Raw genomic sequence first — 70,245 nt, 5'->3', positions numbered from 1 at the left:
TCAAGCAACAGTTCTGGGTGCAGGTGGAGTGGGGGGTGGGGGTGGGGGAGTGGGGGTTACCCCACATACCAAGTGCTGGGCACTCAATGCCCTGTTGACAACGTCTGAGGAATATGAATCGCCTTCCTCAGAACGAGCATGTTTTTCAGTCTTGTCAAATGGGATGTGACGTGAACCAGAACTCCAAACTGCAGTGGAAAAAAAAAAAAAATCAAGCTCATTTTCTAAAGCTTGAATCAAACCAATTTTTTTTCCCCCTTAAGTTCAAAGGAAAGCTCAGTTATGGCTTCTTGCTTATTCCCAAAATCCACTAACAAATCCATTCCAAGAGGAATCCACTTTTTCATTTTTTTCTGTAACTAATATACTAGGGGAAAAAAATCCAAAGGTCAATATATTATTTGAACTGAGTGGATTTAGTCTCAGGCTGAGGTTGTGTCACGTTAAGAAAAAAATAGTACTCCCAACTAGGATACCCCCAGAGGTCTGTTGTTCTGAAGCTGAGTTCAGTCAGGAAAAGTCACCCAAAAGCCTCCAGCCTACTTCTGGAACAACTCACAACAGTGACTCTTCTCGAGGGAAGAAAAAGGAAATGGCTGCTCTCAGGGTCCTCAGTTTTTGGAATGCACCCACGTACCGGCCAGATAGACTGGCGCATCCGAGCAGCGGTACACAGGTGAAGTGGAATGAGGAAACAGCCGACAGCATCCACATTGGCCCCTTCGTGGGCTTCTGGGTGGACCGGAGTAGGCTGGGGAGCCCTGTTCGTCTTGGGTCATTCGTGGCAATATCTCAACTGATTTTGTCACTGAGGTCTCACTGACGTCATCCTTCGGCCATCAGTTAGGAGACAGCAAAGGCTAGAAGCGAAGGAGATTCTGGTATTTGTTGTGTCCTCAGGTGGGGACACCTTTGATGCTCAGCATTACGGCCACTCAACCCACCTCTGATTTCAGCCTGAGGGGCAATGGAGAACATTCTCGGTGGGCTCAGAGTTGCCTCCTGCAGGCAGCACGTGACCTCAAGAGGGCGCAGGGCACGTTTCTGCTTTCTGCTCACGGCCTCCTGGGATGCCTGTTGGGGAGCCCTCCTGACCTGTGTGCAGGGGGAGTTGATGCCCTTAGCCCCCACCCAAGAGGGGTGGATGGTGGGAGCTGCTGGGCACATATTCTGCCTTCCGTCCTTCAGGGGACAATGCCGGGGGGCACTCTGTGCAAGGAGCTTCTGGGAGGAACTGGCAGAATTGAACCCCCACTGCTCACGGCACAACCCTGAGAACGCCCCCTTATGATGGCCTTTCTCCCTCCCCTGGGTCACTTGTCCTCTTTCTTCACTCCTGCTACCTGGGGTCACCTCCCGGCTAGAACCACCTGTGTCCAAATCTGCATCACAGGCTAGGAAAGCACACTATGAGAGCAGGTTAAGACTTGATCTTCTGGAACTATGAAAAACCCATGTTTCTTGTGAGGTTGGAGCCACGGTCTTTCTGAGTAACCTCAAGAGGGGTGCAAATGTCCAACCCATCTGTCCTTCCGGCCACCTGTCACCCCTCTCTCTCGGCCACCACCCAGCTTCTTCATTCCCCAGAGAGAGCCACTGCCCTGTCTCTAGGCTCTTCGCCCAAGAGTGGACGCCACCATTCCCCAGCTCCTCCAAGCACAGTTCACGTCTAGATGCAGTGCTTAACCCAAACATTGGGAGAACTCGAGGCTTTGAGGAGGGACTTCGACTGCAGAAAACAAACACTCAAAATTGACATCCGGACTTCACCGCTCAGGAGGTTCTCCTGCACTTACTGACCTCCTTTCTCAGTACAGGTGCTGGGGTGGGCTGGTTCTCTCCCTCCGGGGGGCAGGGGCCCTGCAACTCCCCGCATTCTCCTCAGGAGCCCAGAGGGAAGAGGAGCACGCCCCCTCGCAGCTGAAAGTCACCCGGGGTTGTGGATGGGAGCAGTTGGCTCCTTCAGGGGTGCATTCCCCCGTACCCCTCATAGCCTGGGCCAGGCAATCCCATGAGTCCTCACAGTTCCCCCAAACCTGGCTCTTCCCCTCTAGAGAGGGTCAGGGAACGCTGCTCCAAGCTGAGTGCAGTTCCTTCCAGAGCCCCTCCTCCAGCACGAGAGCGAGACAAGAAGTGGCCGGCAGCCCCTCCACGTGTGTGTTTGGGGAAGGGGCTGCTAGACGGGGAAGCCCTCTGATCTTGTAATCTGTGTGAGAAAATACCTAAAAGCAAAAGAGTCAGCAACTTCACTTTTTCCATACTTAGGGGAAAACAGTCAGTCTACCAGGGCGAGACCTGGTCGGGTTATACCCATTTCTGCAAACCTCTCTTAACCCTGAGCCTCTGTGTCTACATTTCCTTCACTGGTTCATCCTAAAAACAATGGGGCTCACTTTCCATCAGTAAGATTAGGAACGGCCAAAGTGGGGGCACCTGGGGGCTCAGTCGGTTAAGCGTCTGCCTTCAGCTCAGGTCATGATCTCAGGGTCCTGGGATCAAGCCCCGCGTTGGGCTCCCTGCTCAGCGGGGAGTCTGCTTTTCCCTCTCCCTCTGCCTCTTCCCCTGCTTGTACTCTGTCTCTCTCTCTCTCTCTCTCTCTCTCTCTCTCTCTCTTAAATAAATAAATAAATCTTAAAAAAAAAATAGCCAAAGTGCTCTCTCTTAGAGCAAAGAGTGGGTCAGGCCCAAGGAGAAATGTCACTCCCCACCCCAGCCTCAGCTCACAGAAACTGCTGTTTGCCCCCAAAATGGTGGAGGCCACACTTCCATGACACACATTCCTCCTCTGGCAACATAAAGAACCCACTGGCAGATTTGACTTTGTCCTCTGTCCCCAGCCCATGTCTTCCTGTTGCCGTGTACTCCCAAGGTTTGGCCTGGGCGCCCCAGGGGTCACTCTGTCCCCTCTCCCCCCCCCCCCAGTGTAGAGGCCCCAGATCCTGGGCTGGTCGTCGCCACGCATGCTAGGCCTGGCTCCGGCCAGGCTTTTTAGGAATCAGGGTGTGCTGAGCTGGGTCAGCCCGGTCTACCTTCACCACCTCGGAAATACTAGGCCCGCCCTTGAGATGGGCAAAAGTCCTCCCCATCATGCTGGGGTCTCACTCTGGTTTTGCAGCCTGACTTCCTTTTTCTCATTTGCTTCTCCAGTTTACACCCGCGTGATATTAAAGGACACCGTGGATGTGAACACACATTAAAACCTTCCAATCCTTAATGATGATTTTATCAGATTATATTTGCTCTCTTTCATGAGTTTAGATCTGAGATCACAAGTAGATGGTAAGTTCTGTTGCATGCTCAGTCTGTGCTTTTTCTTGCTTCCCATGTGGGAGAAATGCAAACATGAACCCACCTCTTGGCCAAGGGGGGCTTGGAGAAGAGAAGGTCTGCATGGTGCCTGCACTCAGAGAAAGGGACCTCACTCAAAGCCGATCGCCTAAGGTGGATGTTTAGCAGACAATGGAGAGGGGAGGAGGGAGCCTTAGGCAGAGGGCCCGACATGTGCAAAGACCTGGAGGGCCAAAGGTGCCTGACCTGGTCAGGAAGCACACGCGACACTCACATGGCAGGAGTGCAGATGGAGGGCCAGCGAAGGCTAGGGAGGTGGGCGCGCGTGGACAGCCCTGGGTGCTCTTGCAGAGGTAAGCACCACCACCATGGGGGCCATGCTGGGGCCAGAGAGGCAGAAGTGCCAGGGCAGGGCCGGCAGACTCAACAGAAAGGTAAGTGAGCAGGGCTGACAAGGAGGAAGGGGTCTGGGGTCCACTGGAAAGCTCTTGCCCTCTCCAAAACTCAGGGCGGCCAGACAGAGCTCCCTGCAACAGGTAGCTCCTTCCACCATGGACCCTGACACCCGGCCGGCCGATGCCACAGCTACTTCAGTGACCCTCGGGCACCAGCATGAGTGATCACAAATGGTTAGAGCCTGTCTCTCATTCGAGGTGACAGGCAGGTCTCCCAGGGGTGGTGAAGCGGTGCGAATGTTTGTGTTTCACTGGGATGCAATCAATACAAACCAGATCAACGTGACCTGAGAAAGTCAATGACTGGGGAGGGGAAGAAATGTGTCCCCATGGCCTCTTAGGCAACTAGCCTTGATGTCTCTGGCAGCTGCTAAATTCCAAAGGCGATTCCAGGAGTTGTGATTTGGAATCAACTCTCTTAATACTTAAAGGCAGCAGGGCTGGATGCTTGGCCCAGAGAAGAGAAAACCCAAGACTGGGGGGCAGGGGGTGTTCAGGTAGAGGAGGGAGACTTGTTATTCCCATCCCCCAATATCTGCAGGGTTGTTGTATAAAAGGAGGGAGTCCCCTTCCTTTGTGTGGCTCCGAGAGCTAAACCCAGGGCCAGCAGCTTGACCAAAGGAACTCCCAAAGACCCAGTGCGGTCTAAAGGTGGAGTTGGGGGGCGTCTGGGTGGCTCAGTCGTTACGCGTCTGCCTTCGGCTCGGGTCATGATCCCAGGGTCCTGGGATCAAGCCCCGCATCGGGCTCCCCGCTCGGCGGGAAGCCTGCTTCTCCCTCTCCCACTCCCCCTGCTTGTGTTCCCTCTCTCGCTGTGTCTCTCTCTGTCAAATAAATAAAATCTTAAAGGTGGAGTTTGTTGCCTTTGCAAGAAGTAAGCACTCCATCATGGGAGGCATGCAAGCATATGTGAAATGGCCAGTGAGTGCTTGGGGATGATACAGTGGAGAGGGAATGCTGCTTTTGGATGAACTCTGGAGTTCCGCCCCCCCCCCCCCCCCCGTCCTGGAAATCTTGTGATTTATCTTGTGATTTATCTCGTGATATTCAGCTGATCTGCTCTATTTGGAGGTCTTGGTGTTGTTTTAAAAAATATGCAGCAACTTCAGAATTCTCTTTCTACTCTAGAAATGGGACTTGGAGCTGTCGGCTTGGGAAATGTGATGAGTGGAAGGTGACCTGCTGAACCACGGCACTTGGGAGAAGGAGGGAGCAGGGGGTCATCGACAGCCTTCTCGGCCCGCAAAGAGCCCAAGTATAAGCCAGTCTCCTGAGAGGCAGGAAGGAGAATGGGCAGATAGGACACAGGAGCCTGGAATTCATAAGAAGTCAAATGGCTGAGTCACTGAGCTAATTTCAATGTCTGAACAGGAAAAAAAAAAATGTAAAAGAAAAAGAAAAGAGAAAAGCAGACAATGGAAAAATAATGAAAGCTTTGCAAAGACCCCAGGTGACCAAAAACAACAGGAGAAGTCGGGAAAATGTAATTACACACTGATAATGGGGTCCTGCGTGGCAGCCAGCCCATCCTGCCCGTGGCCCACCCTGCTTCTCTGATTCTTGCCTGGTCCCGGGCAGCCCCCCATCCGAGGACACAATTAGATGGGCAGAGGGCTCATCATTTGTCAAAACTGTCCACTTGCTCTGGGTCACAGTGCCCCTATTTAAGTTCACCACACACCCCTCCCTCTCAGTAAGGACAGAGGTATCAGACAGAAGTGAATACTGGCAATCATTTCACCCATTATACAGAAGGGAAGGCTGAGGCCTGAAGAATGAACCCTGTGCCAAGTGCAATGGGGAGGATTGAAGTGTGCAAGGTCCATTCATTTTCCCTCCTGAATGCACAGAGAAAGAAGTTCATGCCACTCAAGTTCGAGCTTGCGCTTTGGCTTATTAAAGCACATTTTCTCTGGGAATTAATATAGGAGTCTATCCAACTCAGTAACAGGCTTTTGAGGAACAGAGATCTCTCCTGTTCCACAAACTGAAAGCCACCTTTTCATCGACAGACAATGTACTTAAGAGCAGTCAAAATCTGTGTTCTGCCCTGTTCACAGACCCATCCAAAGAGTGGACCCCCCACCCCGCGCCGGTGCTCCAAAGGCTGGCAGCCTTTGAAGCTGATGCCGTTTGTCCCACTCTGAAAGACAGAAAGGAGCCCCAAAATGGTTTCCCAGCAGGACTGGGCAAGGTGGGCAGTTTTCTGCACCAGGGCAGTCATGTCTCCAAAGACCTAGAGAGAGCACATCCGTTTACTCTTTAAGGGTCTCTTGATGTTTTTTTCAGAATCAGAAAATGTCCCCAGACTGTTCTTTCCTGCCAGCCCTCCTCCTCCTGCCTGGGAGGGGTCTCAGCTGTTCTTCCCCGCAGACCCTCATCTCCCCTGGTGATTCCAGAACTTCTGACCAGGTCCCTGCTCTGCTCTGCACACACTGGCCAGAGAGATCCTCGAAATACAACCTGGATCGTGCACTCCCCCTATTCAGCCTTGCCCAATGGCTTCCTCCGTTCACACCATCCTCCCCACGGTGGCCAGTAGGTGCTTTAAAATCAAGCCGTTGCGGGTCCCTGGGTGGCTCAGATGGTTGGGCGTCTGCCTTCGGCTCAGGTCATGATCCCAGGGCCCTGGGATCGAGTCCCACATCAGGCTCCCTGCTCAGTGGGAAACCTGCTTCTCCCTCTGCCTCTCTCTCTCTTTCTCTCTCTCTGACTCTCATGAATAAATAAGTAAAACATTTAAAAAAAAATAAAACATTTAAAAAAAATAAAAAATAAAATAAAATCAAGCCATTGCCTGCGTCTTCCCCCCTCTCCCACCATCTCCTCTGGAAGACACTGCTTTTCCTGCTGTTCTGCCTGCTCTGACCCCTGCCCGTGCTTTCTCTGCCTCAGTCTCCCCTCCCCACTCTCGGGAGGGCTGAGCCTCTCTCATCCCCCTTCTCTCAACTTGGGAGGCCCTGGAAAGGCTTCCCTGAGTGCCAGTCCGGCTCAGGGCCCTCCCCCAGCTTTCTGAGTTAACCCACACTCTGGTGTGGTTTTCAAGCACTTGTCAGTATCCCTTGATATCTAATTTATTTGCTTGGTGATTTGTTTTAGACTTCACCCTCTCCTTGATTTTAAGCAGGAGCCCTAGCTGTCTTGTTTACCCCTACAGTCCAATGTCATAGCACTGTCCCTGACACATAGTAGCTGCTCAGGAAGGGAGGTGGGGAGGTGGGAAGAGGAAAAAAAGCAAAGGTTGGTGGGAAGGAGGAAGTTTCTTGTATCTACATATTCTAACCTGGAGGGTGACACAGAGGAAACCATCCATAATACAAAAAAGGCAGCCTAAGGAATGGGAGAAAGTATCTGCAAATGCCTTATCTGATAAGGGGTTAGTATCCAAAATATATAAAGAAATGATACAACTCAACACCAAAAATGGAAATAATCCAATTAAAAATGGACAGAGGACACGAACAGACATTTTTCCAAAGAAGATATCCAGATGGCCAACAGACACATGAAAAGATACTCAACATCACTCATCATCAGAGAGATGCAAATCAAAACCATGATGAAATACACCTCACACGGGTCAGAATGGCTAAAATCAACAACACAAGAAACAACAGGTGTTGGCGAGGATGCAGAGAAAGGGGAACGCTCGTGCACTGTGGGTGGGAATACAAACTGGTGCAGCCACTCAGGAGAACAGTATGGAGGTTCCTCAATAAATTAAAATTAAATTACCATATGATCTAGTAATTCCACCACTGGGTATTTACCCAACAAATATGAAAAACACTAATCTGAAAGATATATCCACCCCGATGTTTATAGCAGCAACGTCCACAATAGCCAAACTGTGGAAAGAGCCAAGATGTCCATCGACAGATGAATGGATAAAATAAGATGTGGTACATATATACCATGGAATATTACACAGCCATCAAAAAGAATGAAACTTACCATTTGCAACAACATGGATGGAGCTAAAGAGTAATTATGCTAAGTGAAATAAGTCAGTCAGAGAAAGACAAATACCATATGATTTCACTCATGTGGAATTCAAGAAACAGAACAAAGTAAAAGAGACCAAAAAAAAAAAAAAACCCTCAAAAAACCACCAAAAACCCAAAACACCAGAAGCTTAAGTACAGAGAACCTTTTGGTTACCAGAGGGGCGGGGCAGGGGGGAGGGAGGCGATAGGTGATGGGAATTAAGAGTACATTTATCAGGATGAGCACTGAGTCATGTATAGAAGTGTTGAATCATGGGCGCCTGGGTGGCTCAGTCGTTAAGCGTCTGCCTTCGGCTCGGGTCATGATTCCAGGGTCCTGGGATCGAGCCCCGCATCGGGCTCCCTGCTCGGCGGGAAGCCTGCTTCTCCCTCTCCCACTCCCCCTGCTTGTGTTCCCTCTCTCGCTGTGTCTCTCTGTCAAATAAATAAATAAAGTCTTTAAAAAAAAGAAAAGGTTAACTATGGGCTTGAAGGCATTAGATGCAAGAATATTTGGGGGGAGGCTGGTGAGCTCCCTGGAGCTAAGCCTTGGGTCTTCTGCTGTTGTACAAACTCAGCGTCCCCACTCCAGAACTGGTCACACACAACTGTGCGTGATAAATGACAGCAGGGGAGGGGGTGAGAGCTTGTTCCGGGCATTGGGATGGACCTGATCTTTGGTGGTCCAGGAGGCAGGACTCTTGTGGGCGGACACAAGCTACCCCAAAGCAGCCGACCAACCACACACAGAGACAGCTCTTCTAATCAAGAGGGATGACACTGGACAGCTTGCCTAAGGGGATGGGGGAGGCGCGTGAGTTCTTCCCCACCCCCCACCCCACCCCCCGGGGGGAGGCTGGGAAGAACTAGAAGGGCTCAGGTGTTAGGTAGGGGATGGTGAGGATGGTGCTCGGGGGTCCCTGCCAAACCTCAGACTCTAGGATGCTCAGATTGGGTCCATTTCCTGCTAATGCCCCAGTGGACTCTCAGAGCCATCAGGAGGGTTTCAGCTTGTCAGGAAAAAGTCAATTCCCTAGGGCTTTTACTTCTAACTTTGTTTGCAGATAGCGAGCCTTTTCCGTCCGGCTCCTCATCCCCGATCCTTTCTGCCTGTAACAATCACATTATTTAATTTAGACGAGTGAAGTTACCTTAGATCAATTATACTTATTTTTCCTGTGTAATTTCTAAAGCTTAATCTCTCCATTCAGGCCCAGCCTGGGGGACAGGTTGTCTAGCAGAGTCCTAAACAATTTCAGCGCTTAATTCAATTGTACTTCTACTGAGGCCCCAGCGGCGAGCATAATTCTTTTATCCTTAAAATGTCTCATTAGCAATAATCTAATAGCACATATTAAAATATAGGTCACCGAGGTGGGCTGCCCAGTAGAAGACTTGTCATAACTTCAAAGGCTGGACAGCTGCCTTGTCCCCACAACACCATACCGCCCCCATCCCAGGCTTCACGCTAAAACAATTCAATGAAAACAGTTTACTTTCTGCAGTTGAAAGTTAAAAACTAACCTTGGCTAGGAAACACAGTTGCTATCTGCTGCCACAGAGTTGGGTGGAGGGAGAGGTTTCTTGCCAACATGACGTAGTGGAAAAGACCTCTGGCCTCAGACGTTTGAGGCCCAGGCCCTTGTCCCAGCTGGAACTCAAACTTGCAGAGCAACCTGGGGGCCTAGCTCTTAGCTCCCTGGCCTCAGTTTCCACACCTGTAAAAGGGGAAGAAAATGGAGTCAGAACCGACGTTCTCTCAACCCTGGCACCGCATGCTCATCTTATCCTGGTATGCCCTGGCGTTTTCCTTGAAATCAACTCACACTTCTTAATTAAATACATTTGTTTTTAAAAGGAAGCTCAAGTATCAACATGGAAAAATCTCAAGAACATTTGCAGAAAGATTCACGCAAAATGATGGCATTTGTATAAACTTGAAACATGCACAAAATGGGGCGCCTGGGTGGCTCAGTCGTTAAGCGTCTGCCTTCGGCTCAGGTCATGATCCCAGGGTCCTGAGATCGAGCCCCGCATCGGGCTCCCTGCTCGCTTCTCCCTCTCCCACTCCTCCGCTTGTGTTCCTGCTCTCACTAACTCTCTCTCTCTCTGTCAAATAAATAAATAAAATCTTAAAAAAAAAACATACACAAAATGATACTTTCTATTGTTTAGACAGGAACAGGGACTCTATGCTGTTAGAGGTCAAGGGAGTGGTTACCTTTGGGGAAGGATGGAGGAGATAGATATTAACTAGGAAGGGGGACAGGGGACTTCTGCGGTGCTGGTCCTTTTTTGTAGTGGTCTGAGTGGTGATTTTATGGATGTATTTATGATGATTAGTGCACTTTTCTCTGTGTGTTAAGCCACACACACACACACACACACACACACACACACACACACACACACAGAAACAGTTGACCCTTGACCAACACTAACAGCCTACTGGCGATCAGAAGCCTTACTGATACCATCAACAGTCGACTAACACATATTTGCTGGGCTACATGTATTATATACCGTATTCTTACAACAAAGTAAGCTAGAGAAAAGTGTTATTAAGAAAATCCCAAGGAAGAAAAGATATATTCACAGAACTGTACTGTAAAAAATTTGCATGTAACCAGACCTGCATAATACAAACTTGTCTTGTTAGAGGGTCAGCTATCAAAATAACAATGATTCTAGGGATACGCTATATATATACTTGTGTATAGGCCCATATGTTTCTCTATCTGTCTGTCTGCCCAGTGAAAGCATAGATCCATGCTTGAGAATAATCACCGCTATGTAAGGGCAGTGGTAGGAGGGGGGAGAGGGGCAGGGAACTCAGTCATGTTGCTCATGTTTTTGTTTCTTAACAAAAGTCTTTAAAAGTCTTTAAAAAGTCTTGAGATATTTTACGATTTTAAAAATCTTCAAGTTAAAAGTCATAAATAAGAGAGAAACTTGACATCACCATCATAAATGTAAAACCAACGTCAGTGTCATAACTAGATGGTAAATGTAAAAATAAACTGAGAAGAAAATGCCGTCCTTCAACTGCACCGGACACTGTTTGGGCTGGAAGATGATCCCCCAAGCCCGGCTTCCCTCTGGTGAAAGGGGGATCCGACATATGAGACCAGACTGAAACTTGCTTCTTCAACAGTCAAGGTTAAAGGGACAGGGAAATGGGGGCAGACTCTCCCCCTTTCTGATTCTAGGTCCCTCAAAGCAGAGCTGGCGTGAGCCTCAACCACGGGCCCTCTCCTGGGCTAGCCCGGTCCCTCCGCTTCAGGAAGGGGTGGGGAGGCCCCCCCTAAGCTCTGGCCACCCAGCCTCTAAGTGTTTTGGGGAGCAAGGGGGGTAGGGGGAGGTCCTGTTAGGAGTGGGCTGGAGGACAGGGAGAAAAAACAAGACGGACTATTATTAGCAAAGTGATTAGCCATGACTGGAAGAATTTGGAAAACCTTGAGGAAGAGCGTCCTCCCCTCCCGTGGCCCCTTAGCCTTGTGACTGCCTGCGGAGTTGTTAGGCAGATAGGCCCCACATTGGGATCTGTTGCCACAAACCAGGGTAGCACTCACTCAGGCCTCGCAGGGTGGCCGAGTCCATCCCTAACACGGCCCTTTAAACCCCCCCTGTGTTCCCGTGAGCTGGGCTCTGAGGCCCCCGCAGCAGGTGTTTTGGGCTCCAGCCCTGCCCTTGAGCCACACAGAATAGAAGTACAGCCTCCCCTCTCCTATGGCATGTCCCCCCCCCCCCGCCTTGAGGCAGCCTCCGATGGCATGTCCCCCGCCTTGAGGCTCAGCCCCTCACAAGTCCCCTCCCCGTCACCTCTGCTCCCCACCCAGCACACACGCACACAGAGGGGGTTCAGTGGATGGGTGGGGCCGGGTCTGGGCTGAACAGGAGCTACAGCCCACACCCATCCGTGGGCAGTGCGAACCGGCTACCGAGTGGCCTCACCGGGAGAGTGGCGCATTGCAGAGTCAGTGGGCCTGTTTGTGTGGCCCTTGGAATAAGCCAGAATGGCCTAATGCTGACCTCTCTTGGACTCTGTTAGCACCCGGATCCGGCCGGTCTGCGCCTTCCTTGCCAGCCCCCTCATCTCAGCTTCCCTGTCCCACGTCACATGCCCTCAGAGTGTGCCCAGTCTGAGAAACGCTCCACAGAGGGGCTCTGGGCTGTGGGAAGAGCCCTGGACCCTGCATCAGGAGCCAGGGTCTGGGTTCTTGTTTTGCCACCAACCTGTGTGACTTGGGAGGTGGAAGGGGGCGCAAGGAGGCAGCGAGGGGAGGGCTCTTCTTTGAGTCATGGGAGGAGAGGAGGTGAGCGGGCTATAGCACTAAGGAGGGGAGGCTTGGACAGGTGGGAAGGATGGGGGGTAGGGGAGGAGAGAAGGAAAACAGGAGAGAGACAGGGTGGTGGGCGGGGTGGGTGTCAGGGACCAGGGTGGGAGGAAGCGAGCCTTGGGGAGGAAGGAATGGAGAAGACAGTCGCTACTGATAGACAGTGCTGGGGTTCAGACTGTGTCAGCCACAGCCTCCAGACCCCCTGCCACAAAGGGGGCAGGGCCCTGCTGAGATGGGGAGCTCACATGGGGAGGGGGCAGTCAGGAGGTGGGGAGGAAGGGGGAGAAGCTGCGCCACCAGAAGGAACAGCGATCAAGAATGTGTGCCTTGGAGCCAGCCCAGATCTGGTTTCAAATCCCATTTTCTGCCCCATCTTCCCCGTGCGACCATGAACAAGACATCTAACCATTGTTGGCATTAAGCTATAAAATGGGGATAATGATGGTGAGTATTATACAAAATGATACTGGTACTTAGAACCAATACATGCTCAGTGAAGGAAGGACTGCCAAAAATGGAGCAAGTATCCATGTGTCTCTAGTATGTGCCAGACACTGCTGAGGCACTTCATCATCCTGATGCTTTCACGCCTTTCGACTACCCTGTGGGGTAAATACTATGATGGGCCCCATCGTATGGAAGAGAAAACAGGTGCGCATCAGCCCAAGGGGGACACAGCTAGGAGGTGACGGGCCAGGATTTGAAGCCCCACTCAGTGTGAAAGTTGAGTGTCACTGCGCTGGCTTATCATATTAAGGAGACTGGAGATCGGCAGTCTCCTAAAAAACCAGAAGGTGGGGTGCCTGGGTGGCTCAGTTGTTTAAACTCAGGTCATGATCTCAGCATCCTGGGATTGAGGGTGTTGTTGGGCTCCCTGCTCAGCGGGGTTTCTGCTTGTCCCTCTGCCTCTGCCCCTCCCCAGCTTGTGGGCTCTCTCTCTCTCTCTCTCAAATAAGTAAATAAAAGCTTTGAAAAAGAAAAACTAGAAGGGGACAGTGATGGTGTTTACCACGAAGAGGGGGAGAAAATCACCGCCCTGAGCCCGGCTCCCTAGGTCCCCTGCCCTTGCCCTAAGCCCACTCAGCTTCCACCGTGGGGGGGGAGGGTACACGACCAGGAGGACATGCTTCCGGCAGCTGTGCTCTGCGTGTGGTCTACGGCCTGAGCTACCATCACTAACTGCCTTCAGGTTCCTGGGCTCAAAGGCAGAGAAGGACCAGCCCAGACCAGAGGCAGCATCTCCAGCCCTTAGCTTCATTGTGAGCCACCTCATGCTGAGGCCTCATGATGATCACCTTGATGAGGGTGCACTTCCCACCTCTGCTCATCCTCTCTACCTGCTCTTGGGAGCTTTATGGCCACTCCTGGTACTTCCAAGACTGTCACCCTGAAGTTGAGCATGAAGCAGCTTTTCTCCCTTCCATGCCCTAGAGGGCACCCGTTCACCCGTCCTCCGCCAGGAAGCGGCTGTGTGCTTTTTGCTAAGTGTGGCCAGAGCAAAAAGGAAGGCGTACCAGTGTGAGAGAAAGAAGGCACTCGGGCCAGGCAAAGCCCGTGTAAATCGCTCCAGCCACGCTCAGCCTGGGACTGTGGTCATGCAACATATCACTGACGTTGGAATTCTATTTTTTAAAAACAGGAATTAAACATGCTATAAACATGCAGATCCCGGGTCCCCACTGCAGATCCACTGAATCCAAATTTCTGGGATGGGACCAAGGAATCTGCGCTTTGAGCCATCTGCTAGACTAGTGTGATCTGCGATCTGGGAAAGTGGCAAAGAGGGCAAGCCTCTAGGAAGAAGCAGTGACCGGGGCGCCTGGGTGGCTTAGTTATTGGGCGTCTGCCTTCGGCTCAGGTCATGATCCCAGGGTCCTGGGATCGAGCCCCGCATCGGGCTCCCTGCCCCGCAGGAAGCCTGCTCCTCCCTCTCCCACTCCCCCTGCTTGTGTTCCCTCTCTCGCTGTGTCTCTCTCTGTCACATAAATAAATAAAATCTTAAAAAAAAAAAAAAACACAGCAGTGAACTTTGGGGACACAGCTGCGGCTGGCATCACGGAGTCCTGATAAACGAGTCTCTTCCAGGAGTGCTCTCAAAGTCCTTGTCATCGGTTCTCTTATTGAACAGGTGTGTTACCCCCATTTTACAGATGGAAAAACTGAGGCTTAGAAACCAAAGTCCCTCAGCATACAAGTCGTGAAGCCAGGCTTTGAACCCACCCAACTTTTTCTGAAAAAAATTTCCCATTCCATACTCATAATTGTTATACCAACCCATATCTGCCATGCCATCCCAGTCCTGGAATGTGAAGTCCGATAAACTTAAAATTCTGGAGAAGATCCCTACAGCAAGAAGTAACCCGTTATGGGATGCCAGGCACTGTTCTAAATGTCTTGCATGTATTTATTCCTTTAATCTCCCAGACAGTTCTGTGGGTGGGGACTCTTGCCATCACCATCGTACCCATTTTACAGATGAAGAAACCGAGACACACAGAAAAGCAGAGGAACATGACCAAGATTTCACAGACAGGAAGAGGTGGAACCAGGACTGGAGCTCATGCTGTGTGGCTCTTTAATCTATGCTTTTAGCAAGTTCACTGCTGGGCATCTCCAGGCTGCAGAAAAAGCTAAACTTGGTCAGTTTCCTAGGAATGGATATCAGAGGGCCAGAAGGGGGAGCGGGAAGGAGGTAGGGGTGGCTGTGAAATTGGGTCCATATGTATTACTGGAAAAGAGAGCATGGAGGCCAGCAGGCAGTAATGTTAAGGGATTCCGGGACGGGTTTCATGCGGGAATCTGCAAATCCCCCAAAACTCTATTTAAAATGCTGTGTCTATTAAAGATGGGAAATAGAGGGAGATATGTGCTGTGTTCTTGGATAGAAAGACTGAATACGGGAGAAATGTCAGTGCTCCCCAAACTGATCTATAGAGATTCAGTGTAATCACAACTGAAATTCCAAAGGGATTTTTCAAGGAACCCAGCAAGCTGATTCTGAAATTTGTAAGGAATAGTATTGCCAAGACACTTCCCCTCCCCCCCTTTTTTAAGATTTTATGTATTTATTTGAGAGAAAGAAAGTGAGAGCACAAGCAGGGGAGAGGGAGAAGCAGACTCCCACTGAGCAGGGAGCCCAACGTGGGGCTCAATCCCAGGACCGTGGGATCATGACCTGAGCCCAAGGCAGAGGCTTAACCAACTAAGCCATCCAGGTGCCCCACCAAGACACTCCTGAAGAAAAAGAGCTGGAGAATCTTGCCCTATCAGATAGAAAAACACATTTTAAAGAAATGCTGTTTGTTTTCCCAGCTTTGTTGAGGTATAATAGACAAAGTTGTATATATTTAAAGTGTATAATGTGTTCATTTGATACACATATACACCCCGATATGGTTACCATAATTAGGTTAATTAACACATCCATCGCCTCACATAGAGTTACCTTTTTCTGCGTGAGTGGTGAGAACAAGTTAGATCTACTCCCTTAGCAAATTTCAAATATGTAATACACTGTGTTAATTATAGTCACCATTCTGTACTTCGGGTCCCCAGCACTTATTCATCTAGTAACTGGAAGCTGGTACCTAGAAAGCAACGTTAGTTAAAACATTGAAGGGAAGTATGAAGGGGAAAACTGTCAAATTTTAAATTGTAACTGAGGAAAATACCAGGTAAGGAAGGATTTCTTAAACAAAGCATAAATACATAAGCCAAAAGAAAAGTTAAAGTAAGATTACATTAAATTACATGAAAATTAGTAACCTTCATTTATCACAATCACCATAAAGAGAGAAAAGACATAATAAGACCAAGTAAAGATGTTTGCAATATAACTAGCAAATATTCGTGCCCAGAATATTAACAACTTCGGTGCATCAGTAAGAAAAAACAAACAAGGGGCGCCTGGGTGGCTCAGTGGGTAAAGGGTCTGCCTTCGGCTCGGGGCACGATTCCAGGGTCCTGGGATCGAGCCCCGCATCCATCTGGCGGCCTGCTCAGTGGGGAGCCTGCTTCTCCCTCTCCTTCTTCCCCTCCTCCCTGCTCCGGCTCTCTCTCCCCCGCCAAATAAACAAATGAAATATATATATATAAAAAAAGAAAAGACAAACAAGCCAATAGAAAATTATACAAACAAAAATTACACAAACAACATGCTATCATTTTACAGGAGAAAAAGAAACACAACTGGCCAGTATGCATATGAAAAGATGCTCCACATCTTTAGAAGTCAGGAAAATGCCCGTTAAAGTCACATCCAAAAGAGTGGCAAAAATTAAAAGTTTAAATAACACCAAGGGTTAGGGAAGATGTGAAGAAATTGGAAGTGAAGAAATAACTCTGCTGAGGAGAGTTTTAATTGGTACGACCATCTTAGAACATAGTTTGACGTTCCTTGATAAAGCTAAACAAACACATACCCTACAAACCAGCAATCTGCAAAGTATAGAAACTCTAAAAACTCTTGCCTATGTGCAAAGGAGTTGTCTGTACAAATTTTTAAAGGCAGCATTGTTCAAAAATAAAATAACTGGAAGTAATCCAAATGCCATTCAACAGTTGGATGAATATGAATTAGTTATTATTCATAAAATAGAATGAATATATGCAGTCATGAAAATGAGTGAACTCCACCATCATGGGTGAGTCCCAAAAACATATTCAGCCAAAGAAGTCACAAAAATATCTGTAGTGTGATTCCTTTTATATAAAGTTCAAAGAAGGACAAAATCATGTATTGTTAGGGAAATACTGGTAGGTGGTAAAGGAAGACAAAGAAATGATTAGTTGCTGAACGCAGGGTGGTGATTACCTTGGAGTCAGGGAGAGCAGTGAAGGGGTATGTTGAGGGGTACGTTGAGGGAGGGGGATGCAAGGGCTGGTAGGGCACAGGAAATTCTCTATTTCTTACCCCACAAGGTGGGTTCTTATACGTTCATGTCATTAATATTATTTAAACTGGAAACTGGTCTTACCTGCTTTATATACTTTTTCTTAAGTATGATAAATTTCACACTAAATTAAAAATGCTGTGTGTACGTGCATATTTCTGGGAGAATCCACATTTTATCAGATTATCTAAGGAGTGCCTGGTCTTCTAACAGAGGGCACCTGGGCATAAAGGTTTCTGGGGGGTCCCCCCTGCTCTGATATTCCCCAGAGGGGCAGAGTCCTCCTCCTATGGAGGAGCGACCGATAAGCCTCCTATGGCTTATCCTGGTCAGCTGATCACAAGTCCCTCTCTCCCGGAGACAGATGCAAACTAAGTGTGAGTGCCCTGTCACCATAACTCATGTGACCACTTTAAGGCCAAAGGATGTATTAAGGTGCTCCTGCAGTGGAGGGAGGGTCCCCCTCCTCCCAAGAGGCAGAATCCCTTTGCCTTGTACCCCCCCTTCCCTTTCTACCTCCCCGCTCCTCTCCTGACCTGCCTTCTTCTTCCTGGGGTTCATCTCCATGTTGCCATTGGACTTGCCCCAGATCTCAAAGCCTGAAACCAGCAGAGCAGGAGTCAGGACCCTGGGTGCTGACTCCCAGCCCAGGGCTGTTTCTGCCACACCACCTGCCCCTACCATTCTCATCCAGCTCCTCTGTCCTTGCCTGATTCCCCTGCCCTGGGGGGGCCACAGGGCTTGGCTGGGCTTGCATTGGCAAGTCCACAAAAGGATGCATTGTTTTATGCTGAATGAGACAGGAGCATGAGAGAGAGGGACAGGATCTGAACTCGTCCCCCAAAGGTCTGGTGCTGGGTAGAGCTTAACCTTCAGAGGCAAGGAGATAGTGGGGAAGGCCCCTCGGAGGCTGTGCAGTAATCCAGGTGAGAGATGGTGGCAGGCCAGGCCCCGTGGAGGTGGGGAGAGGTGAGGCGGCTCCAATCCACAGAGTGTGCAGGAGCATTGGACATGGAAGTATGAAAAAGAGGAATCAAGGCCAACTCCAAGGTTTTTTGGCTTGAGAAGCTAGAAGGAAGAAGATGCTATCACCCGGAATGAGTGAGAACCAGGAGGAGCACGTCTGTGGGGAGGCCAGGAAGGGGAGCTTAGGAATTTGATTTTGGACACAGTATGTTCCAGGCACTTTTTATCACCCGTGTAGAGACGTGCAGTCTGTAGTTGGACCCAGGCAGAGGATGTGAATGTGCAGGTCAACGATGATTGGATGTTCTTTAATGCCAGCGCCTGATTGTGGTCCGTTGGGGTAAGAGCTTGGCAGAGAAGAATCTAAGGCCTGAGCCACCTCTGGGTAAGCTGGAAGCCTCGAGGACCAGGGGGCTTTTGCAGGGGATGTTCAGCCTATGGGGGTCTTTTATTGAGGGGTTTTATGCTATCTGTAAATGCAATACGTAAATGCAAAAGTTCTATCAGTGACTGATGACCCCAGGGCAGGTCAGCTACAAGGACATAGGTCTAATGCCCTGGGAAAGAAAGGGAGAAAGAAAGAAGGAAAGAAAGAAAGAAAATGAAAGAAAGAAAAGAAAGAAAGAAAAAGAAAGAAGGGAAAAGAAAAGAAAAAAGAAAAAGAAAGAAAGAAAGAAAGAAAGAAAAGAAAAGAAAAGAAAAGAAAAGAAAAAAGAAAGAAAAAGAAAGGAAGAAAGAAAGAAAGGGAGAGAGAAAGAAAGGAAGAAAGAGAGGAAGAAAGAGAAAGAAAGAGGGAGGAAGTGAGGGAGAGAGGGAGGGAGAGAGGGAGGGAGGGAGGAGAGAGGAAGGAGGGAGGAAATCTACAGGCAAACCTCTCCTCTTCTCTGGCCATAGTTCCCCCATCAGGGCAATGAAGGCACAGGTTCTGATAGTAACCTCAAGACACCTCCAGTACCCCAGCCCCTTGGACTCCAGGTGTCTTCCAGCGCGTATCGTTTGTGTGTCAGGGTCTTGGCTTCGGCCTGGAGATGTCCAGAGCTGGACTGACAGCACCAGCCATCACCTTGTGCCCATGGCCTGTGTCACCAAGTGCCACCGTAAGTGGAAGTGACGCCTTCCCAGAGATCAAGTTAGCTCTGATAATGCTCCCGCCGTCTGCCCACCCACTTGCCCTCAGGCCACCTGGAAGGGCAGAATGCAAGGTATGGAGAGAGGCCACATGGCCCCATGGCTCTTGGAGTGCAGGGCAGGGAGTCTGGGCCAGAAAGGGAGAGAGACGCCTTCCCCTTCAGTCCAGCCCCAGCCTGGTGTTTCCACTGCTGTCCCCCAGAAGTCTCTGAAAGCACCAGGCGGAACTCTCAGGGCTTGCTGATTGGCCCTCTCTTGGCGTGCAGGAGTGGGGGGATGCCTCCCTCCATCCCTGCAGCAAACACTTCCGGTGCCCCGCCCACACTGTTCCTGCCAATGCAGACCCCACCCCCAGCTTCCTACCGCCAATACCTGGGATGCAGCTAGAAGCCTTTTCCTGGCAACTGGAACATGCTCAGCCCACACAGCCAGGCAGGCTGAAAATGCTGGCAAGTTAGCACCCCGGGCACAGACTTAATGGATAAATACTCCAACTTCCTTCCCCAGGAGTGGGACAACAGAGGCAGGCTCTATGCAGTCTCCCAGAGGTCCCCGACAGGGCTGAACACCAGCTGCCCACAGCTGTAACTGCTCCTTCATGTCCCCTCTGTTGGTTCCTTTCCCTTTCTTGCCTCCCATCCCTACTCCTATATAAGTGCTTCCAGGAATTGCCTCCTAAATAAACGACTTGAATTCAAATCTTTGTTTCAGATTCCACTTCTGGAGGAATCCAACATAAACAACCCCAACCAAAGACACCAAACCCAACCAATGATTGAGATCTCTTCTAGTTCTGTTTTGTACACATATCTAGAGCATGAGCTATGTGACAGGATATATTGGGCACCGTCCTCGTCCCTAGTAAGGAAGTCACACAGATGACTGTACTAGACAAATAGACAATGCAGTGTAAAGAAGGAGGTGGTTGGGAGGTGGTGGTTATCAGGGAGCTTTACAGTGGAGGTGACATCTGAGGTTTTGAAGGATGAATAGGAGTTCTCCGGGTAGACAAGAAGATGGGGACAGCATAGTTAAAAATCCAGAGGTGTAAAAAGGCACAAGATATCCAGAATACCACTAGTAATTGAGTATCTCCTATGTTGCAAGAGAATAAAGTATATTTTTGGATCAAGTAAAGGGTTTGTAGGGAGAATGAGGAGAGAATTAGAATAGCAAGAGATGCGATTGAATAGACAGGCAGAATCTTGTCTGTACTGCTAAAGGTGTTTAGATAATATCTCGAAAAGATCTGAGGATTTTAAGAAATTGTGCATTATCTTTTTCTGATTGCCTAAGTATCTAATGCTCATTGTAGACAAGTTGGCAGATAAAGAGAAGTATAAAGAAGCAAATAAAATTACCTTAAATCCAGGATTAATGAAATCACATTGGTGTGTTGTCTCTGGGGGGAGAAAGAAGAGTGAGGTGATCAGACTCGAGTTTTAGAAAGAGCTCTGGCAGCTGGTGAACATCATGCGTCTGGAAAGATACTGGACATGAGGCGGTCAGCTGGGAGGCTGTTGCAGTGAGGGGATGGAGATGCTGCCGTGGGTGGGGGAAGGCTGGGGCTTCCTGGGGTGTGCAGAGGTGGGAGACTCAGGACCAGCTGGGTGGGGCAGGGGGTAAAAGTAGAGGAGGGAAATATGATCCCTAGAGAGATTCTGAATATCTCCATCCACCAACTGGGGGAGGCAACAGGGACTGCGAGCCGGGAGACCTGGATCTCATTTCGACTTTGTCATTTCCAACCTGTGAGACCTCAGGCAGGTCCCTTGAATCCTCAGAGCCACAGTTCCCTGACCTGAAAAATGGACAGATGATTTCATTCCTGTCTCCTCACAGGCTTGTCAAGATAGCCCAGGGGTCAAAGGAAATTGACAACCCTGATGGATGGGAACCTGTGACTCTAGGCTCTCCTGAAACTTTGGCTCAGTCCTGCCCCTGACCTTCCTCTGCCTCTCCTCATCAGCCCCCAGAAGGCCAGGGCAGACTCACCATCCACTCACTTTTCCCTTCCTCTCTGCATCCTTCACAGAAGATATTTGTCGTGCTGGTCCCTCTGGCAAAAATGTTCTCAACACCCTCATGCACCACCATGAATGCATTCGGTTTCCATACTAACTGATGCCTTAATATGTTCCAGGTATTAGGAACACAGAGGTATATAGGACAGTCAAGGTCCCTGCCCTCAGGGAGCTCATATGCTACCCAAGAGGAGACATATAATAAACAAATACATCTGTATACTGATGTAATGAAGGGAATAAAATAGGGTGACGTGATAGAGAGTGGGGGTGTATTTTAGATTTGAGTGGTCAGGAAGGGACCACTGAACTAAGATCTGAACAACTCAGGCAGAGGAACCGGCAAGTATCAAGGTCCTGTAGTGGGTTTGAGCTTGGACTGTTTATAAAGAACAGAAAGGTCAGCATGCCTGGGTTTGCCAAAATTCCTGCCCATCCCCCTTAGAGGTTGTCACCTCTGTGACACCTTCTTGGCTTACCTCTCTGCCCCCACCCTTTACTTGCTGATTCGCCTCCAACCAATTCCCATACCCCTGTAGTTAAAACCAATCCTGACTACATTGGGTTGTGATGGACTCTTTACACACTGGACTGTTAGCTCTTTGATGGCAGAAACTATCTCCCTGGTTCCAGGAGCCAGCACTGTTCAGGCACACAGCAGGTGATCATTTAATGACTGAAGAAATTAACCAGCAGACAAACAAGTGAAAGAATGCGTGAATACCAGGTCCAAATGGCTCACTCCTTTACTTGTTTAAACGTTGCCTTCTCAAATTCCCTGAGCAAACTGCATCCCCCCTCCGCCCCACTACCCTTCAACCCCTTACCAGGCTCACTTTTCCCTTTGCACATATCACCTTCCCACACGCTGTACAATGTGTTTATTTATTATGCTTCTTCTTTTCCCGCCCATCAGACAGAATGTAAAGTCCACCCTGTCAGGGATTTTTGAGCGAGTTGTGCAGGAATGTCTCCCAAGAGCCTAGAACAGTGGCTGTCACATAGCAGGCATATGTAGAACAGATGAGCAGGAGGTAAATGAACGCGTGGATAAATGAATAACGTTCTCAGCCTCAGGGAACAGGAGTCACACCCGCGAATCTGTGTAACAAACAGAGGAGGTCAGGGCTGGGGTGTGACCTTTCAACTCCGAGCCAGCAGGTTTGCGGGCCTAGGTAGGCACTGAGCAGAGCATTCCCGCTCTGTTGATGGAGAAGCTCCGCAGGGTAGTTTAAGTGGCCTGCGGCGGATGACAGCGCTGGTCCTGACTCTGGTCAATTGCTCTCCCTGGTCTTTTCCCGGCCCCCTCTCAGACGCGACTCTGACCCCAGTTCTGGGCGTCTCGCTCTCTTCCCGTGGTGGGAAGTCAGAGCCCGGTGCCCCCGGGAGCTGCGTCTGGCGCGCCGGTGCGTGCTGGCAAGGGAGCGGGCGCCCGGGTCCCCGAGTCGCCCCCCGAGCCCGCGCCGCGCCCCCGCCCCTGCCCAGCCCCGGCCGCGCTGTCAGTCCCCATTAGCGCTAACAGGCTCCAGACGGAGCGGGCCCGGCGCGGGCTTAATGCAATCGGCGCGTTACCTGGGGCGCAGGCTACATTACCAGCCCGGCCCCCGCCCGGCGCGGCCAGAACCAGCCAGCCCGAGCCCCGCCGGCCGCCCCGCGCCTCCCGCGCTCCTCGGGCTGTGCCCCAGCGCCACGCGGCGGAGCCCAGCCCCGGCCCGCGCCCCACAGCCCACCGCGGCCTGGCGGGGAACCCGGGATCCGGGCGCTGCCGGACACGTGAGTGCGCCCTCCGCGCCGCCTGGCCGAGGTGTGCCGGGGAGGCCCCGGCTGAGAGCGCAGAGCGAGAGTGGCAGCGAGTTTGAAGTGCAGAAGGGTGAGTGTCCGGCAGGCTCCTGGGGCAGGTGGAGGCGGCACCGATCCGAGCTGGGGGGCAGGGGGCGGCAAACGGCACTGTCAGGGTCCCCGCCCCTGGGAAACCTCAGCCTCCGCGTGTCCCAGCCCCGCCATCTGGGGGCAAGAGGGAGCGGGCGAATGAGGGAAGCGCTGCGGGGTCCCGAGCCGGACCCACGGGGCGGACGAGGGCGGTCTCCACCTCTCAGTTCCGTCTCAGTTCCGCGCGCCACTACCACTGTTTCCAATTATTTTTTCCAACAGACGCGCTCCCGTTTGGGGGAACCCCGCGTCCGCCCAGTGCGCGCTGGCCTCTGCGTCTCCGCGCTCCCGGGAGGTCCCGGGAGGTCTCGAGAGGCGCAAGCTGGGCGGGATGGCTTAGTGACCGCATCTTTTCCTTTCATCCGCGCAGAGCCTCGGCGTGCTCCCAGTACCGCTGACGTTCCCCTCGCCAACCGCACCCATGCTTCTGGCGCGGATGAAGCCGCAGGTGCAGCCCGAGAACAGCGGGGCGGACCAGGGGCTCGAGCAGCCCGTGCAAGGGCGCAAAGCCGCCGAGCTGTTGGTGGTGAAAGAGCGCAACGGCGTCCAGTGTCTCCTGGCGTCCGGCGCTGGCGACGAGCAGCCCCGGGAGACCTGGGGCAAGAAGATTGACTTCCTGCTGTCGGTGATAGGCTTCGCGGTGGACCTGGCCAACGTGTGGCGCTTCCCCTACCTCTGCTACAAGAACGGTGGTGGTGAGCCCCCTGATGGGCTGGGGGTGTGGACGTGGGAGACGACCTGTCCGCAGCAGCGGCGGGGGATAGGGGCTGGGATGGAGGAGCTGGGATGCGCGCGGGAGCGGAGGAAGCACGCGAGCGAGTCTGGAGCGCAGGCAGGGTCTGGACAGGGCACGTGGAAATAGGAGTGGAGGCCCCGGCGGAAGAGGGAAGTGGAGGCTTGCCCCTGGACAATGACAGGCGCATGGTTGGAAGGACAGAATCGGGGGCCCTAAGCTGGGTGAGAAACACTGATCTTTTGATGGTTCACAGGAAGAGAGGTGGAGATCTGGAGAGCTCTGGAAGGGGCACCAGAAGTGCACAGGAAGGGACAACCAAGCACACAGGGACCCTAACTCCAGCACTCTGAGCCTTGGGGCAGGGGCCTCTGGGCCAAAAGGGGAGAGGGGACGTGGGCTCCCTGAAGGCACTTGGGGGGCCCTGCACTACTGGGGACAAACACTCTGGAAAAGAGACACACAGAGAGAAGCTAGTGCCAGAGGGAACTCCTGTCTCAGGATGGTGGTTGTGTTGCTGGAGGCGCTAGGATGCGTCATTAGGTACCAAGAACTGGCCTGATCCTGGAGGCAGGAGGCCCATCTGATGGGGATGAAGCCTTTACCTCCGGCGGTCCTGGCCACAATGCAGGGTAGAGTGGGAGAGGGGCCTGGAGAAAACTCCAGTGGAAGCAGCCAGGCTCTCTCCTCTATCCCGAGCTGGGTGACAGATGACCTACCTGCCTGGGATGCGAGTCTAGAGACCAACTACGGCCCATTCAAAGGGCAGAGCCCTGGAAGAACGGGCCTAGGGGCAGGGCATAAGGTCCTAAGACCCTAGCTCCTTCTTGAGAGCCTTTGTTCCTGGGTGCCCAAACCACCCCAGTGTTCTGCCCCTTGCTGGTGTGAGTTCAGGGGTGCCTGCAGAGAGCCTGGGAAAATGGCAGGGAGGAAGAAATTGGTAAAGGGGGGCCCAATTCTGGAAACTTCTATCCATTGGGTCATCCTGCCTGGCAGTGGCTCTAGCTCCCGACTCCAGGTGGTCAGAGGCAGGCAAGGGTGAGGATTTGGAACCCGGTAAAGGGAAAGCTTGTGACTGGTCCCATAGGGTCTGGGACCCAGCTGTTTGCTTTGGCGCTTGCTCTGGACCCTCGCTCTGGCTGAGAAATGGGAAGCACTATCCAGAGGGGACACTCTCCCCTGGTTAGCTGCTGCAGCCTCTCAAAAGTCTCTGGTTGGCCTTAAGAATTCTGGCCCTTTGGGCCCAGGGAGGGAGGAAAGGCAAATTCCACGTATTTTTAGCAGGTGGGGAGAATGACGAATGAAAGACATACCGAGACCCTAAGATGCGCCATCCAGCAGGTCCTCAAGGGGCCGTCCGAGACTGTGTGTCCCTAGACAGCCCTCTCATGAATCAGCGATAGTCCTCAGGTTCCTCTCGGTGTGAGGCACAGTGCTTGGCTCTGCAGGGGCCCCTTATGTATGTTCATCACCACATCTGCCTGCCAGGAGCTTTAGGCACCTAAAGTGTCACGCCACTACATGCCATTTCCACTGTTGTAAGTGTTGGTTGAAACTAAATGCACCCCAGATGCCCAACTGGACACACTGGCTAGATGGATATTCTAGAGCTCCCACTGACACTTTGAGCTCCCAGGGCCATTGCCGCCAAATGGGAGCACCAGCTGCATGCACGGTGATACACCAGGTGCTGGGGGTGGGGGTGCATTACAAACACAGCCGATTTGTCACAGGTTCTGATCTTTAGGCAAACTGGGTGGGAAGCTCCCTCTCTTTGGTCTGAGAACCCTGCATATCACCCACCCGAGTTGTTCGGTCATTTATCTCTGTGTGTATCGGTCACCCAAACAGACGGGGGCACATCAAGAGCATAGACGGTGGCTTTTTCCTGCCTCTATTTCGAATGCTCAAAATAAGGTCCAGATCCTAGGAATGTGGTAGAAGGTACCCAACAGCCTTCTATTGAATGAGTAAATGAATGGAATGATCCAAGCCCTAACGCCTATCCAGAGACAGCGGGAGCCCCCCCCCCCCCCCCCGGCAGCAACTGACCAAGAGAGGGCGCTCGCTCGGCTGGGGTGGGGCCAGCAGGCTAGAGGTCAGGGGCCTTGGCCGGCTTCCAGCTTCTGTCAGCGGGACTTTGGGCCGGCCCTCCTGCCTCGATGTCTTCATCTGTCAAATGGAAAGAATGGTTATCACCTCAGAGGGTGAGCGTGGGATAATGTGATACAAGGATCGTGGAGAGCCAGACAGGGAGTCTGGCCCCTAGTAAAGGTAACTGCTTCTCTTCCTTAACCACATTTTGATGATGTGGGAAATGGCTGGGAGAGGTGACAAGTGCTCTAAAGGCCTGAGGAGGGGCTGCTTGGGAAAGATGGGGAGGTGCACTGTCCTCGGAGCTTAGCCCCTCGGGATGGGAGGTGCATGGATTAGCCTTGAGACGGTAGGAGGCATTCTTGTTGTTCGAGAATGCATGTGGTATATCATCTCAAAGATGAGGAGTGCGGGCTTGGTGGGAGGGCAAGCTGGCAGAGATAAGGGCAGAGAGGCAAGCTGGGGCCCGGCCCTGGAGACCTTGAATGCCAGGCTAAGGGGCGGGGAAGTTGTCCCAGTGAATTTCCACTTGTGGTTGACCCAGGGTAGCTTCACCCTCCATCTCCGAACTCGAAGGCAGCTCCTTTTCTGAACTACCCCTCAGCCCTCTGGGGGAGCTCAGCTGGCCCCTTTGGACCTGCATCTCTGCTGAGCCCTCCTGGCTGCTCCTTGGGGATCAATTCTTAACCCTAATTCTAGAGGGAGCCCCTGAGATGGGTCAGCAGGTTGGCAGGTGGGTATCCTGTAATTGTGGAAGCAGCCCGAAGACCCAAGTTTGAATCCCAGCTCTGTTTCTCTGGGCATGGCCCAGCCCCTCTCCCAGCCCGAGCTCCCCGCTACAGCTGGACCCCCAAGAGCTATCCTTCTCCGATGACCTGGCTCAGTGCCACACCCAAGCCAGGACTCCGCCGCCCTGTGATTTACTAGCCCGGGTGATCTTCGGGTGCCAGTTTGAACATGGTAACCTCCAAGTCTGGCTGTGCATGCTGGTGCAGACCAGAGCGTGTTGTGAAATGTTAAAGGTGCCAATAGTTTAGGCCCCCGGCTAATACTTTCTGAATAAATTCCTGGGAATGATCAGCCTGCCTGAACATCTTCCCAGAGGCCAGCTGCTGGGCTGCACACATGCGGGATGCTACCTATGGGGAAAGCCAGTCTTGGAAATCCCAGAACCTTCTCAAACAGAGAGAGAGTGCCAGGCCGTGGGGGCTGTTTTCAGGGTGCTAGAATCTCCCCTGCACCTGTGGTCTTGGGCCTGGCCTGGGCTGGTCGCCGGGGAGGCGTGGGCAGATCGCCTGGGTCGCCACGTCTGCCTTCCTTGCCAGGAGTGGGGTCTTGGCAATGGCTGCTTCTGTTTGAGACGAGTCCTGTGCTGTTAGACACATGGTCTCTGGTTCAGACAGACCTGGGTTTGAATCTGAGCCTGACACTTCCTGGAAATGGAGCCCTGGACTCATCCTCTATGGGCCTCAGTTTCCTTGTGCAAAGAAGGAGAAAGCGTCTACCTTCTGTCAGGGTGATGATGTCGATGACATAACGCCCTCAAGTGTCTGGCTCATAGAAGGGGCTCAGTAAACGGGCTTGTTCTTTTTGTTGTTATTGTTTGATTATTTTTTTCAAGATTTTATTTATTTATTTGACAGCGAGAGACACAGCGAGAGAGGGAACACAAGCAGGGGGAGTGGGAGAGGGAGAAGCCGGCTTCCCGCCGAGCAGGGAACCCAATGATGCGGGGCTCGATGCCAGGACCCTGGGATCATGACCCGAGCCAAAGGCAGATGCTTAACGACTGAGCCCCTTGTTTGATGATTTTTAATTACAGGCTAGACCCAGGGGTACAGTGGGGTCCTGAGTTTGGCGGGAGCAGAACTGATTCTGGGAGGAAATTAAGGAAGGGGAGTCAGGACAGCAAGGCCGGACAGCAGACACACCTCGGCCCAGGGAATTGAGAATCAAGAGCTGGGCTCTGCTCTGTGTTCCGAGAGTCTAACCTCCTCCCATTGCTCTTTGCTCACCTGGAAGATGGGGATTAACATTCCTGCCCGGGGGCCCATGAGATGTGGTTCTGGTCCCGGGTAGGGTTCTTCTCCTTCCCTAGTATGCTGAGGGTCTCAGGTGCCCATAGCCCATGGGGGTGGGAACCCTCTTGGCCAAAATACCCGGGCTTCCGGAGGCTAGATGTGAAGTGGTGGCTGTTGCAGAGGTCAGAGGTTTACAAACTCAAGTGCTCTCACATCCGGCCTGGCTGTAGGAGGCCGTCTACACCCTGAGCTTGCCAAACTGATTGGTTCAGCTCAGGTGCACGGGGCCCTCCACTGACGAGTTTGCAGGAATGAGGAGGTGCTCATCAGGGACTAGAGCTGAGTCTTGAATCTGGGGTCATCAGCATGATGTGGCTCATTGCTCTGAGCTGGCCAAAAAGATCTAAAGAAGCTGTTTCCGGCAAGATGGGGTGTCATGGGGATAAATGTTACACCCTTTCCTTTGGTCCCAGACCCAACGGCCTAAGTAAGGATTAGGTCATGGTGCGAGTGGAGGAAGGCCCTGGGACTTTCATTAGTTGCATCCTCCACGTGAGTCCCTGCAGGGAGCCACCTACTGCACAAGAAAGCATTTCCAACATGCCCACCATATGCCCGGGATGAGCATATGGGGATGAGATGAGCAACAGAGATGAGCAAAAGGCAACCCCCTCCCCCTTTAGGGAGCTCATAGTCTAGGGTAGGTATCCTAAAATTTAACGTCAAATTGGATTCTGTTATTGGAAGTATCATATCCCGAATGAGGGAGATGAGGGTCTACTGTTTTTTGTGGGTAGCATTTCCTTCCATAATGTAGTTCCGAGCATCCGGAACACCCCCCCCCCCCCTTTTTTTTTTGGTTCATTTTAAAGAGACCAGGACCGAGATGGGAAACCTCAACCTTCAAGGAGCTCTAGGGAAAGTCTCAGCTTCATTAATAAAAATCAGGCCAGACCCTGCAAAGTTGACAGCAGAGGGAGAATTGTCACATGGGGAGGAGTACCCCAACATTAGTTGCCCTGAATTTCACCCACAGGGCCCTCCTGAAAGGAGCCGGAGGTGTTCATCTACCAGGAAGTGGGCATGTTTCCTCGCTGGGGGTGTTCCCTGGTCTCAGAGCCAAGGTCAACTCAGAGGTCAGCTGGAAGCGCCTAAGCTGAATGTGTAGATCACTCTGTGGGGAGCTCCCTCCTGGAACAGTAGGAGTGTCTGCGGAGGCATGTGCCCATGCTCCCGGCTGATCTCAGTGAAAGGCAGGAGTCCAGGGCTGCAAGACTCCACTTGGGCGGAGGTTAGGGGGATCCTAAGGCCCGTGGCCAGGGGCCCACCGTGGTCCTTGAGGCCCCTAAAGAGAAGATAAGTCTTGCGGGGGAGGAACCACGAGGCATCACCCCATGGTTCCGATACCCTACCCTGGACGGCGTCTGTGTTGACAAACTTGAATGATCTGCGCTTGGGTTCGTATAAGAACTGGAGCGTTTCGCTAAAGGAATGGCCGCGTGAAGCCAGCTGTTTAGCTGGCGAAGGCTCAGAGCGGGGATGCTAAGGCGGACACCCGGTGCTCAAAGCATTGCTTTGGACAAGACCGATCCGTTTTGTTCTCCGTGGCTCTAAGGCCAGAAGGAAGGCAGAGGGACAGGGGAGGCTGCTGGGGGAGGGATTGAGGGAAGGGGTGCTGGCCAGGTGGAGAGGTTGGCCACCAGGTTCAGCAAAGCCTCAGCTGACCGTGGGGAACTCGGAGACTGGAATGGCTCCCCCAGACTTGTCCTGAGTTGAGGTGAGGAGGCCGGGACTATGCCCTGATGTCAGCTGGTCGGTGGATACAGCTGTCTTGGGAAGGGGACGTGGCCTTGGGTGCGGTGGCTCTCTTGAACTGAGGCACTGGCCAAAGGCCTGACGACTGAGAGCTGAGCAGTCCTAGCCACGGGGGAGCAGCTCCCTCATTCGTGAGGGGCTTCTGGGCAGCACTGTGGGAGCCCTTTGTGGTCATGGGGCTGGCGGTGGCCTGGGGGGACCCTTGACCCTGTTCCTTCCTGTGGTCCGCACTCTTCTTTGGCCGCAAGGGAGTAGCCAGCCTCCCTTGGGACGGGGACGTGAGGCCCCAAGGGACTGCCTCAAAGCCCCTCCGTGTTGGCGAGCCTCCGGCAGGCGTTCAAAGCTGTGCTCTGTGAAGGACCCGGCCACCCTCAACTCCACGGGCGATGGCCGACTTGAGATTTCCAGTTTGTAGAGGTGCATTGCGTGCGCTGTCCTGCATGATGGCGGGACATGATTCTCACGCACAGAGCACCTCCTGAGTGCCTCCTAAGTGCTTCTCCTTCATCATCGCCAGGTATCTCAGCAAACTGGTGACACGGAGCCTGTCCTCCGTGCTTTCCCCCACAGACCAGCGCTCCAACTCCCCAGGCCCCAGCCGGGTGTCAGCCTGGAGTTAGCAGACCCCACGGGTTCAGGGGTCTCCCCACTTCAGATGCCGGTCAAGGTCTCCAGCTGTCACCTGTGCTTCTGACCACCTGGCTGTAAATCAGGGGTTTCCAGGATCCCCTCATCAGGTGCCGTCACTGGCTATGGCAGCTCCTAGAACTCAGGGAGGTACTGACTTGTATTTTCCAGCTTGTTATAAAGGGTATGAGAAAGGATCCCGAGGAGCAGCCAGATGAGGAGGTACGTGGGGCGAGGTCTGGAAGAGTCCCGAGCGCAGGAGTTTCTGCCCTCGCGGAGTTGGGGTGGGTCACCCTCCTGGCACGTGGATGTGTTCTCCAGCTCAGAAGTTTTCCGAGTTCCATAGTTCAGAGATCTTTACGGAAGCTTCGACACGTGGGCGTCATCAGTTTTAGCTTCATTTCCAGCCCCTCCTTCTGTACCAGAGGTTGGAGGCTGGGGCTGAAAGTTCCAAGCTTCTAATCAGGGTTTGGCCTTCCTGGGGACCAGGCCCCCACCCAGGAGCCCATCAAGAATTATCTCATTAGAACAAAAGATCCTCCTATCACCCAGAAAATTCCAAGGGATTTAGAAGCTCTGTGTAAGACGCTCCTATCACTCCCACTTAGAAAATTGCGAGGGTTTTTAAGAGCTCTGTGTCAGGAACGCAGAGCAGAGACCAAATATCTATATATCACATTATGTCACAGGGGGTCTGCCCCGGGCCCTGTGCTTTAGAGAGCCCTGTTCAGCCCTCCTCGGCTTCACGCTGAGGGCCGGGCACAGAGAGCCTGCCCGCCTCCCCCCTGCACCACTCTAGGTACCCAGACCCTGGATTTCCCTGCGCAAACACCCCACCCCGCTTCTGGGTCTTCGTGGACCTCCCACCTCATTCCTTCTGTCACGTGGGCCGTGCTGCAGGTGTGCAGGGCCCGGGTCCCAGAGGAGGCCAGGGGCCCATTGTCTGCAGGGGTGGGGACAGAGCTTAGACACGTGGAGTCTACACGTGTGTGCAAAAGGCCTTGCATGTCATTGGACAGCGCTGAGGTGGGGAAGAAGCAGGGTGCAGGCAAACGGGCCCCCCCCCATGCTATCACACTGCTATGCAGAGCTATAGAAAGGGAGGGAAGGTTCTAAAATTGAACCTTATAATAGAACCATCATGAAGGTCTAGTTGTCGAGGTAAGAAGACAGAGCATGTTTGATTTAGAAGGTATGGCCTGATGTGTCGTGTTGAAAAACGTGGCCACATGGGGTGTAGATCTCCACATGTACTCTTGCCCCCGAACCCACCCGTGCACCTGTGGGGAGCAGCACTGTCTCCTGTCTCCTACAGAAATCTCGCCCTCTCTTGCACCCTTATGTCTACTATGCCTCTGGAGTGTTTGGGGAGGGGGGAAAATCTGGCTAAGTATTGGTGTGGACCAAGGTTTTCATGGAGATCTGGTGAAAGCCACAGGCAGTGACCATCCATAACTGAGCTATGGGCACCAAGGAAATAGTTTTGTGGGTTTTTACTTCTTGGTATATCAGGGTGTGGCCAGAAGGCACAGTTTGAGGAATCTGGCCCCCAGCAGTCTGGGAAGTGGGTTCAGCTAGGTCTCAGGGGACCCTCCTCTCCTTCCTGCAGCCCCTCCCTGATCACACTCTCTCCACCTCACCCCAAATCCCCAGCAGGCCTGGGCCCTACCACCTCTAGCTGAGCCCCCTATAGGCATTCGCTCTCCCTTCCCGAGCTCCTCCTCATTTGCCCTCCTCATCTGCCCGGGTGCATCCCACTCAGAACTTAGTCACCACTGGGCTTCCCTTCCTGAGGACTGCCATGGCATAGGCACAGAAGATTCCAGAGGCCCTCTCTGACCAGTAGGGTTCCCCTATAGTGGTGGGGTGTCAGCCAGTGTGCACTGGGCTAGAGGTGCTGGGACAGATGCTTTTCTTACTAAATTCATCCAAGCCCACTTGTCAGAGTCCCTTTTACAGCTGATGGTTCTTCTCCTCATGTGTTTGTGGGTGCCAGTGTGCAGAAGGACCGTGAGTGTGCACAGGTGTGCATCTGTGTACATGCATATGAGCTGAAGGCTCAGGAGGTATGCCCCGTAGGGGTTTCTCCAGGTCTGCACACCAGCACCTGCACAACCAGAGCATTCCAGAATCAAGACAGGATTGTGGGCTGTGGCCCCTGAGGTTGTCCGCTCTCAGGACCCATGCGAGGCTGCTTGCAGCTGTTGCAGTGGACAGTGCTACACATGAAGATGTAGCAGGCCCGTGAGAATGTGGTGGTTATAGGCCTTGCAGGACTGTAACTTCTAGAAAGTTTGCAGTCCAGCCTCAGTTTCTCTAGGAGCTGCTGCAGGCCTGTTTCTAAGAGAGGCCTCCTCAGCTGACCTCAGTCACCCCTGAAGTCCCTTTTCGGCTCTTCAGCTCTGCCCCAGCTTCCTCCAGATCTTTCTGCAAAGGGGTTTGGGCCAACCAGCTGGTCAATGTCTTCTTTGAGAATAAGGCACTGGCCACAGAGCAGCTTTCTGGTGTTTAGCCACACTCAGCTGTTTCATCTTTCTGGAGGGCTCTTGGGCTGTTGCCTCCTGAATCGGTGGCCGGCCCACATCAAATGCATTCAGAGAAGAGCCTCGGGCTTTTGCAGACCCATCCTCCCCCCTTCTCTTCTCTCCCTTGCGGGGACTCCCAGCCAGGCACAAGAGGAGATGAATCTCAGCCTGGGCAATCTACCTACCTGTTGGCAGGTGCCACCCAGAGGTGTAAGAGTTGAGAAAACTGGCCCAGGTGAGACACCTGGTTGGCTGGTTGATGTTGCTCTTTCCCTTTTGTTGTAGAAAAGAATGTCATGTCATCCGCAGCAAACCGCAGGGCCGAGATCTGAGCCGTGATTCCCGGCTTTTTCCTTCCCCACTGTCCCTTGGGCCACTGACTTCAGTCTTCAGACCTGTTCAACAGTCGGATAGCTCTATGTCCTCTCCTCTCTGGCTGCCATCTCCCAAGGGCAGTAGCAGGTGGCCACAGACGGAGTGGGGCTCAAAGAGATCCAGGTTTGAAGCCCAGCTGCATACTTCCTCGTCTGGACAAGCTACTTGGCCGAATTAGTGGTAACTCTCTCGCAGGGACGGTTTTACATGAATAATTCGTGTGTGGCTTAGCATGTAACAGGTACTCACCAATGTCACCACCACCAACTACCTCCATCAGCATCGCTGCCCCAACCGGGATTGCTGTCCCACCGTGGACAGACGTGGGTTCACATGCCAGATCAGCCCTCTCTGTGTGGGAGAGGGGCAGGGGCGGAGTTTGAAAGCAGGAAATGAGGAGGGAACGAGAGACGAGGGCGCCTGGGCATTGCAGAGAAGTCCAGCATGGACCAGGGGATGGAATATCGGACCAGGGTACGATCAACAGTCTAGACAGCTAAGCTGGCTCCAGATCCCCAGGGTCAGAACACCCTCCCCTCTAAGACCCTGTTTAGACTCATGGCCTTCACTAACGCTGGAATGTTCTGGAATCTGCAAAACATGTTGGGAATGGCTCTGGAGCTCTGGAGGCAGGCAGACCTAGGCCCGAACCCCACACCCTTCCCTGACCGGCTGGGCGACCTTGGTCAAGTCACTTGATTTCCCCAAGCCTCAGTTCCCTCCCCTGAAAAATGGGTCTATCAGAGTTTTCTGGGTAAGTTAGATGGGATCCCAGATGTCCAGTGCTTAGTGTCTACTCGATACATAGGAGGTACTCACTTTCTGGTAGTTTCTTTCCTATGCCCACCATGCTGATCCATCTCTTGCTACAGAAGGGAGAGGGTTTCTGAGCACTGAGACCAACATTTCATGTTTTGTCCTTAAGAGCCCTGGGCTTCCTGAGGAGGAGCCCTGGGAAGAAAGTGGAGATTGACAGTCCGTCCTGGGCGTGTTTGACCCGGGGTGCCCATGTGACTTCGCCATGATCCCCTGTAAAATCGAGAACCATCTCTGCATCTTAGAGTTGATGTGAAAATGGAATGAGACCTTGCCCGGAAAGTGCCTGGAACACAGCCCAGGACGTTCCAGTCCTCATGCTACCGTCATGAAATATTTCCCAGTTTCTGCACTTCGCTGGTGTGGGTGGGCCAGAGAGCGTTTGGTTTCCAAGGTTACGGCATCTTAGCCAAAGGCCAGAGGCGGGGACGAGGTGCACCTCCAGCTGCGTCAGGAAAAGGAGTTGGCATTTGGCTTCGGTCCCGCTTGTAGCCGGGCCTGACATGGCACGTAGCCCAGTGAGTCACCTCGTGGCCTCAGAGCCCCCATAAGCTCACCCCGGGGCTGCCGGGCACACGGAGAATCATCTCTGAAACTCACCCATGTCTCATCCCACCGGCAACTCTCTCAGGGAGGAGTCGCTGCCCCTTCCTTGCCAGGGGCCCCCTCTAGTTTCTGCGATGCTCTGGGTGGGCTCCTTCCCTGCTCAGACACTTGCTCCGGGGTTTACTTACCTTCAGCCCCTGTAGCAGGGCGAGTGAGCATGACGTGTTGGAAGACCTGAATGCGAATCCTGCTTCTGTCGCTTACAGGACTGATTCGACTCTCCTTCTCTGCCATCAGTTTCCTCCTGGGGGTAGGGGGACATAGCGACCCTGTCTGATTATGTCTCTTAGTGAAACTAAGAATCCAGTGACCTGAAAATGAGACATATGGAAGCAAATTTAGAAACTCAATCATAGGTAACTTTGGGCACTGTCTCTCCCCCTCTCTGATCTCAAGTTTCTGACCTCTACAAGGAGGCTTTGGGGCAATCGGCATCCCCAGAGCGACGGTTCGCGCAAGAAAAGGTTCTGCAGTTATAGGAATCTGGGGAAGCCTGTACCTCTAAGCGTCCTCAAAGGCCAGAAGAATCCTGCAAGAAACAAGCCTGTTCAGCTTTGATGAAGCCAGATTTTACTGCTCTGACCACAGAACCTCATTAGCATGACTGATGGCTATTCTTGGTACCCCCACAATTATCATCAGTGTGGCAATTATTTGTATTCATGGCTCTGTGTCACTCTATTTCTCTACCACAAAGCACCTTGGGTAGTGGCCCGGAACCTGGGGAATGAGGACCCTGAGGCTCTGGCAGGCGCTCTGAGGGGCAGGCGCGAGGCTGGGCAGGGCTCTGGGGGGTCACGCGCTGCCTCTGTGTCCTCCAGGTGCCTTTCTGATTCCATACACCCTGTTCCTTATCATCGCCGGGATGCCTCTGTTCTACATGGAGCTGGCCCTGGGCCAGTACAACCGAGAAGGGGCAGCCACGGTGTGGAAGATCTGCCCATTCTTCAAAGGTAAAGCATGGGTTGGGGGGAGTCCAAGGTTGTCCAAAAGATTTCCTCGGTGCCCCTTGGAGCAACTGCTCCAGAGGTGGGATCTGAGGTAGACCAGCTCTCGGGCGGGGGTGGGGTTGGGGTTCACGGGTATTGGCACAGTCAAGAGCATTCACCGCTCAGAGTTACGTGGAGAGCGTTTGGTGTGTCAGGAACAGCTTAGCCTAGAAAGTCTAGAAACCTGGGGACCAGTCCAGCTTCCACCGCTGAGTGACCACGGGGTGTCTGTTTCCCACATGGGAAATATTTACAGGAGTGTCAGAAGTACCCAGCGCACCCCACTCCTCTCCGCTCACGCTCCCACGGCAGAGACATGGTAAACTACTCATGGGCCTTTCTGGGCTCAGCTAGAGACCTGTCTCACAGTCCTTAATCCATCAACCACCACTGATTGATCACAGTTGGGAGACATGGTGAAGCCTGCTTGCATTTGGGACTTGGAGCACATCTGGAGAAAGTAGCCATAGCAACTGGCATTTCTTGGCTCCTGTACATCGATGAGAAGGGCATGGAGTCAGAATTAGTGCCTCCCAAGCGCTGGTTAGTGACCTGGGCCCAGATGGCCCTGAGGGCCGGTATGATTCCTATGCATCTTTACTCAGGTGGCACATGTCTCCTGACCACCTTCTCTGTACTCAGTCCTGTAGTAGACAGGGGCTCCTACAAGAGGCTTATAAGACATGTGTATTAGTCAGGACTTTTTAGTTTAATTTCCAGAAATCCCACTCAAAGTGGCTCTAATATAGAAGAGAATTAATTGGCTTATGATACAGTAAAGTCCAAGAGGTTTCTGGCTAGCTTCAGGTGCATCTTGATCCAGGTGCTTGAATAAGACTACCTGGAATCTCTCTTCACCTCTCTCCATCAGAAGTCAGTGTCAGCATCCATCTCAGGCATATTCTTCTCAGGTGCCAGCAAAACTGGCCATCAGCAACAATAAGATAACCTCCTACCAAGTTTAACAGTGACACAAGAAATCAAAGACACCTTCTATCATCCTTAAAGGCCCCAAAGAGGACTCGCATTGGCTTCATTTGAATCATAGGCCCCTCTATCAACCAATCCTTGTGGCTCTGGCTAAGCAGAAGTCTGAGTGGCCAGGCCTGAGGCATGTGCCCATAGCTAGGTCAAGGATGTGAGGGATTAGCCTTACCCAAACCTCACATGCTAAGAATGCTTGAGGCTACTCCCTTAGAGCAACGCTGCACAGGCAGGAAAAAATGTCTACTCTAGGCAAAGGCCTAGAACTAGCTAGCCCAAGAGGAGCTCCCTGTATCTTCAGGCAGATGGGATTGGCACATGCACAAAGCTGAAGGTTGAAAGTAGGGCCCAGTGCTAATCAGGGAGTTTGTTCGGTGTTCCCCAGAAGCAGGTCCTGAGACAAGGATTTGTGTAGGGAGTTATTTTGGGAGGTGATTGTAGGAAGGACTTGTAGGGCCCAGAGAAGGGGAGTCAGCCAGTAAAAGGTGTGTCATCAAGCCCATTCCGCCGTGGACCGGGGGCTCATGCCCCTGGGGAGAGAGCATTAGTGGGCCTCACTGTTATTCCGCCCCAGGGGTGAGGGACGCAGGATGAGGGGTCACTCCAGTGCCTCCATCCACTCCGGTACTTACATCCGGTGGCTGCCTGGGGGCAGTCCGGGCCTGGCACTTCTGACCTACCTGATGAGGGGGCCGAGGGGCTCCAGGGGCGAGAGAGAGCACTCCGGCGAAGGGCTGGTGGGTTCCCATGGCCTACGGGTGGGGCTGCGGAGAAGGAGGGGCGGAGGGGTCGGGTCATGCCAGGGTCGGAGCTGGCTCCCCAGGAGACGTGAGAGGCTCTGGGACGGGGCCTGGGGAAGCCCCTGCCTGAGCGCACTCTGCCCCCCATGCAGGAGTGGGCTACGCCGTGATCCTCATTGCCATCTACGTTGGCTTCTACTACAATGTCATCATTGCCTGGTCACTCTACTACCTCTTCTCCTCCTTCACCCTCAAACTGCCCTGGACCGACTGCGGCCATTCCTGGAACAGCCCCAACTGCACCGACCCCAAGCTCCTCAATAGCTCCATGCTGGGCAACCACACCAAGTACTCTAAATACAAGTTCACGCCCGCAGCAGAGTTCTATGAGTAAGTCGTCGGCCGCGTGTCCTATTCACATGGGCACTCCAGCCCCTGTGCGGGGCAGGACCTGGGCCAGAGGCTAAGGAAAAACCTCAGCCCTGGTTTGTAAGGTGTGCTAAGTAGCCAGCACCTGCTAGGAGCTGAGGATCCGGCCGTGGACGGGGCAGTGGCGGGCCCCGTGTTCACAGGAGAGTGGGGCTGGGGAGAAATACACGAGTCAGCAGGTAGGGAAGCAAGAACATTTTAGAGAGTCAGCAAGCCCTACATGAAATGAAACACATTTTCGGGAGTGTAAGTGTTCTTAAGGAACTAAAACCAGGTATGTGGTAGAAAGGGATGGTGCTGGGGGGGAGGGACATTAGTTCAGGTGGTCAGGGAGGGCTTCTCTGAGGAGGTGACATGAGAACTGATGAAGCCAGCCAAGGGGTCATCTATAGGGGTTTGGCCGATGGAGCTGTAGCTTGGACCCAAGCGGAACTGACCTCGAAGCTGTCTCTTGGCCGGCTTCATGCTTCTGTCTCTCTGGGGATTCCAGCGGGGCGAGGAGCTGGAGCTTGTGAGTGAAATTCGGGAGGTGGGAGGCAGGCCAGCTATGTGCAGCTCAGGAGAGGTATTTGGACCACGTGTGCGTGAGAGTCACCGACTGGTGGTAGAAGACAGAACATCTTTTTTAAAAGACACTTGAAAAAAAAAAGGTTTTATTTATTTATTTGACAGAGAGAGAGAGACAGTGAGAGAGGAAACACAAGCAGGGGGAGCGGGAGAGGGAGAAGCAGGCTTCTCGCGAAGCAGGGAGCCCGATGCGGGGCTCGATCCCAGGACCCTGGGACCACGACGCAAGCTGAAGGCAGATGCTTAACGACTGAGCCACCCAGGCACCCCAAAAAGACGCTTTTTATATTGATACCATTTTAGACACAGAAAGTTATAAAAGCAACCCACAGAGCTCTTGTATACCCTCCACCCACTTGGCCCCTTATAGAACCAGAGTGCAGTGATGGAAATCAGAAAATTAACGTTCGTATGCTGTTAACCAACCTGCTAAATTTAGACCTTTTTTTTAAAGTTCATCAGTTTTCCCACTCATGTCCTTTTCCGGCCCAGGATCCGCTTCCCCTTAGTCTCCAATCTGTGGGAAGTCTTTGGTCTTCCTTTGAGTGTCATGACCTTGACCCTTGGGAAGAGTACCAGTCAGTTATTCTGTACAAGAGCCCTCCATGTGGATAGGTTTGCTCTTTTCTCCCGGTTAGACTGAACTTAGGCATTTTGGACAAGAATACTGTAGAGATGGTGCTGCGTCCTTCCCAGTGCGCCGGATCGGGGTGGCACGTGATGCCAGTCTCTTATTACAGGGACGTTAACTGTGATAGCTTGGCTAAGACCGCAGCAGCCAGCTTCCTTCTGTGTGGAGAGAGCATTATTCCTTTTGTCATTCACAAATGTCTTCCGTGGAGCCACTTGAGGTTATCTAAATATCTTGTTTCTCATCATACTTTGACCCACAATTCTTGAGCATCCTTCAATGACTCTTGCAAGCAAAGATGATTACGATAGCATTTGTCTGATTGTGATTTTTCTACCCATCATTCCCCCTAGATTAATTGATTGGAATTCTTTTGTAAGGAAGAGTTGTCCCCTATTTATTCATTCATTCAATCACTCATTAATTCATTTTTTGAGATACAATTGACATGTAACATTATGTTAGTTTCAGGTGTACAGTGATTGGAAACACGTATATATTGCAAAATGATGACTACAGTAAGTTCAGTTAACATCCATCACCGCACATAATTACAAATATTTTTCCTTGCGATGAGAACTTTTCAAGATCTACTGTCTTAGCAATTTTCAAATATACAGGACAGTATTGTTAACTGGAGTCACCTTGCTGTACGTGGCATCCCCAGGACTTATTGATTATATAGTTGGAACTTTGTATCTTTTGACCCCCCTCACCCTGTTTGCCCACCCCCACCCCCTGCTTCTGGCAACCACCAATTGATCTTCTTTATCTATGAGTTTGGGTTTTTTTCAAAAAAGTTTAGGTTCCACATATAAGTGAGAACATATAGCATTTGTCTTTCTCTGTCTGACTTATTTCACTTAGTGTAATGCCCTCAAGATCTGTCCCTGTTGTCACAAATGGTAGGATTTTCTTCTTTTTTATGGCTGAATATTGTGCATATATGCCATGGTGTGCGTGTATGTGTGTGTGTCACTTTCTCTCTCCCCCCCACACAGACACACACACACACACACACACACACACACACACTCCATCATTTTTATACATTCATGTATCCGTGGATGTCTTATTCCCATGTCTCGGCTATTGTACATAATGCTGCAGTGCACATAGGGGCAGGTATCTTTTTGAGTTAGTGTTTCCACTTAAGTACCCAGCAGTGGAATTGCTGGATCATAGGGTAGTTCTATTTTTAGCTTTTTTTAAAAAAATGATTTTATTTATTTATTTGACAAAGAAAGAGCATGAGCAGGGGGAGGGGCAGAGGAAGAGGGAGAAGCAGACGCCCCACGGAGCAGGAAGCATGACATGGGGCCGATCCCAGGACCCCGGCATCATGACCCGAGCCGAAGGCAGATGCTTAACTGCCTGAGCCACCCAGGCGCCCCTATTTTTAACTTTTTGAGGAGCCTCCCTACTGTTTCCTACGGTGGCTGCACCAGTTTGCGTCCCCACCCCCAGTGCATGAGGGGTCCCTTTTGTCCATCCTCAGCTCTTGTTATGTCTTGTTTTTTGATGGTGGTCATTCTAACGGGTATGAGGTTCTGAGAGCTCATGGTGGTTTTGAGCTGCATTTCCTCGTTCACTCATTTATGTATGTACGGGCTCGTGGATGGTTATTTTATTCTGTGGTTTTAAATCCAGAACCACTGACATTTATTTTGCGGTTCCCTTGAATCCTGTCATCCTCTAGTCCATCCTTTTATGTCTTGAGGTGGGTGATGGTCAACTTGTCTTCAGCCACCTAGTGGAAAATGTTTGCACGGCCGGCGGCAGGCTCCTGAGAATGGAGCATGGACTGTCTTTATTCCTGGGGCGGGGGGGGAGGGGGTGCGTGAGCCCCACTTAACAATCTCAACACGAGTGTGAGCGGATAGGCAGGAAGTCCTGTTACAAGCCGCAGCGAGGGACAGGGAAATGCCACTGGGACCTCACTGTCAAGGTGCACGTGGTCTAGAGTGGGATGTGACAAACTTTCTATAAAAGACCAGATGGCAAATATTTGGGGCTTTGAGGGCCTTCCATGTCTCTTGCCTATTCTGCTTTATTTCCTTTTATCCTTTCAAAAGATAAAAACCATTCTTAGCTCACAGGCCACAAGCCTGGATTTGACTTGGGGGCCGTGGATTTGACTTGGGGGATTCCTGGTCTAGAGAGGTTCTCTATCTGTGCAGTTCAGTGAAGGAGCCACATGTGGCTAGTGGAGCCGTGGAAACGTGGCCAGCGTGACCAAAGAGTTACATTTTTAAATGTTATTTAATTTTCATCAATTTACCTTTAAAGAGTTGCATGGGGCCGTTGGCTACCACCTTGGACAGTTGAGGTCCCGAGGATGAGAAAAGATAGATCCATAAAAGACAGAATGCTAGGACCAGCGTCCATCAGTCTGACAGATTCTCCACCCCAAGGACCTGGGAGTGAGTCCCTATTATCTGGAGATTAGGGTTCCTTTAGGCCAGTTTCCACCCCTGCCATCTCAGGGTGATGGGGCCAAGGAGATACGGTTTGGTTAAAAGTGGCCTCTGGAAAGTCTGCTGCTTCCTAGAACTCAGGGAAATTAGGGGCTCAGGACCCACACCGACCCTCTGTGAGCCCTTGCAGCAAATTTGCTAAGGCTCCCCACCCTGCATGCCCTCCTCCCTCCCTCTGTGTATGGATTTCCAGCAGGCACCTGCAAAACTATGTAGGTTTCGGAATTTGAGGGGGAGAGGGTCCATCGTTGTCATCAGATTCGAAGCACATCTGCAGGCCCCCAAGGACCGAAGCATTGCTGTTACTTACAGGGAACATCTGTTCTCACAGCGGCGTCTTTCCTGTCTCCCTTGCTGTCCCGTGAACAGCTCATCGCTCACCATGTGCATCCAGCTTTCTGTTGACTTCCTTGGATGCATGACTTCAGTGGAAGCTCACAGCCACCCCATGAGGTTTCTGTGACTCTTTCCCTCAGTGCACACACGAAGGGGCGGTGAACGTTAGCTTCATTTGCAGATGAGACCGTGAAGCACTGGCCCACAGCCCCCACAGCCCGTGCTGTGTAGAGCCCAGATTCGGGCCCAGGCCTCCGTGAGTGAGCACCTACTTCCGCTTTGCCCCTAGAAACGCCCCCTTCTCCTCACCCCAGCCCCTGCCTTGCCAGGCAGTGAAATCCAGAGCCTGCCGTCGTCCTAACCCCTGGCTTGTATTGCATTCTCGCCATTATCAATGGTCATTATTACTCAGAAACATTGTCATAGTCACAGCTCACATTTGTCTGGCTTAGGATATGTCCCTGCCGTTGTGCACCGTGGCTTTTCATCCTGACCACTGTGCTCTAGAATTATTCTTGTTCTATGCCTGAGGGAACAAACAGGCCCACGCAGGAAATGACTTGTCCAGGATCATGCAGTTTAGAGGTGGCATCCGAAGTGGGTTTGAACCCAGGCAGTCTGGGAGGAAAGGCCAAGCTGCCAGCCCAGTGGAGCGATTCCGAACCACGTGGAGAGCTTTAAAACACACAGATGCCTGGACCCTATATCCAGAGGCCCTGATTTCGTGGGTCTGGGTGCAGCCAGGGCATGGGGACTCTTATGAACAGCTCCTCGGGAGACTCTGATAGTATAGCTACTCTGCTTTCCTATCTCAGAGCAAGATTCTTCCTGGTTCAGGCTGACATCCCAACAGGGTCCTGTCATGGGAAATGGAGGAGCGGGGCCTCAGAAAATTCCAGAACCTTCGGGGAACTTACAGGTGGAGGGTTTAGGCCTCCGTAGTCTATGAGTGTGGTTTGGACCAGAAGGCAGCAGAGGAGGATGGTGCTGCTGATACAGGCCATTGGCTCCTCACTCTCCCCTTCATCATCGTCTTGCGCTAAAAGAAAAGGTATGATTTTTCTTTTTGCTCTTGGCAACCCTTGTCCTTGTAAATCAGAATGGAAAACGATAGTGTTGGTCGTCTCCAGTCTAGTCATTATTTGGTTCCTCTGCCAGAGTCTAAGTGACCAGCAGGTCTGCCCCAGCGGCGACCCCCCCCCCCCCACCCAGCAGGAGAGAGAGAGGCCAGTTGGGTTTTGAGACCCAGATTACTTCAGCTACGGCCCTAAACTTCTTCCAGGCTGGGCTCAGCTGTGAGCAGAATGCGGTGGAGGAAGATGACATTCTTCCATGAGCGGGGCCTGGGGACTGGGGGCCTGGGGTGGGGAGCAGCATCCAGGGCTTCTTTCAGCAGCTGTCTGCTCTGCAGGGCTCACCCCCAGCCCCAGTCCCTGCAAGCTTCCCAGCACACGCGCCAGGCACCACGCATCTCTTCACACCCAAGCCCCACCTAGTTTGCAGAGATGGCGGAGGTTGAAATTATACCTATCTCACAAATAAGAAGGTGGCGGGTCAGGTTTTTAGGGAAGGGGCAGAGCTGGGATCCCAGCGCAGGTGGTCTGGGTCAAGGCCCCCACCCTGCACGCCAGGCTCTCCTGTCTTCCTCCTCCGTCCATTCAGGACCTGCGTACGGGAGTCTCTGTGGGTGAGCAGAAGCCCTCCTATGCACCTCTTTCTCACCTTGAACTGCCTTTTGTGGGCTTCGAAGTCACTAAGTCAGGAGCCGCTACTGGGTTTTTTTAATGGCACATGGGCCCTTTTATTTCAGTGTTTCTGCTTTCAAAGAGTCGCCCCATCTCAGTCTGGGGAGGCAGCAAGTAGGAATCCCAGTGCCAACCCTGAGGAGGCCAGGTCCTTTTTTTTTCTTTCCCCAGATCCTGCTGGCCAATTTTGTGGCCACCTTGTACTCATTTAGGCTGATGATGGATTGAAAACATCATCCAAGGGAACAAAATCGCTCTTCTCCCCAGGCCCCAGGCCTGAAGCCAAGCAGCCGGCAGCTAAAAAGAAAGGCTGATGGTCTGTAACTTTATGTGTAAAAGGGCACCCTTGGTGAACATGCTCGGGAGGCAGAAAACGTCTACCCCCTGCCTGTCCCTAGTGGGGCAGAGAAGTCTCCCTCCACCCCAGCGCTAACCCTCTGGGCTCAAATGTCGAGGGAGAAACTGAGTCCGTTTGGCCCGCAGACTTCGGAAAGCCTGGACCATGTACTTTACAATGATTCATTTTCATTAAACTGCTGGAAAAGTACAACAAACCCCAGTTAGTTGTGCTAACCCCTGAGGCTTGGGCCTGCTGGGGAGAGAGGCTGGGTTCACATTTCTTTTCCTGGGAATCCGCTCAGGAGTCCGGCCTTTTCACCGGCGAAATATTTGGCAAGCCCCGAAAACCTGAACGTGGTCTTCACATGCACGTGGGGGCCTTTCGACCCTCTGGCTGGACACTGGCGTCATTTTAGCAAGTTTCAGGCCAAGTACAGTGGGTCCAGTGCCTTTTATCATCATTTGAATAGTCAAATGGGCCAGATGGTTAGCGACACCATTCAACCCTCAGCCCATTGAAAACAACGAAGAAGCAGAATGGAGAGTCAGATGGCTTCAGCACCTGATTCTGGTTCTCTGTCTTTTTGGATAGGCCCACCCTCTCTCCTTCTTCTTCTTCTTCTCCTCTCTCCTTCTCTTCTTTCCCCTCCCCCTGCCCCTGCCCCTCCTTCTCCCTTCCTCCTCCCCATCCTTCTTCCCCCAGCCGCCTCTGTCTTTCTCTTAGGGCATAGGAGAGGAGCCTAAGTCAGGGCATCATTTTGAGTTGACACTAGCCAGGCAGATAGATCGGGCCAGGAAGTGTGTTCTAGATGGAAAGGAACAGAAAGTTCCAAGGCCCAGAGCAACAAGAGCCTCAGATGACGGAGAAATGACAGTGGCTGGCCATGGCCAGGAGTCCAAGGAATGGTGAGCTACGACAGGGGGTGCCCTGGGCAGGGGACAGTTAGGAAAGGCCTCAGGTTCTGGAAGGCTTATGTTTTTAGCCTTTGGACCAGGATTTCATAACCTCCACATTTTTAGCGTTAGAGGCTAGGAAATTCTCTGTTGGGGCAGGGTTGTCCTGTGCACTTGGGATGTTTAGTAACATCTCTGGCCTCTGCCCACGAGATGGGAGCAGCATGTCCCTCCACTCCAGATGTGACAACCCAGAAATTGCCGAACATCCCTGGGGAGGTGGGGCCAAAACTGCCCCAGGGAGAAGCACTGAGGGAGGTGATAAAGAGCCTTTGAGGACTCTGGTGAGAGAGCGACCGATTAGGACAGTCAGATGGCTGGTTCTACAGCAGCCCAGACTGGAGTGAAGGGGCCATGGAGAGACTGGGTAGTGGGGATGCGGGGAGATTTCTGTAATGGTCCATGGGGAAGAGAATGTGGGTCTGGCCTGGGACACGGCTGAAAGGGTGGTGACGTTGGTAGCGGACCAGGAGGCAGGCTTAGGAGGGCCGGACACCGAAGCTGATTGCATGGGGCAGCTGATGCAGGCTGGGTAGTTTAAAGCTACAACATCTGGTGGCGGGGGGGGGGGGGGGCGCAGGGATGAGGGCTGTCCGGGGAGGGGGTACGTGGGCCTTTGTGGGCCACACAGCTTTGCCCATTCACTCATACTTGCTCACCTGCAGACACATATGCCCATCCACCTCCCCCTCTGTCCCTCTCTCCCTCTGCCACACCTCTGCACCTCCTCTCAGCTCACCTGCTCCCCCACGCCCAGCAGAGAAGGTACCAGCCACCCCTTCCCTGGGAACCTGCCGGCTGACTCCCTGGGGCTAACTCCCTCGGTCATTTTGGGGGCGCTCCTTAGCTCCTTTGCTGCTCCTTGAAGGCTGGGACTGGCTCATGATAATTACTATTACCATTTGTGAAGCATATCCTGAGTTCTAGGCACTGTCTCATGTTCTGTGATTTCATCCTCATGAGAAGCATTTTCCTGAGAAAGGAAAGGGCTCAAGATGGGGAATGTTTGCACCAGCTTCTGTGCCCACTCCCCAACCCCGTGGGAGCTCCATGTGGCTGGAGCCCACACCTGCTTGTCCACAGCCGTGTGCCCGGCCCCTAGCACTGCCTGCCTCACCGCAGACGTGCAGAATGAGTTTGCGCAACCAGAGGAAGGATTCAGGCCGCCGGTTGCTGGTGGCAGCACCAAGGCGGGAGCCCAGGTCTGTCTGACCCCCATTTTGGGCCATGTTCTTCTAATTGCCTTCATGTTCTTGCAGATAATAGACCTCAATTTGGAATGGATGAATAAATGAACGCATGAGTTCACGCACAAGGGCAGTGGTAGCCTCCTCAAATGCAGTCACCTGCCCAAGGATAAGCTAACCAAGTTTCCAGACTCACGATGCACTTTCCCCACAACCCCAGCATCTTCCAGGGTCTAATGCACTGCTCCTAGCGAGCACAGCCCTCTGCGTCTGATTCTGTGGGCTCCTCTGATCCCCAGGCATACAAAATCGTCCAAGCCCACATTTTATGAGTCTCTCCTGAGCCTTTTTTTTTTCCCCTTAGGCACAGAAAGCCAATTTTATTTTGCCAGGAAAGTAAAGACAGTTTCTGGAAGACTCTTGCTCTAAAGAAAACCTGTAATTTAGGCAGACCTATTGTCCGGGAGTGGGGGTGGCGGGCGGTTCTCAGCTTTGGCTGCCCAGGAGAATCTCCTGGAGAATTTAAAAGATGCTGGTGCCCAGGCCCATTCCCCCATGCGTTCTAAGTTAATTGGTTGAGAGTGGGGCCCAGACATCAGGAGTTGTTAAAAAGACCTCTGCGTGATTCAAATGTGCAGGGTGAGAAGTTGATAGGCCTCCAAGTGACATTCTCCGTACCTTGAATTTCTCTTTTGGGGGGAGTGGGTGAGGAGGAAGAGGAGGGAAGGGAGGAGGGGTGGTTGGGGGGTAGAGAGACAGAGATACAGACAGGCAGAGAGACAACTGACCATCCCCCACCCGCCCAGTTTATCCACTGTGGGCGTGCAAAGTTTTGCCATTAGTGTGTTGTTCTTTTGAGTTAAAGCACTCCTCTAGGGAAGGACAATATATCATGCTACTTTTAGCCTTCAACACTAGTCACCCCGGACAGTGTGAGGGACCTGGACAGAAGGGTGAGGACCCCTCCAGGTTGGGGGATTCGCTGCTGAGAGAAGTGAGGGCCTGTGGGAGGCTGACCCTCTGTGCTCCCTCGTTCCTCTTGGGTGGGTCCTGGGTCTCCTTTTTTAGAAGATGGATTATTGGATTCAGCAAGAAAGGTTGTGAGCAGGTGTTCCTGATCTAACAATCTGCTCTGATCTAACAAGCCTAACTGTCAGGCCTGGGCTTAACACTGGGGACCCAGAGATGGCTCCTCCACCTCCTTACCCTAGGGAGAGCTCTGCATTCAGCCAGCCCTCGTGTGGCAGGAGCAGGCGTGGCTTGGGAAATGAGCCAAGAGCCACGGGAATGGGAAGGGTTGAAAGATCCCTGCCAGGGGTGATCATGGAGGCCTCCCAGAGGAGATGACATTAGAGCGGGGGCCTTGAAGGGTATTGGTAGTTTGTAGCCTCTGGGTGTGGGGTGCGGTGCAGTGGAGGTACAGAGACCAGTTCTGGGTGCCCTTGAAGCTCTCAGCTCCCAACGCTTGTCACACTTTATTGTGATTGTGCTCGTAATTCTGCCTCTGGTGCTAGAATGTAAGCCCCCCCCCCACAAGGCATTGTGTGCAGCTGAGGCCCAGGATGAACTGAGGGACGAATGATCTGGGTGCAGGGGGACACCTTCCCAGGCTGTCCCCCTTCCATGGCAACAGTTCTGCTTTCTTTGTCTTTCAGGGATACGGAATTGTGGTGGGGGGGGGGGGGGTTCCTCCCTCCCCTGGGACCTGGTCTCTTATTGTATCAGTTGGTCTCACTTGACCTTTGATTTGATCCTTATGACTTGGATTAGATTCTAATTAGCAATTGGTCATTTTCTGTGCAATTCTACTGTTTCTTCACCGAAGATTGAATGAGGAACCCCAGTAGTCTCAAACCTCATTTTTCTTCTATTTGTTTGTTTTCCTTACTTTCAAATACCCTACTTTTTATCAAAGGATACTTCATATTATAAGTATTGTCAAGAAGTGCATGTCACTGAGGGATGGTTCAGGAATGTCACAGCCGGAGCACAACCATGTTACCAGCACCCAGATCAAGAAACATAACTGGCAAGTGTCCCAGAAATTCCTACAGTGTCCCTTCCCATTCTGTACCCCTGTCATCCCCACCCGGGGAGCACCTGCCCTTCCTGACTTCTAGCTCCTCAGGTTAGTTTTGCCTGTTGTAGTTTATATGAGTGCAATTAGAAAGTACCGACTTCTTTGGGTTTGGTTTTGACTTCATTTTTTTTTTTAAGATTTTATTTATTCATTTGAGACACAGAGATACAGAGAGAGCGCATGAGCAGTGGGAGAGGCAGAGGCAGAGGCAGAGGGAGAAGCAGGCTCCCTGCTGAGCCGGGAGCCCGATGCGGGGCTCGATCCCAGGACCCTGGGATCATGACCTGAGCCAAAGGCAGATGCTTAACCGACTGAGCCACCCAGGCGCCCCTTGGTTTTGACTTCTTTCTCACAGGATTTTGCGTGAGAGGTCCATCCATAGAGAGCTGGTTGCCTCCTGATATTCCATTTTATGAATGTATCATAATTGATCCATTCTACTGTCGATGGGTATTTGAGTATTTTTTCAGTTTGAGGTGATGGTGGTTCATGCTGCTGTGAACATTCTAGAACATGTGTTTTGGTGAACATATGTACACATTTCGGTCGAGTACATACCCAGGAATTGGATTGCCGGGGCATGGGATATGCTTACCTTTAGCTTAGTGGTTATTCCCAAAGAGAAGAAACGTTTATTCTCATCTAAGTCCCTAGACAGGGATGTATAAACTCAGCAACATGAACATTTGGGACTGGATATAATTCTTTGTTGTTAGAGGCAGTCCTGTGCATTGTACGATGTCCCCGGTCATGATCCTCCAGATGTCAGGAGCACAGCCTCCCTCCCTAATTCATGACCTCAGAGAGGTCTCCACACCTTGCCAAATGTTCTATTGTCTCCCCGGGGTTGGGGGGAGGTCAGAATTACCCCATCACTCCGCTGCTCTAGGCTGTGAGCACTTGAAGGGCCGGGACATTTCCTGTTATTTTTCCACCATCGCCCTAGGACCAGGCGTGCCGGTGGCACTCCTGAGATTTGTGTTATTGTTTTGAAAACAGACGTGAGCGGGAAGACTTGCTCTGCTGGCCCAGGGCAGGCCCGTCCCCGGGACTGGCCACCACTGAGCAAGGCAGACCCACACAATGCAGGGCAGGGGTTGGTGCAGCCCAAGGCCAGTCTCCATCGGTGGGCATTTTCGGGGACTGGCCCGCGGCCACGGCCTCGGTCATTTTGTCTGACAACACCGTTCCGCCCCCCCCCCCGGCCCCCTCCCCTCTCCTCTGGGCAGGCGTGGCGTCCTGCACCTGCACGAGAGCAGCGGGATCCATGACATCGGCCTGCCCCAGTGGCAACTCTCACTCTGTCTGATGGTCGTCGTGGTCATCCTGTTTTTTAGCCTCTGGAAAGGAGTGAAGACCTCAGGAAAGGTAATATCTGTGTTTCTATTTAAGTTGGGACATTGGCCTGGAAGAGAAGATCTTTTTTCCTAGCTGTCACTAGGTGGTCGGCAAAAAGCAAGGGTGGGGGAGGCGGAGGTCCAGAGCCCGGGTTTGCCCCCATCCCGGCTTGGCCACTGCCTGACTGGGAGGTCCGCGGCAAGCCCCTTCCCTTCCCGAAGCCCAGGGCCCCCTCACCCAGGGGTGAGGGGGTCCATCAGGGCTCCACACTTCTCCACCAAAGCCCCCAGGGATTGGGACGCCCCAAGGGTCTTGGGGAAAAGCCTCAAGTGACCTGTTGACATGTGTTTGATAAATCGCAAAGTCTGGCCTAAAACCGGATGCACATTTGCATCCTTCTCCGGGATATAACCATTTCCTTCACTATCACATCCATGCGCTTTGTCCAGCAGAGTACTGAGCGCCTGCAAGGGTCTAGGTTTCCTGGGAAGAGGGGCATTGGTGGGGGAGGAGGGCCACCAGAGTCGGCATTCTGACCTGGGTGACACCTCCCTCCTACCCCTGGATTCAGTCCCTCGGGGGGAGTACACGCATCTCATGGCCCATGTTGATTCTGAGCCCGGGGAACATCAGAACAACCCCATTTGGACCCTGTGGGGTCCATGTGGAGCCCCACTGTCATTTTTTTTTAAAGTTTATATTGGTTTTTTTTAGAGATTTTATTTATTTATTTGAGAGAGAGAATGAGAGAGAGAGAGAGTACATGAGAGGGGGGAAGGTCAGAGGGAGAAGCAGACTCCCCGCCGAGCAGGGAGCCCGATGCGGGACTCGATCCCAGGACTCCCGGATCATGACCTGAGCCGAAGGCAGTCGCTTAACCAACTGAGCCACCCAGGCGCCCAGGAGCTCCACTGTCTTAACGAGGCTATAGGTGAGAAATGGTCTTTCCAGTGTTGTGATTAGCTACTGCTGTGTAACAAAACAGCCTGAGATGTAGTGATGTCAAAGAACCATTTGGTACCTCTCACGATGCTGTGGGTTGACTGAGATCCAACAGGTGGGTCTTCTGCTCCATGTGATGTTGCCTGGCTCCATATCTGGGGACTTGGCTGAGCTAGAATGTTCAAGATGGTGCACATTCATGGATGGTAGTTGCTCCTGGCTAGGAGCCCAGCTGGAGCCATAAACCAGAGCGTCTTGGGTTGTTTCCACAAAACCTCTCCAAGTGGCTTGGGCTTCTCGCAGCATGGCGGCCGAGTTCCAAGAGCATGTTCCAGGCAGACAAGCCCCAGCGTGCAAGTAGCTCTTCTCGTCTCCGCTTGTGTCATGCTTGCTGTTGGCCCAATGGCCAAGACAAATCTTGTGGTAAAGCCGAGAGTCAGTGTGGGAGGGGACTAACCCAGGGGCGAGTTCACTGGGGGTCATGAGGCAACAGTCTACTGTAATCAGGCAGGTGGGACTTTGTGAGAGAAGCCTTATTAAACAAGTGACTGGGCCAGTGGCATGCATCAGGGTGATCTCTGGTATTCCTAGAGTCCTTGGTCATGCCATCGAGAGCAAAGGTAGTGGCAGGGGACTGGCAGCCAGTAGGGCTGAAACCTGTCAAGAAAGGCTTGACATGGAACCTCCTGTCCGCATGTTGAAGACACAATGTCTGCCCCAAGGAGGAACCCAAATAAAGTGCAGAGCAGGGCTGCAAGCAATTCTGAGATACAGCAAAACCAGGTGAGAACCACTACCATCCCAGCACCTGGCACGTAGTAGGTCTTCAGTAAGTATTTAGTGAAGGATTCCTGAGGAAAGGAAGGAAGGTAGGAAGAAAGGAAAAAGGGTGGGTGGATAAATAAGTTAGGGAGCCTCACTGAGTGTTCTTTTGAATTCAGTACAGCGTATTAAGCCTTTATGGACACCTACTGTGTGCCAGGCTTGAAGCTAGTATTAGTGATGTAGGAATAAACGAGGCACGGTCCTTCTCCGGTTGCTTATCATCTTATGTGCATTACAGACAGGCATGGGTCACTCTTTGTGACTGTTTCTTGAGTCTTCATCCAGAGACACACGTGTGTCCCCCTCGAAATAAACGGTAATGGTCACAAACTGTACACATACTATTCTATGTTTTGCCTTTTTTTTTTAAATTTTTTGACTTGGCTTTAGAGATCATTTCATATCAGGTGCTCAGGTTGCATTTTAACTGAGGTGCAAACTGAACATTTCAACTGTCCTTAAATCAATTTAGCGGATCGCCATAATTTTTTGACAAGGAAATGAACTGGAATGCATTGCACACAGTAAAGTTGGAGCTGGCTTGTGGGGTTTGGATGTTAGCTATAGCAATCACGTGTTTGAGTGTGTTTTGTGTCCGTGTACAAGGTGTTTATTACCGTGAGTTGTCGTGGTTAAAAACGTGAGAGATCCTGCATCAGCATTTGCTCTTTGAGCTAAGGCCATGGAGAAGGTGGCGTTTGGCCCAGGTCTCTAAGGACAGGAGCAGATGGGGACGGGGCAGAGGGAGGGCATTTTCAGCAGGAGGAACCGCCTGAGCAAAGCCACAGACTGATGATAAGGCGCAGAGCTGAGCTTGCTCGGTTCCTCTGTGCGAAGGCATGTTCGAGGAGTCATGCCCTCCCCTTCGGAGTGTGAGGAGGGGCTGGTGGCAGTGGCGGGAATGCTGCCCTAGGGAAAACCCCCCACCGGGTGGAAACGAGTCATACTGCAGCCACAGCCCACATTTTCTGTAAATCCCCCCAAAAGAAGCCACGGTCCACATTTTGCGTAAATCTCCCAGAGCTCTGGCGGCTGAACAGGGAAGGGCAGTCCCTGCGAAGGGAGCTTTCCAGAATGGGGAGCTTCATTCAGGATATTCCTGTGCCCTGTCTTTAATTATTTATATAAAGTGGCTCATGAGAAAATCAAGAGCATTGCTTCTTTCTGTCCAGACTGCATCTGGAACAGGATGGGGCTTTTCTTAGCAGGCTTCTGCAGCCACAGAGCAGCCCGAAATGAATTGCAAATGTTCACACTTTCCGTCTTGGCAAGTGAAGGCTCTGTGGCTGGGAGGAGATGTAACTCCACCGCGGCAGCTGGGGGGTGGGGGGGCACAGTCTGAATCAGGGAAAGGGGCGACCCCACACCACACACTCTGACGTTGGCCCACTGACCACCTCAGGGCAGAGGGCGGAGGCTTGAGTGGGGAGTTAGCCCCCAGGGAGTCAGTTGGGCAGCATGTGCACTGAGGCTTGCAGTCCTGGAGTCCTGCCTGCCTCCCCCATTCCTGGAGTCCTTGGCTGAACTTGGCTCTGAGATGATGAGCCCCTAAAGGTCAGACCGGAAGGCACACAGAGGCCATCTACTCCACTCTGCTCGTACACACAGGGAGGCTGAGGCCTGGAGGGGGACAGGGTGTCACCACAGTCTCAAGCATGACTAGGACTTGGCCTTGGCTCCCAGATCTCAGTGGAGTGAGTGATTAAGAACACGGCTTTGTGGCCAGAGCACCTGGTTGGAGTCCAGGCACCACTGTTTCCTGCTGGGTGACATTGGAATGAAGGCCGCTCCCTACTGAGGGCGGTTAATAATCGTGCCAACCTCCAGGGCCACTGGGAGGATGGAGGAGAGGTCGTTGGTGCGGGGCTGGCAGATGGAAATTGCTCAATAAATGATCCTTGCCCTGCCTTTGACTCCTTCCTCGGCACCCCTTCCAGTGCTCCGTCCCCGCCTCAGAGGCTTGCAGACTCTGCTGCCGCTCAGTGCAGCTGTGGGGAGGGGCGGGCCCAGCTCCTACCCGCTCCGTTTACATAGTGGACTAAGTTTTCAGAAGGCTTGGGCTCCCCTCTGCCTGAAGATAAATCAAGACAACAGAACTGGCTGGGGGCGGCCACCATGTTCCACCAGTGGTACCGCTAGGCTCTGGGCTGTTTGGGGGATGGGAAAAGACAGACCACCTCTCAGATTCTGGCAAAGAGGGGTGGGGTTGGGGAGAAAGCTGGACCAATTAAAAAAAAAAAAGCCTGAGTTTTAGAATTTTTGAATTGAAAGGTCATTTTGTTCCTTGTGAGTTTCAAGTCCTAATTCTACCCAAGTCTTCCCACGAATGGTTCAATGCAAGCTGATCTGCCTTACTTTAGTGACTTAATCAGACCCTGTTATAGTGAAGAATATCGTCTGCACATGAGCAATGAAGATGCTAAAATATTTACAGCTTGGTGGGGTTTTTTATGTAACATCAATTCATACCCCTCACCCCACAAATCTTGTATGTCTTCGTTATTTGTGTAAATGTCCCTAAAACCCAGTTTGGAGGATCCCACATTCTGAATCATTAGAGGTTAAATCAATGCAGTTTTGTAGTGATGAAGCACAGACATTTATCATATCTGTGTCAGAGTAGACCTTAGTGGTGACCCCGAGCAGTATTTCTCGACCTTTAATGCACATAAGAATCACATGGAAGGCTTGTCAAAACTCAGTATTGCTGGATCTCTCCTTGAGAGTCTGATTCCATGGGGGTGGGGCAGGAATTTGCATTTCTGACAAGCTCCTAGGTGATGCTGATGTCTCTGGGCCATGGGCCTCACCCTGATCTAGGCAATCCTTTGCCTAATGCCTGGATCTCTGGCAAGATCTGCACACCTTCAGTGACGGGGACCTCACTGTCTCCTCATCTCCCTGGGAAGCTCATTCTCTCTTTAGAGAGCTCTCTTCATTAGAAAGTTCTGATTATCAGCCATTGGTTTGAGTTTGGAGCCTCAGACATGACTAACGAGTGCTGCCCGCAGACCCCCACGGAGATTCCTTGGAGTCAAACCTGAGGATGCTTTTTGATGGGTGGAGTATGGTCTCACCTGGCCTGCTAGGCTAGCCATTGGGCCTGCAGCTGGTAACATGAGTTGTAGGGGAACACAGCAGTTTGGACCCAGTACAAAGTTATATGAGGGCTCCTCCCGTGCCTGTCACCAAAGAGTTAGACCCATTTGTCCCAGTTTGGGAGAATAAATCCAGGATTAATGTGGAGCCAACCAACCAGATGCAATGGCTTCACTTTCCAAGGCCTGTTTTCCTCCTTATTTGTTTTTGGCAATTTGTCCTCCTGTTCCTGCATTTCTGAAAGAAAACAGATCCACAAAGACTCCACCCCCTCCCACATAGGACAAGGGACCGATGGAGGAACAACTGGATAACATGAAACAGAGGAGCCTGATTCCTCTTCTGATTCCCTCAGAAGACATGACCAACCACTGATGCATTGAATTACTCCCTGACTCATTTGCTCATTCATTCACTTGCTCATTCTTTCATTTGTTCTTGGACTAATTTGGTCATTCACTAACCCTCAGCATTATCACTGGCTCACTCATCTGTCTACCCATCCATATACTCAGCAATTTACTTACCCAACCACCCATCTACCATTTAACTATCTACCCAACTATATATCCAACCATCCAGTCACCCGTCCATCCAATCATTTATCTATACAACTGTCCAATCATCCATCCATCCATCTATCCATCCATGCATCTATCCAATCATTCATCTGTATAACTGTCCAATCATCCATCCATCCATCCATCCATCCATCCATCCATCCATCCACCCAATAATTAATCTATACAACTGTCCAATCATCCATCCATCCAATCATTCATCTCTGCAGCTGTCCAATCATCTATCCCTCTATCCAACAAATGTTTTTAAGCACTTATGTATGCCACGTGCATGATACGCGTTTGAAAAATATAGGGGTTTTGCTTCCAAGGAGCCCCTGGTTTAATGGGAAGGATGGACAAGAAGGATAAATCCCAGTCCTTCCATGTAGGTACGGAAAACAGAACTTCGTTTTTCACATTTCATTTTTTGCATTGAGCCCATCTCTTTCTAGACCAGCAAAGAACTTTACCCTTAGTCATGTTTCAGGGCTTCCAAATTCTCCCCAGGGATGTGTGAAGATTCTAGAGGCTGCATAGTGTCAGGGCTTTGGGAGGAGGGACCCTCTGGTCCTTAAGTCATGGATCCTCTTTTGCTTTAGCTGAGTCTTCTTGGGTCTGGCTAACCCAGCACTGAGCAGATTTTTTGCTGGAGGCACAGTCTTCTTTCTGCGAGGCTCTCCGTGGCTACACTTGCCTAGAGCAGTGATGTTTAACCTTGACTGCACGTTTGCATCACCCAGGGAGGGGGGAAGCTTTCAAAACATACTGAAGTGCAGGCCCCACTATGGACCGATTCAACCAGAAACCCCAAAAATAGGATCTGGACTTTGACATTTGAAACTATAACGTTGCACAGAGTACTCTAATGTGTCAGGCGTGAGAAGGGACGGGGAGGAAGCCCATACAACCTTCCTCTGTCCCTACTTTTGGTCTCTGTTCTTCCACCTTGGGCAAGGAGGTAAGAGAAAGGTCGCTTTTTAGTCTGGAGATAATCTCTTTCTGTCTGGGTTTCCGGACGAGACAGTTTGTCTTTGTCCTAAATCCAACCCGCGATAAAGAACAGCAGGAGATTCTGCTTCCTGCCCCACCGCTTCCCTTCTTGGCCAATGAATTCCTTCTTGGGCAATGGGTTGGGAGGCTATGTTTGAAGGAAGGTAGAGGAGGTGGAGAGCCGAGGAAGCGGGGAGGAAGCGGGTGGAGAGCTTAGGTGGGTGTGCTTAGATCTGCCCGGGGCAACTTGAAGGGGTCAGTAGAGGCGGCTCAGGGAAGAGGTGTTGGGAGCCGTGAGAACCCCGTCTCTGCCCTGGCTGCCCTTCACTCCCGGGGCTGTGCCACCTCCGTGTGCGGACTCTCCCGCCTGGTTCCGGGCTGCTCAGGGGAGTGGCCTGGCCCTAGAGATGGAGCTCGGGGCACGTGCCCGGGGTGCAGGAAGGTTTGGGGAGGGCATGCCTGGGTCCCTGGGTGAGGGCCTGACCCCGATGGCCTGCCCCCATCCACTGCCAGGTGGTGTGGATCACGGCCACGCTGCCCTACCTCGTGCTCTTTGTGCTCCTGGTCCACGGCGTCACGCTGCCCGGCGCCTCCAACGGCATCAACGCCTACCTGCACATCGACTTCTACCGCCTAAAAGAGGCCACGGTCAGTGCCCAGGGGACCGCCCGCCCTCGCGCCAGGGTTGGGGAGGGTTCTCGGGACGAGCGGTAGGTAGGAAATCTGGTCCCAGTTCCACCACAAATCTGCGGCGTAGCCTGGGACGGAGGACAGGTGCTTCCGTCTCTGGGCTGCCGCTTCTCCGTCTGACTGACGCCCACTTGCTTTGCACCTGACACTCCCCCAGCTCAGATGGCCCAGGATTCTGTGGCTCTGCGTGGTGTCCTTTGCAGACCCCTCTTTCCGAGGGGAGCAGGACTCTGTCCTGAGTCCTGGTACCGGCCATGGCCCCCTAGCTCCCCCCCCACCCCAGCCACCCCAGCCCTAATTCCACGCTCTGGTCCCCAGCCTCACCCTCGGCTGCCATCAACTTGAGGTGGGGAGAAGCGGCGGCGGGAGGCGCAGGGCGATCTGGACCCTGCTGACCCCCCGCCCCATGCTTGCCACGCCTCCTCCAGTTCACTGTCCTGCCCAGAGGCACAGACTAAATGAAGGTGGGGTGAATGGGGAGTGGAGGCCAAGGTAGTGGGACGAGGTTGGGATCAGAGACAGCCTTGGAGGTACCCAGTGCCTTGAGCATCTCCCAACCATGGCCTAGATCATTTCCGCCTCCTCCCTGAAGCCCGCGTCCATGCCCGCACCTCAGCATTTCCCCTCACTCTTCCCAAAGGCTTCTTCACACTCTCTGAACCCACAGTAACCCCCACAGGCGGGAGCAACATAGGCTTAGGAGGGACGCGTCCCAGTACACACCTCCCATAGTTACAATGTCCCAACACACCACAGTGGTATAGCCCAATAACCAAGGGGAAAACCTATTTCCTTAGTAACTGTCAGAAAGCTAACAGAGCTTAGGACTCGCACCGGTCTCATAAATTGTGAAATAAGTCAGAGTTCTGCTTGTTCTCCACCTGCTCAAATATCCTGTCTTTCCGACGAGTAGAAACTGAGCCCGTGTGATGTCTCAGGGAGCAGACCTATCCTCCATCGGATTGCTTCTCTTGTTCCAACCTCTGCTCACAGAGTACGGGGAGCCTAGGATAACATGAGCGAGGTGCCGGAAAACTCGAAAATCCCACTGGCATGGGGCTCTCGGTCCAAGTGGGCTGGGTGTAACTGCCCCCGCCCCCGCCCCATGCAGATGTGCAGACAGGTGAAACTGACTAGGGCGAGACATTGTTTTGGGGGTGGGTGCTCAGATCTCTGGGCTTCCAGCCACGTGCTTTCATCACCCAAATGATGGAATAAGTAACCCCAGTGCCCTCCCTGCCCAGGAGTCAGCACTGTCTGTGGGCTGGTGGAAGCTGCTAGGAATCCTTGTCCCTTTTCTGAAAATGCTGTCTGTGTAACTCCTGAAATAGTCCTACCTTTTGCCCTCACTCCATCCACATTTGAGCCTAGCACCGTGAGTTCAGTAACTTCCTTTGAAAATCTCGACATCAGACTGAGCCCGTGAGTTCGTCCAGGCTGAGCTCGTTCATGGTCACCAGAGCCAGGAGCTGCTAGAGGGGCCGCCGTCTGTCTCCACCAAAGCTTCGCTCAGGCCCCCAGGGAGGAGTTGCGTGGCTGCCCATCGCCGGGTCAGACCTCGCTTCCTCGGGTCTCAGACATCCCTGGGGCTCCCCTGCCTTCCCGGAGCAGCCTTCCAGTTCTCTAGGAAGCAGAGGGTGATGGCTCTTGTCTGCCTGTTTCAGGTATGGATCGATGCGGCAACTCAGATCTTTTTTTCTTTGGGGGCTGGATTTGGAGTCCTGATTGCGTTTGCCAGTTACAACAAATTTGACAACAACTGCTATAGGTAAGATCCTTGTCAGGGCTCTGGAAAGCTCTAGATCCTGGGGACCGACCCCTGCAGGGATGGGAGAGAGGGTTCTGGTCTGGGGCAAGTCAACTCTTCCAGGGTTTCTCCCTCTGTGAAATGAGGCAGAGTGGACCTTCCGTGAACTCCAGAGGGGGTGTTCTATGAACTCTGCCGTGGGGGGCTCCTAATGATGCATCTCAACGCAGGACACCTCTTAAACAGGCAAGGTCCTCACCTGGGAAGGTCAGGGCCCCCAGCGCCGGGAGGTCATGGGGACAGGTAGCTGGTGCAGAGGAGCACTGTGTGGCTTTTGAGAGCAGACGGCATTGTCTGTCTGTCCATCTGATGCCCAGACAGGCAAGGGCTGGTCGCATGAGAGGTGAGGGCCTGGCAGAGTCAGAGGTGAGACCGCAGGGTGGACTGAGGGGTCTGCTCAGGGCAGCAGTCAGAAGACCACGTTGTAGCTCGGGTCTCGCTCAGCATCTGACACTTCCTCCCATGGGCCCAGTGCTGTGAGGCCTTCAGACGGGGGCACACCTGGGGCCCGCTCCCGTCAGACAGAACCACAGCCCCTCTAGTGTGAGACAGACGGGGATGGACATGTGCCAGGGCGGCAGGCTGGGGAAGCGGGGTGATCAGCAAGAGCGGGAGGGGAGTTTGAGGGGAGCCTTGGAGGATCGTTGGCATTGTGACGGGTGGACACAGGGCAGAAGGCACTCTTGGTGGGGATAAGCCTGAGCGGAGCCGGGGAGGTGGTGCGTCGGTGGGCCAGCAAGCTGACTGGTCTGGTTTGTTCCGAGACTGCGTGTTGGGGAGTCAGGGAAAGGAAGCCAGGAAGGAAGGTTGGGTCATCTCAACAAAGCTCTTGAAGGCCTGGGTGAGAAGCTGAGAAGCAGTAGGGAGCTACGGGCAGTTTGCTGAAGAGGGAGGCTGGTCATGTGATTCCCCAACAAGAGTTGGACACCAGCTCCTGATCTCAAAGTGGTCCTGACCCAGTGGGGCGCTGGGGTCCCCGTGGCAGCGGGGGGTGGGGTGGTGTTGGAAGTAGCAACTCCAGAGACAGTGCAGGGCTTGGGGAGCAGGGTGGGGGAGTTAGGCCCCTTGACCCCATGGTTCTCCTCGCCCCCAGGGACGCCCTGCTCACCAGCACCATCAACTGTGTCACCAGCTTCATCTCTGGGTTTGCCATCTTTTCCATCCTCGGTTACATGGCCCACGAACACAAGGTCAACATTGAGGACGTGGCCACTGAAGGTGGGTGCGCAGACACGGGAGGCACTGAGAAAGCCAGCGCGCCCCTGGCCGGCGGCTTTCCTGTGGGTGGCTGTGGGAACGAGAGGGCCGGACCTGGAACCTTCCACACCGTCCGTATCACGGGCTTTCTCTGAGGCCATCGGTGGGCGTTCCCGGCCATCCTGGCTCCTGCCTGTGCAATGGAACCTTCCCGTGAGTCAGGCTAGGCGGGACCAGTTGTGGAGCCCTGGGCTGAGCACTTGACATACCCTCATTAGTTCTCATGGTGCTGTGAGGCTAGTGTGAATCGGCCCACTTTAAAGGTGAGAAAGCAGAGACTCAGGCCACGGGAGTGGTTCAAGGTCACCCAGCTAGGGAGCGACGGTACCAGCATTCAAGGCCTGAGCAGTCCGGCCTTGGACCCTGCCCTCCCCTACTGCTTCTCCTATTCTTATGGCCACAAAGAAGCTGGGGCCTGGCAGGGAACTCGAATGGGCTCGGAGGACCACAGACTTTGGAGAGTAAGAGGCTCCCTGAGGGTGTGCGGGGGTGGGATCCACAGCCCGTGGCCTGCCGCTGTCCCGGCTCGGCTCTCTGGCCTGGCTGCTGGAGGTCCGCCTCCTTGGGGCATAAGGGACTGTGAGCTGCAGCTGGAGTCACCTGTCATCCGCAGACCCTGGGATCGCTCTACCCCAGGGGACTGGCCAAAAATCGCGGGGTTGGCTGGGCGGATGGGGCCTCAGCTACTCTTCCGCCGTCCGCATTTCAGACCAGCAGGCCCAGCCCTTGACGAGGTCCTCCCTGCTTCTTACAGGAGCCGGCCTGGTTTTCATCTTGTACCCAGAAGCCATTTCCACCCTGTCGGGATCCACGTTCTGGGCCATCGTGTTCTTCGTCATGCTCTTGGCTCTGGGAATTGACAGCTCAGTGAGTGACCCTGCTCGGGAGATCATGCCACACACACTGGGGGATGGTGAGGGGTGGGGACACTGAGCCTGACCCACCCCACCCCCCAACGACTCAACCTGAAGTACCCACCTGATGGCTAGTCGTTTCCAAGAAGCCCTAATTAAAGGCAGACAAGGAAGTGAGTTCCTCTAGGCCCAGGCTGAGGACCAGTAGAAACCCCATTGGCATCACAGAAATCCATCCCAGAAGCTGCCATCAGATGAGCCGGCCCAGGCCCTCCTCTGGCACCTGGGGAAACGGAACTTAAGGAGCACATGGGTGGAACATTTCTTATCTCACCAGGCACTCTTCCCACTGGAGTTCATCACCAACAACCAACGAAAACACTCGGAGTCCCATTGGTTTCTTAGAACCTTTTGTTTTACCTGTAGGCAAGATTAGATTTACCGACCTCTTTAGGTCTGTGCCCACCTCTGGTACGTCACGCCTGGAAGTTTGCCAGAAGTCTCGGGCTAGGGCTGGCGAATGAGGGTCCTCTTGGTGCCTCTTCTTTTCAGTCGGTAGATCTGCCAGGAGCAATGTGTTGAGAAGGATTCTGAGGCCGCTTCCAGGCTCATAGGAAGGAATCTGGATCTGTGCTTAACACCGTCTGCGGGGGGCGGCGGGGGGGTACAGGGGCAGGTATAGGGAGGGAGTGAGGGCATGCGTGCTTCTCGCCTGCCACCCCAGGCTTGGGGTGTCGCTTGAGTAAGCACATGATTCGTACTCACGGGAGACCCTTTCAGACTCTGAGAGGCTGGTGTGGGAGGTGACCCCTTGCTTGACAGTTGGAAAGGCAACCAGAAATCCTTGTCAGAAACTGTTGCCTGAAGTTCCAACCGCTAGCAGCTCTCCTCTGGGAGTGGTTTCCAGAAACTTATATGCAAAGAGACGACATCCCTGAGCGTTTGGCTTTACCCCTTGCACCCTCCTGGGCTCATGGGTCCCCACTCAGGGACAGTAGACTGGGACCTGTTGACCAGAGGGAGACAGAAGTTACCTCTTCAGCCTCTCCCACATAGTTCTGAGTGGGCCTGAGAGCAGGGCAGAGTGGGGTGAAGATGAGGAGGAAGGCGAGGCCGCCACACCAGGGTGCCCCAGTCCCCCCCCCCCGCCCCCAGGCTTCGGGAGGTCCGAGGGAGCCTGGGGCCTGAGACTCCGCTGCGGGCCGTCCCTCCTACCTGCTCCTCACTCTGCCTGGCTCCGTCCAGATGGGAGGCATGGAGGCCGTCATCACGGGCTTGGCGGACGACTTCCAGGTCCTGAAGAGACACCGGAAACTCTTCACATTCGGTGTCACCTTTGGAACCTTCCTCCTGGCCCTGTTTTGCATAACCAAGGTGAGGAGGGGCTGGGCTCTGGGTCACCTGGAGCTCATGGGGCTGTATTTCAATCCAATCCGGTCGGGAATTCCCAGCCTTGGAGCTGGGGTGGGGTGGGGTGGGGGTGGAGGGGCTAGGGTAAGCTCAGGGGGAACCACGGGGGGACCAGCATCCTCAGCCCTGTGGCCTGATTCCCCCACCAGGGCGACCCCCCAGTGTCCCGAGTCTCTTCCACCTCTGAGCCTGAGGAATTCCAGGCGACTCTTTGAAACGGCTGATTTGTTTGAGGGGCAGCCGAAGTCCCTTTGAAAGCCAGCTCACTTGTTCCCAGCTGAGAGACCCACCCTCAGCCTTCAGGAGAATGCAGATACGTGACATCAGACAATAGCACCAGGACCCCGACACCCACCTTATCAGGCAGGGTTCTGAGCCAGGGACACGGGACAGGGGCGTCGGGATGGATGTGACAGTCAGTGGCCATTTCTGGGCAGGATGGCCTCAGACTTTCTCTCTCCACGCCCAGGGTGGGATGTACGTGCTGACCCTGCTGGACACCTTCGCGGCGGGGACTTCCATTCTGTTTGCTGTGCTCATGGAAGCCATCGGCGTCTCCTGGTTCTACGGTACGTGGGGGGCCCCGAGCACGTGCAAGAGCCTCGGTCACCGCCTGGACATGCAAAGGCTTTCCATTTGCAGGACAGCCACTGCTGACCCCAGGGCGGAGCAGGTGGCTTCTTGGGCACAGCTCCCCCCACCCACCAGCTCATCTTTGCCTTTGAACAGAAAGCTGCAAAGACCTCCCAGGGCCGCCCAGGGCCAGCTTTTAGCGAGGAACGCAGAGGAAGCTGCGGATCCCCCAAGCCATAAAATTCCTTCTAGAATAGGGTGGCCACGGGTAGCAAATAGAATCCAAGACACCCAGTTACACTTGAACTTCAGATAAACGATGAGTAATTGTTTTAGTATAAGTATGTCCCAAATACGGGATGCAGTTTTAGTTCAACTAAAACTGTCTCCATTGTCTCTCCGAAACTCTGTCTGAAACTCAGATGGAACCAGTAGCTCACGTTCTCTCTGGCAGCCTTATTCTGGAGCTGGACGGGGAGAAGGTGCCACAGGTTGTCACCTGTGTTCCGACTGTTCCTTTCTTTCCCCACGAGTCACATCAAAGAGTCGACCAGTGTGAGGCTGGACGATCCTGCACAGTGACGTCACCTGGGGCAGGTCCCCTCCACTCCCGGAGCACTGTTTTCCCTCTGCAAAAACAAAGCGGAGTGGCACGTAAAAGGCGGTACTATATATTTTTTTTAAATTTTCATTGAAGCATAGCCGACATGCGGTGTTGTATTAGCTTCAGGTGTACAGCATAGCGATCGGACACTCTGTACCTTCCTCGGGGCTCGCCACCACGGTGTTGTCACCACCGGTCACTGAACAGTGTCCCTATATATTGTCCCTTATCCTCCCCGTGCTCCATGACTTATCTACTTAAGAGCTAGAAGTGTGTACCCCTTACTCTCTTTGCTCGGTCTCTCGCATCCCCCTGCCCGGCTCCCCTCTGGCCACCGCCCTTATGTTCTGTGTATTGAAGAATCTGGTTTTTCCTTTCTCTCTTTTTTGCTTTGCTCCTTTGGTTAGTTTTTTGAGATCCGGCAGGTGAGAGGAGTGGTATTTGTCTCCCTGAGACTGCCTGACTTCACTTAGCACGGTGCCCTCTAGGTCCATCCATGTGTCACACACGGCACCTGCTGGGGGTGACTTCCGCACCAGCCAAGCGCCCGCGCCCGGGTGTCCCAAGTGCCATGGTGCCCACGGCTAGCCTCACTGCACCGCCCCCCCCGTCCCGGGGCCTGACCCTCAGGGGAGGGCCACAGCGGGGAGGCCGGGGGCTCTTCGGGGGCCGTGTGACTGGCCTGCCCTGTGTGTGCCCAGGTGTGGACAGGTTCAGCAACGACATCCAACAGATGATGGGGTTCAAGCCGGGCCTCTACTGGCGACTGTGCTGGAAGTTTGTGAGCCCCGCCTTCCTCCTGGTGTGTACGGGCCGGGCCGGGGCTTCCTGGGGCGAGGGGGCTGGGTCCAGGCAGGGGGCCGGGGGCTGGGGGGGGGGCGGGCATGGGCTTGTGCAGACATGCAGATGGGGTGCTGGGATGCCCAGTGCTGTTCATAGCATGGGAGGCTTCCACCGTGGCGGGTCTCCAGCTGGGGCCGGGTCCCCTGGGCACTGTGTGTCACCTTCCCGTGCCTCGTCTCTGTGTCTTGCTCCTTCTGTCTCCTTTTGGTCATCGTTGGCTCCTTGAATGCTTCTTCCTCCTGTCCCTCCTCTTTTTTTCTCTCCTTCCTGCTTTCCTACGTTCCCTGCGACCCCTGGCTTCCCGCGGGCCTGCCGCCGCCTCCCTCCCACCTGCTCCCCTCCCGCCCCTCCCCGTCTCTCTCTTCCTTCGGTCCCTTCCCACCGCCCCCCACCCCGTGGTGTCCCCGCAGTTTGTGGTGGTGGTGAGTGTCGTCAACTTCAAGCCGCTCAACTATGACGACTACGTCTTCCCGCTCTGGGCCAACTGGGTCGGGTGGGGCATCGCGCTCTCCTCCATGGTGCTCGTGCCGGCCTACAGCATCTACAAGTTCTTCAGCATACGGGGCTCCCTCCGGGAGGTGAGCTCGGGGTGCGGGCCGGGTTGGGGGGGGAGGGCGGCATGGCGGGGCGTCTCCAGGCGTCCCTGATGAGCCCAGAGAGGGCAGACCCGAGGGCCGGACCCCAGAGCCACCGCGACGGCCAAGTCACCGCCACGCCCCAGCCCGCGTTTTCACATTTTTAAGCGCATGGACCTCGGCAAGGTCAAGGGAGCGCTTAGCACGGTGCCTGGCACAAAGGAGGCGGTCAGCGCACGCCCCCTGCTGTCGGGTCCGCGTCGCACACGTCCGTCCCTGCTGTTACTGTGTAGGAGGGCACCCTCAGCCCTCGCGGCCACTTCTGAGGTCTGTCACGCCCCGGATGGCCCCATCTCCCAGTCGGCGCTCCCCGTGACCTGGCCACCTCAGCTCTTACCTGCCTCTTTCCCGAAACCCGACGACTACCAGCCTAAACCAGAGATTTCCAGAATTCATTCTCTTCTTTTACTCGTGCGCATTGTGTGTGCAGATACACGGAGAAGGGCTTAGGAAGCGGCGCGTTTCCTCTGAAATGATGTCTGTCCTGTTTGGTTACGCAAAGGCCCTTCCCTTTATAAATCATGGCGACAGTCTTTGCCTCGTGTCCTTACTTTGCAAGATGAAGCTTCCATTCCTCTGCCCCGCCCCGTAGTGCCCTCGCTCCCCAGCTGCTGGGCTGGGAGGGTGCCTGGCCCCTGGGCCCTAGACGGAACTCCCCAGGGCTCACATTGGAACCCGAGGGCAGACAGACAAGTGAGGACGGCGAGGAGTGAGCCATACAAGGACTTCGGGGAGAGGGTCCCAGGCAGGGCTGCGTCTGTGCGCTCCTCCTGGATCTGCTTGGAGCTTTTTACTGTTCACGCTTGGGGAGCAGGGAGGGCTCCCCGCTGCGTAGTGATCCCCCTTTGGCCCCAGTGCATCCCCCGCCCTCCCCGAGTCCCCGGCCTGTGTCTGCAGCACGGCAGGGACGCCTGCCCTGACACCCCGCCGTGCCCTCCCTGTGCCCCGGGCTCGTCCCCTGTGGCACTCACTTAGCTGCGGCTTCACAATGACCCATGTGTGTATGTGTTCGGTGCCACACTTGCAAGGTCCCCCAGAGCAGAGTCGGTGTGTGTCTCTGGGGCCCCGGGGCCTCCCCGGGTGTCGGGCCGCGGTAGTCGGCCCAGGACACGGCCACTGGCCAGATGACTCAAGGTGAACAGACCCGCTCCACAAGCAAGGACAGGGGGTGTATTGTATGGGCCTCACAAGCCGTTCATGCGGGACTTTAGGGCCAAAGAGCAGGTGGCCTGTAGCTGGGGGTGGCTGCCGGCTACTGGGACGGTATCCCCGGGCCCGGCTGAGGCCTCCTCCCCGTCTTCATCTTGTCACAGAGACTGGCCTACGGCATCACCCCGGAGAACGAGCATCACCTGGTGGCCCAGAGGGACGTCAGGCAGTTCCAAGTAGGTGCAGGCTGGAACGTTCTGGGCGGGGGCCAGGCCCTAGCGGCTCCCCACTGCGTGCTGGCTACACGCCCACACGCCCCCAAACCCCAAGCAGCTTGGGGGCTGTATAGTCCCACGGCTATGGCGTCAGGAAGGGAGGAGGGGGCCTGTCCTCGGCGTCTACCAGCTTCTGCCTGACCCTCAGCTCCTCGGTCCTGGGAAGCCCAATGTCCGGTCTTTCCTAAAGCTTTATTCTCTCTCTCTCTGAGTGGTCGCCACGCTAGGCTGGGGATCTCTTATCTTGGAGGAAGAGCTGCAGGTGCATCAGTAACACGTTGACCTAAGTCCTTTTCCCTTAAAATCCTTGGGGTTGGGGTTTTGAGGAGGGTCCCGGTGAGCCCCTTGTTTTCAGACTTGCTGTGAGGCTTTGGGAGGCTTCTTGGCCCTTTCGGGGGCCTGAGTGACAAGCCAGTAATCAGCCTGCATGGTCTCCGGGGCCTTTGGGGTGAGGGCTTGTGTCCTCTGCCCGCCCAGTGCTTCTTGCTGCCCTTCTCAGCTGGGGTCCCCGCCTGTCCCCGGCCCCGGCATAGACCCCTGTTCTCTTCCTCTGCAGCTACAGCACTGGCTGGCCATCTGACCTGGCCCCAGGGAGGAGCCCTGCCGCGCCCGTGTCCAGGTCCAAGGCTTCGCTACCACCCCGGGCACAGTCTTGAAAATCCTCTCCTGAAAGATGTGTCTTTCCATCCCTCTTCCTCTTTCCCCAGTTACAAATGGTTTAGTGACCTGGTTTTTATTCACCTTCTGTTCATCGGGCCCGGGGGCTTTGAGTTCAGATTTGGAAAGCCTCAAGGGAGAAGAGGAGGGGAGGGAAATGGAAGAATAACTTCTGTTGAACCTCTTTTGTGTGGAGAAGGTCTCACGCCGCTTTGGGATCTGGCCCAAGCTGAGCTCCATGGCTCGGGCGGAATTCCCCACCACGCGTGCTTGTACTTTGGGTCACGGAAGAAATCCTGTCGGCCAAATCAGAGAGGGGATGTTCCTCTTGGTGAGACATCATAAAGCCAAACACACACAAAAAGCCCCGCTGGGTCTGGGGCAGGGAATCCTTTCTCTTGCCACCTGGTCAGCGCTGTGGTGTCTGAACCTTGGTCAGGGAGCTGGGGTTGGTGTGTCTCTGTCTTGGGTCTATGGATAGATGCTTTGGGGGATTGTGAGCAGAAACCTTCACAGTCAGTTTTCACTCTGGCTCAGCTGAGTCTGATGTGTGTGTGTGTGTTCTGGAGCATTCTTCCTGGGGAATCCCACCCAGCAAGGTCTCCCACCCAGTACGGTCCCCGGGCTTTTCAAGTGATAGGGGGTGGCCCCGAAAACTCCCTTTGTCTCTCTTCATGGTCTGGACTTAGCACCTGAGGGCAGGGTGGGACCAAGTACAGAGCAACCTGGTCACTCAAGTCGAGGGGAGAATATTCTGAGTTGATGGAGCGGGTTGGTGGTTTTAGAGAATTTCCAGCTTCACTTCTGTTACATGTTCACGCGTAGCGCCCTCTGGTGGTGGTGGTTAGTTTCAGCTCCTTCAGAGAACGCATTCGTAGTTTGGTTAAGGTGGTGGCATCTGTTTGGGGTTTCTGTTTATGGTTTGAGTCTCTTCTTATGTACCCGCTGGAAATCGAGATTCAGAGGTTCTTGTTGTGACTGTGGAAGCCCCTGTTGAAGAATCTTGGGCCATAAGTAAATAAATAAAGAGGCCACTTATACTGGGGGTGTAGGAAGACACACATCCAGAAGGTGCTTTGCATAAACCTGGGGTGTCCCTGAGCCTGACCAATGGATCATGCAGTTTGTGGAAGAGGGTTATAAGAGGGCCAGCTGGGGGCAGCGAGGTGGTTTCCTCTCTGACGGTCCTGAGATTTCCCTGCTAAGTCAGTGTCCGTGGGTGATTTTTTGGAGAAAAGAGGGAAAATCAGAAGACTTTTGGTCTTTTCGTGTAAAAAGGCCAGCTCTAAGTCTGCGGCAGCCCAGGTGGCAGGTGTCTTAGACCACTGTGGAAGGCGGGTCCTGGGAGTGGAGCATCCAACAGAGTAGAACAGTAAGGTGGGGGTCTGGGTGATGAGGGCAGGGTGACCCATCTCAGGTGGGATCTGGCCCCGTGAAGGGTAATTCTTCCCTCGGTGTTACGCTTGTTTTCCACAAAGCGCTTTCATCCCTGTCACCTCCCGTCTTCCCAGCAAGGGCTGCAGGGCCGGTCTCTGTCCCCATTTCCGAGATGGGAACACCAAGGCCCAGCATTTCGGGCACTCTGGTTCAAGCGCTGTCAGCTCCTAAGGGATCCAGTCAGACCCTCAGCTCAGATCCCTGGACTCTCAGCCCAGAGCACTCTGAAATCTCCTGCACACTAGGGTTTCCCCCCCACCCAGGCTGTCATTAAAAATAAACAAAACCCAGTCGAACAGCCAGATGGGGTCTCTTAGCCAAAGAACAATGTGTTGGAAGAAGGAGAGAGGGGAGAGGATGTCGTTTGGTCCCATCTAGCTAGTTGCCAGAGGAGATCGTTGAGCCGCTCCCTTTCGGATGAACACAGCCGCTCCGGGGAACAGCGGGGTGTGACCGCGGAGGCTGGCTGGCTGAAATGAGGGTGAACAGAAAAGCCTGTGTGTATCAGAACAGGGACACCCTCCAGAGAGAAACTGCCATCCGCATGTGGCCTTTCTGCCTCTAGATATTTGTCCCAAGGGTGAATCGGAGATGTGGTGCTAGCTGATCCAACACCAAACCAACGCAATGGTGCTGCTTTGGGGGGGGAGTGGGCTCCTGAGCCTGGGGCGAGGGGCGAGGGCGGGTGTGGCCCCCCCTCCCCTGGGGGTGGCAGGGGGACCCAGGAAGCCCTTGGAAGCCTTGGAGGTGCCGGCAGACACTCTGGGCTCACCTTCCACCCACACTTAGTGGAGGGGGAGTACGTCCTTGATCCTGAGTCACGCTTGACTTCTTTTTTGTGGCCTTTTTTTGATAGCAGAGGTTACCCGACATGAGGGTACTCCCGTGTACTGTATATGACACTTTTGCATTTTACCAGATTTTTAAAGGATTATTATTTTCCATGAAATGTAAAATATCGGTTTAAGACCACCGCGTTAACATCTGCTCAGTGTCCAGTGATTCCGTGTCCACCTGTGAGCGGGTCTTCATTCTAGATGCAGAGGACACAAAGGAGAAAGGGGAGCTGCCAACTCTTGCCAAACGTCCTGCTGAATACAAGTCTCCGAAGCTGCCTTAATTCTCGGACGGCAGCCCCGCCCGGGGTGGGAGGGGGTGTTGGCTGTCTCTGGGTGTAGGACCCGTTTTGCAGCCCTGGTGATGTGAGCCCGAAGCATTCTTACCAAAGAAGTCATTTCTTAGTAGAGAAGCCCGCTGAGCTCATTTCATTTGTTTATTTCCTTTGGAAGCCAGGGGAGGGAGAAGGGAGAAAAGCATGCACAGCTCAGCATTCCGAGCCACAGGGACCTGGGTCTGCAGCCTCGCTGGGCTCCTGGGGAGGGGGGAGCTTTATCTCTCGGGGCTCCGGGGTTCTTTGCACAAGCAAAGCTTGGATCCCATAATTGAAGGTCCCATCCAGTTAAAAAAATGTTCCTGTCTCCATGACAATGTTCTTGTGCTAGATGTACAGTGAGGGAAGTACATCGTTTACCGCAGGACCTTCCAGAATGATCTGGTGACCCGTAACCTGTGAAGTAGAGCAATGTCCGATTTCTGGCCTCCAGAATGTGGATTTTTCTGGACATTCAGTAGTTCCTCCTTCTCTGGTATGTCCTCAATGGATGCCAGAAACACTGGGTATTTAAAAAATAAAATCCAACCCTTTTGTTTTGAGGATGTTGAGGGTGACGCGTGTCATGCCCATGTGAGCCCCAGGATCCGCAGCTGTGCGGGCGTCCGCATCGTTACTGCCGCCAAAGACACTGGTAAATGTGAAGTTGCTTTTGGGGTACCCGCCCTCGTCCCTCTGCTTCTCCACTTCTGTGTAAATAAGGATTGTTCCAGTGGTGCCCTCTCTGTGTCATGGACTGTACCAATGTCATGCAGGTTTCTCTGTCTGGTGTGGATTTATTTTAAAAGCTGTTCTCTTCATGGAAAAATAAGTCTACAGAGTAATAAAGGATATTTCCTGTGCCACATATCTGGTAGTTGGGTTCTTTCTGCCAAGAAGGTAAAAATGCTATGAATTGCGTAAGGCAGCGGGTGTGTCTGCGATCAGCCTCCCGCTGGTAAAGAAGAGCCTCTGGTCATAGAGGTCCACTTCTCACCCAGATAACTCTTTGTATAACCCATGGAACAGGAGATTAGAAGTGGTGAAATCTGTAATCCCAGCTCTGAGA

The 70,245-nt window shown here is 53.2% G+C and overlaps 1 protein-coding gene across 1 annotated transcript; it reads left to right on the top strand.

Moving 5' to 3' along the window:
* The first annotated feature begins 23,429 nt into the window (after positions 1-23,429).
* Positions 23,430-70,030, top strand: SLC6A2 (solute carrier family 6 member 2). Its single transcript, XM_027620271.1, has 14 exons — positions 23,430-23,703; positions 35,442-35,573; positions 37,486-37,723; positions 49,308-49,446; positions 56,349-56,483; positions 58,190-58,293; positions 59,426-59,550; positions 60,344-60,456; positions 61,689-61,817; positions 62,323-62,422; positions 63,732-63,832; positions 64,284-64,451; positions 65,822-65,893; positions 66,489-70,030. The coding sequence occupies exons 1-14, from the start codon at positions 23,430-23,432 to the stop codon at positions 66,510-66,512; spliced, it is 1,854 nt and encodes a 617-aa protein (XP_027476072.1). The 3' UTR covers positions 66,513-70,030.
* Positions 70,031-70,245: the final 215 nt, after the last annotated feature.

The sequence above is a fragment of the Zalophus californianus genome, chromosome 17 (assembly GCF_009762305.2).
Source record: "Zalophus californianus isolate mZalCal1 chromosome 17, mZalCal1.pri.v2, whole genome shotgun sequence".
NCBI classification, from domain to species: Eukaryota; Metazoa; Chordata; class Mammalia; order Carnivora; family Otariidae; genus Zalophus; species Zalophus californianus.
This window is presented reverse-complemented; position numbering and strand designations above follow the sequence as displayed.

What these genes read in the sequence shown, in the direction of transcription:
- SLC6A2 (XM_027620271.1), top strand. Translation starts at nt 23,430, where the DNA reads ATGCTTCTGGCGCGGATGAAGCCGCAGGTGCAGCCCGAGAACAGCGGG. An exon ending in CCCGCAGCAGAGTTCTATGA is followed by an intron (nt 37,724 to 49,307) that starts GTAAGTCGTCGG and finishes TCCTCTGGGCAG; the next exon opens with GCGTGGCGTCCTGCACCTGC. An exon ending in TTTGACAACAACTGCTATAG is followed by an intron (nt 58,294 to 59,425) that starts GTAAGATCCTTG and finishes CCTCGCCCCCAG; the next exon opens with GGACGCCCTGCTCACCAGCA.